This window comes from Mustela nivalis, assembly GCF_964662115.1.
Source record: "Mustela nivalis genome assembly, chromosome: X".
In the NCBI taxonomy this organism is placed as follows: Eukaryota; Metazoa; Chordata; class Mammalia; order Carnivora; family Mustelidae; genus Mustela; species Mustela nivalis.
Window position 1 is genome coordinate 68,149,336 of NC_139040.1, and position 60,948 is coordinate 68,210,283.

Genomic DNA, 60,948 nt, shown 5'->3' on the forward strand with positions numbered 1-60,948 from the left:
CCAGCATGGAGAGGTAGGAACACGGGTGCCCTTTCTGCTCAGCCCCGGGTTCTGAAAGCAGGGCTGCTGCAGGAGGCCCAGTGGTTGACGGTAAAGAAATGCCTCATCTGGTGACACACGTTGGATTCACAAACCAGTGTTCAAGGAACATTATGAAGAGTAACCATTTACTGAGCACCTGTGAGGCCAGGCCTTGCACGTGCATGACCTCCTGTGAAGCTCAGAACAACCCCATGAGGTGGGTGTTGCTTTTAATCCTTGCGTCACCCAAGGGAAACTGAGGTAAAGAAAGGTGAAGGGACTCGTCCAAGGGTCACACGGATCAATGCAGTTAGTGTGTGATGGAGGTGGGACTGGAGTCGGGCCGAACTGACTCCAGAGCCCATGCTTTTGCCCATAAGCTTGACCACCTTGGCTAGAATTATAATCTTTCTTTCTATGAGTGTTTGTATTTTTTATTCGTTTTTTGAGAGAGAGAGAGTGGGCCAGAGGGTGGCATGCTAGACAGAGGGAGAGGGAGAGAGAGAGAATCTGAAGCAGGCTCCACCCCCAGCACAAAGCCTGACGCGGGACTTGATCTCACAACCCCGAGATCATGACCTGAGCCGAAACCGAGTTCGGCGCTTCACCAGCTGAGCTACCCAGTCGCCCATCTGTGAGTATTTTTTAGAAACAAAGAGATTCAAAACTGGTCTGGCTTGTATTCTCTTCTAGCCCCTTCTCCTCTTTCCTGTGGACTGGTAACTCTTCCTCTTCTTCCCTCCCAGGGCTTTCCACTGCCTCCTGATCTGTTCCGATTTCCCTGCCTTACCTTTCTGCGGCAGCTTCCTCAGACTCCAGAGCACACTCGAGCTGTTCTCTTTGCAGCGCAGGGGTGCTCCTCGTTTGGCCTGGCCACTGCTAAATTTCTAAGATCTTGGAGCTCTTCACTCCCATTTTGCGCCCTCTGGGACGTAACCAGTAAGCTCCCTTTGGGGTCCCTAAGCACCCTCGTGTGGGCACTGGGATCTCGGTTTTTGCTCTCTCCTTGGGATGGAGAGTTTATCCCTATGTCAACATCAGCACCTCAAGGGTTTCATTCTAAAAACATCCAGGGGGAGGGAACTGATTTTGAAATCCAAACCGCCTTTGTGACTTTGGGTTAAAGTCCAAGTATTGGTATGCTCTGCATTGCTCCAGACCTGTTTTTGCTCTCATGCTCTCATGTTTAATTAGACAAGACTCCCCTGGCTCTGTCAGGCACTGACCTCGTCCTTGGATTCTGAATTGCCCAGGCACCCAAGGATAGCTCAAGATCTGGAGATCGCACCTAGTCCACACAACCATCCTGTAATGGTATCCCCATTTTTCAGACAAGGAAGTTGAGGCTCAGAGGCATTAAATAACTTGATTCAATGGCAACTCTGCGAAATGGTAGAGTCAGGTTTCCGATTTCTTTTCTTCTCACCTCAAAGCCTTTGTACCTTGCACCACCTTGGACAGCCTCCTTTAGTCTGCATTCTCACCGAGACCTGGCCTAGACCCCTTTCCATGTATGCTCACATGCGTGGGCATGTGCACACACACGCACACACAAGAAGATGTGTGCCCATACCCATTCATCAGCTCGCTCACTCTCTCTCTTTCTGCCCCCACCTCTTCCCTGTCCCTTCTTCCAACTACAGGAAATCCTGGTGTTTTTTTGGGTTTGGGAGGAAGGCCCTAGTTGGACTGGATGAGGTTCTGTTCAGCCTCGCATTCTACGCTTCCTCCCCCTGGCTTCACAAGCAGGCTCTGTCCAGGAAAGGACAAAGGGCTTTCTTTGGGATTCCTTCCGGAATTTCAGGCTGCCTTCCTCATCAGTTTGGTGTGGCCAAGGCCAAACTTCTCCAGCCCTCCCCCTCTTCCCCCACCTTGCCTCCACCCTGTGGGCCCAGGACACCTCAGGCACTTTGTTCGTCCTCTCTGCCCTGCCACATATACTGTAACCAGGCTAGGGTCAGGGTCACTCCAGCTCTTTTTCCACTTTTTCCACTTTTCTCTTTCCCTCCCTTGGGCATGGTCTTTTCCTAGGAACTGGTAACTGACAAGCTCTCTTACTGCAGACTACACCCTCTTGTTCCTCCTCAACTATCTGACTTCCTGTTGCTCCCTACTTGGGCTTTATTATAACCTAACAGCCACCATTTATGGAATGCCCATAGTGTTCCAGGAGCTGGATGTTCATTAACTCCCATCCTCACAACAAGCCTGTGAGCTATGCCTTGTTGTCTCCAGTTCCCAGATGGGGCCATGGAGGCTCAGAGTAACTTATGACACAGCTGGTCAGCAAGTCCTGGAGCCCAACTTAGGGGCTCCCTGCCAATGCGTGGGTCCCTTGCCCATTGCTCTGCTGTGTCTTCAAATGGAAGTGTCTCCATCTGAACCCTTCTTGTCTAAAGCCTCCTCTTCCCACCTCCTTTTCTAAGTCTGTGTGCTCTGCCATGCTGTCCCCAGCAGCTGGAACAACTTCCAAACAGCTGTGAGGCCTCCCTTCCTTTAGATCTCCAGATCACTCGTTACTCATGGCTCAGCTTGAGTCTGCCTACCTCCCTCAAGAAAACGGAAAGCCACGCTCCCAAATCCCAGCCCCATCAGCCTTCCCTCTGCCCCTGCTGAGTGCGTTGTGTTCACCGTCCACAACCCCAGGCTGGTTGCGTGCCTGGTTTACCTTCCAGTCAGGGAAGGAGCACAGCACCTGGCAGTGCCCAACGGTCCACCGAACCCTAACCATCTCTGGCAGGAAGCGTCTTAAAGAGATGAACTTGGCCACCCTGGGTCTGGGGGGAAGGGGGCTCAAGTCTTCCTGGGAATTCAGCCCTGTGAGGATGAAGGAAATCCACAGCTGGGGGAAAAAGGGCGGGGAGAAGAGAAGCCACTCTGAGCTCAGAAAGAGAGTAACAGTTGAAGGCTCCAGAGAGAGGCTGAGCAAGCCTGGCACTCGGGAGGAGGGGTCTCACTCTACCCAGAGGGAAGTGCAGAAGGGACCTAAGTGGCTTAATGCTGAGGCCAGGGGAAGGCAAAACCCAGGCCTCTCCCCAGCCCCCATTTCTGCCCCCTGCGCACCCCCCATGCCACACCAGCTCCCCCTCCCCAGCCTCCCTCCCCCTGTCCCCAGCTTCCTCACCTGGCTGCCGCTGCCCTTTCCTGGGGAATGTCTGCAGGCGTGTCTGCACTGTGCCACTAGGTACTGTCAGCCCAGTCCAGGGGAGGGACAAAGAGCCCAGGGCCTGAGCCAGATATGGCCCACAGCCCAAGAGGAACCAGACAAACATTAACCAGCCCCGCCTTCCTCCCACACACAATCATTAAATAGGATTGATCCCCTGAACTCCCAATGCATTTCTTGAGGCAGATCACAGAGACTGGAGTTACTGCCCCATCCCAGAGGCATCACTGTCACCCACGTGGCCACTTTCAGGCCATCTGGGATGCTAACCTGGACCTGGGCTCCTTAACAGCCCTCAGGCTTCCCCCATCCCCTGGCTACAGGTAGATCCAGTGTGTGGGCAAGTTGCAGAGAGGGCTGCTGCCCTGGGTGCCATCCCTTCCAGGTTCCAGCCTCTAGAACGATAACGACTATGGAGAGAGAAGAAGACGTGGACGGTGCCTCCTGGCACCTTGGAGTCAAGGCGAAGGGGAAGGGACTGCTTCCCCCAGACGGCAGGACCACGATGCTCTGTGTCCCGAGTAGCTGGGGATGGAACAATGCATTTCCAACCCTATGCCACCACCCATTGCCTTCTACCCTTAGGGCCAAGGCAGTTGAGCCACAAAGCATATGAGGTGTGGCAATAGTTCTTGGCAATCATTAAGGTAAACAGAGAGTGTCAACCATTAACTGAAGGGTCAGTCCAGTTTGAAGGAGGGTTTACCTGAAGACCCTGCGAATTCTGTGGCCTGAGTGGCCATGGAAAAAGAAGTGAAGTCAATAGAAACTGGTCCCCTGGCTTCTGCCCTTCACCGCAGCCCAAGTTCACTGCTGGGAAGAGCGCTGGGGCCTTGGCTTCCCTTGGCCAGCCCAGGGTACACGGAGGCATTGGCCAGTAAGTCTTACTGGACACCCACTGGATGCCCAGGACGAGAAAGGTAAGGTTGGTGGCAGAAGAGGGGGAAAACCTCCCACCTGGTTTTAAATAAGTCATCAACTTCCCGAGGAGACAAAACCAAGACACAAGAAGTCACCCTGAAAACTCTCCATGTATGTTCGGTTATGTGGTTCTGACGTTTGCTGCCAAGGAATTTTGGAAGCAGGGGGACGAGGAACGTCAACTGATGTTACTGGGGAAGCTTTCTCAAAGAGGTGAGGCTTGAGTGGAGCGAGAAAGGCCGGGTGGGAGTTTGAAAGGGGAAGGGCAGGCCCAGCACTGCAGGGAGGAGGAAGATTGTGAGCAAAGGCACAGTGGTAGGAATGGGCAAGGGTGTGTCTGGGAACAGAACGGGGGCAGGGCCGTGGAAGATGCCATGGGTCAGCTGAGGGATTGGAGTAGGAAGTAGGAAGGACAGTTAAAGCCAGGTAGGGAATTCCTTTCGGGAGAGCCTGGTAAACTTGGAATAAGGCGAAACTGAGCTTGACACCAGGGTGGGTGGTTTGAGGCTGCCTGCCATCCTTGGCACCCGAAGATTCCTGCTGAGTATACAGTTATGCCGAGTGGATAAAGAGTAGCACTTCCTGAGTACGCCATGCGTGAAAGGCAACATGCAAAGTGCTTTGCAAGTATTACTTTGATTCTCAAAGTAACCCCGTGGGCCAGGCATTATTAATATTCCCACGTTTCAGGGGCTTGAGGTACACAGATGTTAGGTGACATAACTGAGGTCATATGAGCTATCAACAAGGCTGGATTTAAACCCAGGCAGTCTGTCTCTGGAACGTGTTCGTTTAGCCACTACATTGCAGTTCGAGGAGCTAGCTCTACCAGTCCCACTGTGAATCAGAGTGAGGACTGGTTCCTGATTCTAGAAGGTTTTTGGCTAGCAGGAGAGAGGTACCTATGACAATGGAGTATGTCCTAAATGCCATATGTAGATATGAGGTGCCAGAAGGCATTTCAAGGTAGGAGAAGAGGGTAAGGTTTAGTGGAAGAGGCAGAGTTGAACTTGGGTCATAAAGGAGATGGAGAGTCCAAGCATTCCAGGGGACAGCAAGCAGTGAGATGTGTTTAGGGAATGGTGGGCAGACCTGTTTGACCAGAAGAGAGAGCACCTTTAGCAGAGCTCCTAGGAAGGGAAACTGTGGGTCAATATCAGTGTGTACTCACTGTTCCTTGGAGTTCTGGCAGGATTTCTCTAGGGTGAGTCTTGTTCTGTGTGTAGTTCTAGGCTACAGGAAGTCTATTTGAATAGTCTATAGCTGTATTGTAAAAATGCTTGCTAGGACCGACTTGTCCTCTTCCTATTTACTGTGACTTACGCACGTCTTCTGGATGGGGTCCTGCCACTGCCAGAGAGAAAAAGAGAGAGGAAAAGCGAGGAGCAAGAAGGGAGAACATGGGTGGGAGGTGGGCAGGAGGAAAACTGTACTACAGTGAGCAATGTAAATCTATTTGCTCCTGGGAAGCAGCTAAAATCAGCTTCTGCCTTGAATCCTAAGCACACTTTCTTCCTACAATGGGTGTTTGGGGGAGAATGTTTTAAAATTTTACAGCTGCCTGCTTATTTCCTCAGATTCACTCAGGGAGAGCTTCTTTAGGTCTCAAAACATGCTGTCTCTGGGATGGCTCAAACATCAGCCCAAAAGAGGGCTTTCCCCATTCCTGTTCCCGCCAGGGCCAGGAGAGACAACAGAGGGAACCAATCCCCATTATCTAGGAGCACTTCTCACCAGCCACATCGTCTAAGTTCAGAGCTTCAGACCCCATCGACAGAATTGCGGGCTTGGGGAGGCTCTGATCATTCCATCATGGAGTGGGGCTTCTTGCCACGGAGTGGGAATCCTGAGACTTCCTCCATTGCCTCACATGTGGAGTCCATCAGCCAGCCCATCCTTGGGCCTCATTACCGAACAAAATGTGGCATTTTGTATGGCTTTGATCAATGAGACAGCATTGCTGTATGGCTCAGAAATCAAAGGGACCAGCTTCCAACACAAATGTTGCTTAAGACACACAGGTCAAAACCCTTCCCAAATGGGTCCATAGGATTGAGGAAACAGCTAACCCTGAAAATCTGAAGACCATTTCCAAAGTCCCCACACCACGGCTCAATCTGGGGAAGGCTTATGCAAACTCTTTCCAGTAAGGGCTGCTAGGGAAAGATGCAAGTGGTCCTGTATTCCTAATTGGTGTTGGTTTTCACAAATCCTTTTTTAAAAAGACACATAATTATGTGAATGAGTCTGTATTCCCCCCAGGATTCATATTCTAAAAGAGGTCAACCTGGAGCTCCCAGATGACTTGGCCAGTTGGCTAAGTGTCTGCCTTTGGCTCAGGTCCTAGTCTCGGGGTCCTGGGATCGAGCCCCGCATTGGGCTCCCTGCTCAGTGGGGAGTCTGCTTCTTCCACTGCTCATGCTCTCTCTCTTTCTCAAATAAATAAATAAATAAATAAATAAATAAATGAATATTTTAAAGAAATAAAAAAGGAGGTCAACTCGGCGGAGTTATCCATATTTTCTCGAGGGGGTTTCTGAAGAACTATACCCACATAGGGCATCAATTCACTTGACAGGTGTAATACGTTCAGCTCTAAAGACAGTTTAGAGTGTGGAGAAAAGCAAAATTGTTTCACACCCCCCCCACCAAAAAAAGACCTAATTGTATGAAATCTCCTACAACCAGCTCCACATAGGATGGCACACTCATTCTACCAAGAGTAAGGCCTGAAGGTGAGAGGGTTCTTCTTGGAGCTCATAGATTTCCTGGGAACGGAGCCTGAACCAACACCATATCTACTCCCTGCAATTTGGAATTCATCTTTTGTGTTTTATGAAGACCCTAATTCCTGGGGTTTGAGGGATGGTACTTGGCTCATTGATGTCTGATCAGTGCACCAACAGAAGGTATGCTTGCAAAAGATTCCAGAAAGTTCCATGTCCTTTCACCAGACCAGGTAGCCAAGTGAAGAAACTGAAACAGAAAGTTGGAACTTTGGGCCTCCTGTGCTTATGTTGCTTGTTTCAGCCACTACAACTTGATGTCTATTTCTTTCTTTCTTTTTTTTTGTTAATATTTTATTTATTTATTTAGCAGACAGAGATCACAAGTAGGCAGAGAGGCAGACAGAGAGAGAGGGGCAAGCAGGATCCCCACTGAGCAGAGAGCCTGATGCGGGACTCGATCCCAGGACCCTGAGATCATGACCTGAGCCGAAGGCAGAGGCTTTAACCCGCTGAGCCACCCAGGTGCCCCTTGATATCCGTTTCTTTATCCTTCTTCTCTTGGGGGGAGAGTGTGAACTTCAGGACTCAGGGAGTTCTGGAGGAGTAGAAAGTTCCCAGGTTGAATCCTGTCTTGAATTTTGACCCAAGGAGACTAGAGGTAATGTGGTAGGGGTGAAGAATCAGAGAGAAGTCCAGGTCCCAGCCAGAAACATAGGGCCAAGTGTCAAGTTTGAAGGGAGAAGTGGAAAGGTCGCAGAAGAATTTAGCTCCCTCTGCTAATTATCCAAGTTTGGGCAGTCAACCTCATGAGCCGATGGCCCTGCCCATTAAGTGGTTAGTGGCTTAGTCCTTTCCTTCCAGTTTTCTTTCTTTATATACACACATGCCCATCATTGAAATCATATTGTATATACAGGAGATCTTGCTTTTTTATAGGAACCATTCCCAGGTCTTCTGAACAGGAATCTACTGATCTCTCACCCATAGCCTCAAAATGATGATCTAATAAAACATGTAAACCTAGCCCCAAATAGAAGCCCTGGTGTTCACCATTTCTGCTTACTCGTTGGACTCCTCTGCCCGTCCCTCCTTGGACCTCAGCCAAGTTTTCCAACAGTAATACCACGAATGCCTACCTCATCCAGAATCCCCCTGCCTCAGCCATCACAACCACGATCCCTGCTACTTCCCTGAACCACCCAGCACCTCGCAGTCAATACCTAGGGAAGTGCCAGGCTGCAGACGACACCCTAGATGCCCAGGCTTCTGCTGAGAAGCGCTGCTCATAGAAGGGGTGGTGTGCTGGCCAGGTGGGAAAATCCAAGTGGTCTTGTTCCTACTCCACCCGCCCACACTGACCCTGCTACAAATTAGAGGACTGACTCCTAGATACATCCAGATCTCTGAAATCCCTTGCCTTTGGCCTGAAGTCCCCCACCTCCTTGGCCACAGACACCCAACATTCCTGTGGGGGATAGGGAGCTATAGTATGTGTTAGAGGGATTCTTGGACCGCTCTCCACCAGTGTGGATTCTAGCACCTGGTTCAGGGAGAAAACTGTGAGCCCGAGGGGCATCCATAAGAGCTTGAGTCCAAGGCTGACTCCCATAATGCTTTGTGTCTCACAAGGAGCCAACTCAGCTCCAGCCTCAGCCAATTCAGGGCAGGGTGGTGGTGGGGGGACATCTCAAGGGGGAAGATAGGATCTAGTCCTGTACACTTGCTTTAAGAGAACCATATAAAACAGTAAGCTCTAATACATCTTCATCTTGAACATGCTCTGTTCTAACTCACCTACTATCCTTTATCTGTTCGTTGCACCTGAACAGAACCATCCCACTCCCAAGGCTCCCAAGCCAAGATTTTTGTCCTACTTCGATTTCCATCCCCTCCTTGCCTTTCGTTCAGGGCTTATGGTTCTCCTCCAAGATATCGCTGCCCGCGCCTCCTTGAGCGAAACCCTCTTCTAGTTGGATGTCCCTAGGATTCTCCTCCCTTGGCTTCAGAAGCAGAACAATCCAGAGTCGAGAGTCTATAATCTGTGGGGTATCCGCTTCAGACGTAGAGCCAGAGGTTCGGATCCTCTGCCTAGGCCTCTATTTTGGCTGTTTTCTTCCTACAGAAGAGAAGGATGATTGAGCGACTTCGTGGTCTCCTAGGAAATCAGTGCTCAGTGGCACTGGATTTGCTAGTATAAGGCTGCTTTTCAGAATGTCAAGCAGTTATTGATTTCTGAATCTGAGCTAGTGCTTTACAATAAACACCAACTGCTCTTTCTCACTGCTGACATCTCATCTCACAGATCCGGGGCTAGATCGAGCCCTAGAATGCGCTGAGGTCTGACATTATTCCTACAGAACAATATTGTCTACAGAACCGAGCTCCACACCTTGCTGAAGAAGCCCTGACACTTTTTTTGTTTGAAGAAGAATTTTATTCATTTTTTCGACAGAGAGAGAGAGAGAGAGAGAGATCACAAGTAGGCAGAGAGGCAGGCGGAGTTGGGGGGGGCAGCAGGCTCCCTGCCAAGCAGAAAGCCCGACGCAGGACTTGATCACAGGACTCTGGGATCATGACCTGAGCCAAAGGCAGAGGCTTAACCCACTGAGCCACCCAGGTACCCCATCCCTTGAAGCCTTGGCTCTTAACACATGGGTCACGAGAACTTCCCACGATTATTTCATACTCATCCCAAGGTTTTTTTGCGGAGGCGGAAATCAACTCACATTCTCAATTACCTAGCCACATAAGTCTCCCTGGAGAGTTCTGCTCAGTTGAAGTGACAAAAAGTTTGCCTCTCAGCCATTAAGAGCAATTTCTGATGTTGATTCCCTGAGGGGCTGCTGCTTCCAATTCCACTCTCAGTTATCCACCCTCCCGCCCCACTGGAAATCTGAATGTCAGAAGACCTTCGCAACCTACCTCTCTTCAGGGCGCTTAAAGCCACCAAACGGTGTGGGATTCTCAAATTGGATGGTATCTTCAACTGGGCTCTTGCCCTATCTTTTTTCCCTCTTTACCAAGTCTTTTGAAAGACGCTTGTCTCCACTTCACTTACCATTTGTGGTTCGGTTCCACTCCCATTTGGCTTCTGTCCCCACTCCCTACTCCACTGAAACAGTCTTCACCACGGGCACTTTGTGGCTAAATCCAATGGCCCACCCTCAGAACAAGTCTTACTGCCTCTGATGTATTTGATTCAGTTGACCACTCCCACCTTGACATTTTCTTCTCCTTTGAGTTTTTTCCCTTTTTATATTTTTATCTTTGCCAATTACACATGGAACACATGTCCTGTATGGAAAAACTGGAAAAAAAAAATCGCAAGGATGAAAATTACAATAGTCCGTAACAATCACCAGAGATAATAACCTTCACCAACAGGTGTGAAACCTTAGAGTCATTTTCTTTCTTTTTTCTTTTTTTAAAGGATTTTATTTTATTTTATTTTTTTCAGAGAGAGAGAGAAAGCAAGAGAGAGCACAAGCTGGCAAAGGGGCAGAGGGAGAGGAAGGAGCAGACTTCCTGCTGAGCAGAGAGCCTATGTGGGACTCAATCTCAGGACCCTGGGATCATGACCTGAGCCGAAGGCAGATGCTTAACCCACTGAGCCACCAGGTGCCCCCTTACATGTACTCTCTCTCTTTTTTTTTTAAGATTTTATTTATTTATTTGACAGAGAGAGATCACAAGTAGGCAGAGAGGCAGGCAGAGAGGGAGAGAGAGAGGGAAGCAGGCTCCCTGCTGAGCAGAGAGCCTGATGCGGGGCTCAATCCCAGGACCCTGAGATCACGACCTGAGCCACCCAGGCGCCCCCCCCCTTACATGTACTCTTAAAATGCAATTGTCATCAGATGATACATATTTTTATTGAGATATAATTGACATATAACATTATATTAGTTTCAGGTGTATGAGATAATGATTTGATATTTGTGTATACTGAGAAGTGATCACCATGATAAGTCTAGTTAACATCTGTCACCATAGATAGTTAGAAAAACATTTTTCTTGTGATGAGAAATTTTAATATCTACTCTATTATTTTTTAAAGATTTTATTTATTTGACAGAGAGAGAGGGAGAGAGAGAGCACAAGTAGGCAGAGCAGCAGGCAGAGGAAGAGGGAGAAGCAGGCTCCCCACTGAGCAGAGAGCCTGATGCAGGGCACGATCCCCCAACCCTGAGATCATGACCAGAGCCAAAGGCAGATGCTTAACTGACTGAGCCACCCTTAAAATCTGCTCTTGTAGCAACTTTCAGATATGTAATTGGCTACAGTTACTATGTTGTACATTACATCTCCATGACTTATTTTATTTTATTTTACAATCCCCTCCACCCATTTCATCCACCCTCCATCTCTTCACCTCTGGCAACCACCAGTCTCTTTTTTGCAACACATATTATTTATATTCTCTCTCATTTGCCATTACAACATGACCATTTAAAAATGTCATTAAAGGGGCGCCTGGGTGGCTCAGTGGGTTAAAGCCTCTGCCTTTGGCTCAGGTCATGATCTCAGGGTCCTGGGATCGAACCCCGCATTGGGCTTTCTGCTTGGTGGGGAGCCTGCTTCCTCCTCTCTCTGGGCCTGCCTCTCTGACTACTTGTAATCTCTATCTATCAAATAAATAAATAAAATCTTTAAAAGAATAAAAAATAAAAATGTAATTAAAGGTAGCTCTTTCTGCCCATGTGTCCTGTCCCCATGTCTTAATAAAAACACCTTAGGGGGCCCTGGGTGGCTCAGTGGGTTAAGCCTTTGCCTTCAGCTCAGGTCATGATCTCAAGGTCCTGGGATCGAGTCCCGCTTTGGGCTCTCTGCTCGGCAGGGAGCCTGCTTCCTCCTCTCTCTCTCTGCTTGCCTCTCTGCCTACTTGTGATCTCCTTCTGTCAAATAAATAAATAAATAAAATCTTTAAAAAAACACACACACACCTTAGGATGCCTGGGTGGCTCAGGTGGTTGGACGACCACCTTCGGCTCAGGTCATGATCCCGGAGTCCCAGGATCGAGTCCCCCATCAGGCTCCCAGCTCCATGGGGAGTCTGCTTCTCCCTCTGACCTTCTCCTCGCTCATGCTCTCTCTCACTCTCTCTCTCTCAAATAAATAAATAAAATCTTAAAAAAAAAACCTTAAAAGACAAAATAAATAAAATAAAAATGTCATTAAAGGGATGCCTTACTGGCTCAGTCAGTGGAGCGTGCTACTCTTGACCTCAGGGTTGTGAGTTCAAGTACCACGTAGGTATAGATATAACCTAAAAATACATTCTTTTAAAAAATAAAAATAGGGACGCCTGGGTGGCTCAGTTGGTTGAGCAGCTGCCTTTGGCTCAGGTCATGATCCCGGCATCCTGGGATCGAGTCCCACATCGGGCTCCTTGCTGGGCTGGGAGCCTGCTTCTCCCTCTGCCTCTGCCTGCCATTCTGTCTGCCTGTGCTCGCTCTCTCTCCCTCTCTCTCTCTGATAGATAAATAAATAAAATCTTTAAAAAATAAAAATAAAAATAAAAATGCCATTAAATATTTCTAAAACCTGGTTTATGGCCACATAATGCCCTTTGACTTTTGTCACACTTTATTGATCTCTCTCCTACCTCTGACTGCTTCATGCTTTGTTCTTACTCCACTCCATAAAAAAATTTTTTAAAGATTTATTTACTTGAGAGAGAGAGAGAATAAGGCAGGGAGCGGCAGAGGGAGAAGAAGAAGCAGACTGCCCGCTGAACAAGGAGCCTGACACAGGGCTCGAACCCAGGACCCCATGATCATGACCTGAGCTGAAGGCAGATGCTAAACCAACTGAGCCATCCAGGCACCCTCCACCAAAATGTTTTTTATTAAGTCAACCCAAAGTGGAGCTTGAACTTACAACCCCAAGATCAAGAGCCACATTCTCTACCAACTGAGCCAGCAAGTGCCCATTATTCCCCTCCTTAAATGTTGGGCTAGTCCTCAGGGTTCTTGTCTCTGTTCTCATCACTCTTGAACCTTTCCCTAAGCAGTCTCATCCACTCCCATGGCTTCAGTTACTAACAATTGCAAATCTGTATCTTCAGGCCACACCTCATTTCTGGTCTCCAAATACATGTATACTGAATGTCAATCTCACCTCTCCTGCTTTCAAACCTGCTGCTCCTCTAGTGTTTCCTTATCCCATTGAATCCTGTTGTATCCACTCCCTGCCCAAGCCAAGCATCTGGGGAGAAGGTGAGTGTCCCCTTCCTGTTCACTCTCCTATACTCCATATTCAATAAATAACTAAACCTTGTAGGTTTTACCTCCTCATATCTTTTGACTTCTTCTCTTCCTTTTTATTTCACTTCCATTACCCTAGTACAGACTCTGGGATAATGTTACAATCTGATTGGCAAACCAATTTCCTGTCTCCCGACCTCCATTCGTGGCCTCTTCCAATCCATTCTCCAAACATTCTTCAGAGTGAGTGGTCTTTCTGAAATAAATACCTAATCATGTCACTTCCCTGTTTAAAACCCTCCATTGGCTCCTTACTGCCTTGGGAAGAAAATCTGCCCATAACACCTTTTTCTTTCTTCTTTCTTTCTTTCTCCTTTCCTTCCTTCTTTCCTCCCTCCCTCCCTCCCTTTCTTCCTCTCTTTTTTTCTTTAACATTTCATTTATCTATTACAGAGAGAGAGCACAGGCAGGTAGAACAGGAGGCAGAGAGAGAAGCAGACTCCTCGCTGAGCAGGGAGCCCAACGGGGAACTCGACCTCAGGACCCTGGAATCAGGACCTGAGCCATGGACAGACACTTAACCAACCAACTAAGCCACCCAGGCGCCCAGCTTTTCCCTGTTTCTTTACAAACTCTTCCTCATTCTCTGAAACTTAGCTCAGATAGCTAATACAATGTGTATGTGTATCTCTGCACATACAAAGACTGAGGAGTGGTGAGAGGTAGCTAGCGGGTTTTTGTGCTACATTCAGGAGTTTAGGTTTTATTCCCTCCACTTTCTCTATCCCCCTGTTTCTCCTCTGCATTGTATTTCTCTGAGATGGCACTTATAAGAGTCCCCCATATTGTCCATTTCCCTGTCTGTCTTCTCCATTAGAATAATACTTGTTTAAGGGCAGGGGCCATTCATCTCTGTATCAGAACCTATGTTCCTGGCACACAGTAGGTGTCTGATAAATGACAACTGAATGAATGAATGGAGGTGGCCAACAAGGGAGTGAACTTGAGGCCTGTCTTGAAGCTCCTCTCATGTAATGCAGCCATCTTTCATCTTGGCCATTCCCCAGGCATCACTTCCAGAAATGGAGTGAGCTGCATAGCAGCCTTAGCTAAAAGCTGTGTCCAGAATGGCCTGGAGAAGATCCCACCACTGAGAGACAATAAAGGCCTGTCACACATGCCAGGCTACTTGGCCTGCATCATCCATCATGGTTACCCATTCTTCTGAGGGGAATGATGTGATGACCTCAGTCAAGATTCCCTTTCCAGGGAATGGATGATGGTAGCCCCCTTTTATAAATGGCTCCAAAGAGCTCCTGCTTTCACCTCTTCAGCACTGGTCAAGGCTTTTCACTTAATGGTAATCCACTCACTGCCTCGGGCTGGGGGGTGGGGAGGGTGAGGGTCCTGCATAAACTTCAGCTCACCTTAAAGAATGTAGGGATAAGAAACTTACCTGTCAAGTTGAAAGTTACTGAGACTGTTTCAAAGCACACTGTTGGAGACTTACCAACAAGCTCTCCCAGAATTCTCTTCTCTCAATGTGTCTCTCCATGTTGAGCAACAGGAATTGGTCTTGCTGAATTATTCATGAGGGGGCAGTTCAAGACTTGGCTCCAAGGTTTTTGCTTCATTTCATTAAATATTTGTTGTGTCCCAGGAGCTCTGTTAGGGGCTATTCCCAAAGGCGAATGAGAGGAGTCTCACTATTGTTTAAATAACCAGGTCTAATATAAGGTAAGCAGAGGTATAAGCAGTATGTTGTGAGAACACAAGTGAAAAAAAGGAAGAGGGAGATGGGAACTCACGTTTTCTACAAGCCGAATCTATGATGGCAACCCCTGTCACATATATTACCACAGATGTTCATTCGGACTAGGGACCTGAAAAGTCTTCATGCCCTAGGATATTTGAGTTGGCCCTTGAGTAAGAATTTGACAGGAGAAAAATCAAAGTGAGGACACTCAAAGTTCAGAGAACAGTATGTAAAAAGGCAACAGGGCATGAAGGTACATGAGCTGCTCAAGGAACACAGAGTTTGGGCATGGCTGGGCCTTGGGGTATAAAAGATAGTGTGGGTAATGAAGCATGAACAGGTGGGCTGACACCAGATTTTGGAAGAGTTATGATGCCTCGCTTGGACATTTGGATTTTATCTAGTAGGCAACGAGGAACCCCTAAAAGCTCTACAGCGAGGAGAATGGCCAGATGGAAATGATGCCAATTAACTTGGCAGGATGAATGGGGGATGGGGTAGATGAGAGGTTGCAAGAGTAGGTAGAGGGGACTGTGTCAATAATCCAAGCACAAGGTGATAAATATCTTATTCGGGAGGTGGCAGTGGTGACAGATCCAATAGAGTAGCGAGAGGCAATACTGGTGTAGAACATTGCAGTCCTGACCCCTTTTTGCAGACTATAGGGATTTACTTTTCAGGGATGCACATTTCTTTTCTGAAAAAGGTGAAATTTGAAGAAATATGTATATATATATATATATTTTTCTTTACAGATTTTATTTATTTATTTGACAGACAGAGCTCACAAGTAGGCAGAGAAGCAGGCAGAGAGAGAGGTGGAAGCAGGCTCCCTGCTGAGTAGACAGCCCAACGTGGGGCTCGACCCCAGGACCCCGGGGTCATGACCCGAGCCGAAGGCAGAGGCTTTAACCCACTGAGCCACCCAGGTGCCCCAAGTATGTATATTTTTGAAAAAGATTTTATTTATTGGGGCACCTAGGTGGCTCAGTCAGTTAAGTATCTGCCTTTGGCTCAGGTCATGATCCCAGGGACTTGGGATCAAGTCCTGAATCAGGCTTCTTGCTCAGCGGGGAGCCTGCTTCTCCCTCTCCCTCTGCTGTGCCCCCAGCTTGTGCTCTCTCTCTCCATCTCTCCATCTCCATCTCCATTTAAAAAGATTATTTTAAAAATCTTTAAAAAATAAATAAAATCTTTTATTGATTATCTTTTAGAAAAAGATTTTATTGATTTATTTATTTGAGAGAGAGGGCGGGGGGGGGGGAGAGAGTAGGGGGAGGGGCAAAGGCAGAGGGAGAAACAGAATCCCGAGCAGACTTTACGTTGAGCACAGAGCCTGACTTGGGGCTCAATCTCGTGAGCCTGGGATCATGACCTGAGTCAAAATCGAGTCGATGCCTAAACAACAGAGCCACCCAGGCATCCCCAGAAATATATATCTTTAAGGTCTCTCCTGGTTCTAATGGCCTCTGATTCAGACTAAGTCACTTACCCAAGGCCACAGAGACAGGATTTGGTCCCAGGCAGTTCTGTCCCTTAATGGCAGTGTGCTTAACTCCTGCACTACGTGGACATTTATATAGGACTAACCTGTCATATCTGGTAAGGGATTAGCTGGCTAGGAGAATGGAGGTGCCATTAATAGGATGGTGGAGTCAAAGAAGGAAGCTAGCTTCCTTATCTGGAACGATTATGTTTCATATAGCCGAGTGCAAGGTGTTCAGGGAACATCTAGCTAGCTCTTGGAAGGGTGGGAGAGCAGCTCTGGAGAGAGGCAAGGTAGGAGAGTTCAGTTTGGCAATCTAAGACCTGAAAGCTATGGAAACAGATGAGAGGAAAGAGGAAGTGAGTACAGGAGAGCAGAGTGCAAAGGACTGTGGGAAGTGAGAAAAAGGGGGAAAAAAACAGACAAGGAAGGAACAATTGAGGAAGGAACAACCTCGAATAAGCTACTTCCATTTTCTGGCTCTTTAGTCTCTTCCTTTGTACAATGAAGGGGTTGGAACCAATAAGCTACACGGCTTGCGGCAGAGAATTTCTAACCGTTATCAGAGAAGGTAGAAGAGAACAGAATGCCATGGAAACTGAACAAGAGAGTTTCCAAAAGAAGGGTTTAAGAGGTCACTTGCGTCCAATGCTGCAGAGGTGTCAGGGACTGAGGACTTGGGTGAAGCTGCTGGGTCTGGCAATTTGCAGATCCTCTCTACGGTAAGGACCTCTCCCTCCCTCTTGTGCCTCTAATTTTCTGACCCCTTTCTTTTATCACTTCTCAATGCAAACGTTCTGCAAAATTCCATTCTCTGCCCTTCACAAAGGCTCAGTCACTCTCTGAGATCCACTATTATCTCCACAAGGTGAATCAGAAACCTCTGGTTTAATTTTCCTTTTGCACTTTGGTTCACATTTCCAACTGCCTCTTGGATATTTCTATCAGTTACTGAGACTTAGCGTGCTGTATAAACAGTAATACTAAAAATGATAGCTGACATTTTGTGAATGCTTACTCCGCTTAGTCCTTCCTATACGGTAGGTATTTTCTGAGCCCACTTTGTGGATGAAGAAGCTGAGGCTCGGAGGTGTTAAATAATGTGTCTAAGGTCACACAACTGGGATGTTGCAGAACCAAGATTCTTCCTGGTTTCAGAGCTCAAGAGCTTAATAATTTCACTATGATCAGGCTAAAATCAAGACATCATCCTTATTTCCTAAATTAGCTCAGCTGCCTTACTTCCCTATTTCCGCCTCACTCTCCTCCAACATCTTGCTTCTCCCTTAGCATGGGTTCTTATCCCCTTATGCTCAGACAATTATGGAACTTTCTTAGCTGGTCTCCGCACTTGCAGTTTTCCTCCTTCCAATTCTGGACACAGAAATTGCTTTAAGAAATTCAGAAGACTTCCCCTTATCTACGTTAAAGTCCAAACTTGTTAGTATGGCCGAAAGATCCCCTTCACAGTCCAGCCCTGCACTTTATCTGCACCAAACCCCTTGGCATCAACAAACATGACAGAAACATTTAAATCTGTAAGCCTTTGCTTAGGGGTCCCCCTACCTTCACCAGCATTTCCACTAGTCTTTCAAATTCTGGCTCTAATGTCATTTCCTGTCAAGACTTCTCAGATTCCCAAACCTTTCTTGTGATAGAAATTATGTTCCCTCCTCTGTGTTCCTAGACAGTGACCATTTGTGGATATAACAGTGTCCATCATTAACATATTAAGCTGAGGTGAATACATCCAACTAAAGGTTTATAGAGACAAGAAAAAAAGTATTTAAACAGTCCAGATCCCCCCTTTGCTCCCCACTCAACAATTCCCCATTAATAAACATGTACCCTCTGGGCACCAGGTTGGATCAGTCCATAGAGCTTGATCTCGGGGCTGTGAGTTCAAGTCCCACGTTAGGTGTAGAGATTACTTAAAAAAAAAAAAAAAGTGCCCTGTAGTGAGGTACATAGGAAATGTGGATCTAATGTTTTCTCCTAATTGATCCCCACCCCCATGGGACTCTCATGACTCTTACTGGAGCTCGAATTTATGGATTTTTCAACATCATTCTTTTTTTTTTTAAGATTTTATTTATTTATTTGACAGAGAGAGAGAGAGACCAAAACTAGGCAGAGGCAGGCAGAGAGAGAGGGGGAAGTAGGTTCCCGGCTGAGCAGAGAGCCCGATGCAGGGCTCGATCCCAGGACCCTGAGATTATGACCTGAGCCGAAGGCAGAGGCTGAGCCACTGCCACTGAGCCACCCAGGCACCCTTTTCAACATCATTCTTAACTGCATTTCCATGACTCATCAAGAACTCAACTCATGAGATAGCTATCTGTCACAACGTGATTATGTAGAATTTCTTGACAGAAAATATGTTGGTCTCCAGCATGACATCTTCTTCATAGGTTTTGGGGGTGGGGCGTGGGATGAGCTAAACTATTGTTTCTTTTTTTTTTTTTTTTAAGATTTTATTTATTTGACAAAGAGTGCAAGAGACAGAGAGAGAGAGAGAGAGAATGAGCACACGCATGAGCGGGAGAAGGAGCAGAGGCAGAGGGAGAAACAGACTCCTTGCTGAGCAGAGAGTCTGACACAGGGTTCGATCCCAGGACTCTGGGATCGTGACCTGAGCCGAAGACAGATGCTTAACCAACTGAGCCACCCAGTTGCCCTAAACTATTGTTTCTTGGGAGGAAGCAAAAGCATAAAAAGCAGGAGCAGTTGACTGAAGGGCAATTTAAAGAAAAATGTTGATTAAGTAACAGTACAAGTGGTCACATGTATCTGGCAAAAATTGTGAAGATCATTCTCAGATGACTAAAGTTTGGGAAATATTGCCACTCATGTGCAAACTGGGCTAAAGTGTGTCCTTGGAGAGTCCCGCAAGACACTGTTGCACTGGGTGGCAGAGAAGGTTACGTGACAGGGAAGAGGAACTCCAACCTTGAAAGCTCTAGACCCGTGTTTCCAGTGCCCTCCTAAACATCTTGTGGCTGTTCCTCGGGTACCTCTATTGGTATGCTAGAGTTAGTTTGTACTGGCAGTGGATTGTTAATTTTTTTTTAAGACGAGTTTTAGGTTCATTGAGAGAGAGGTAGAGAGATTTCGCATGTACTCCTGCCCTACTCCATTCTCGATATCGCCCACTGGAGTGGAACATTTGTTATCATTGATGAACATACATTGACACACCATAACCACCCAAAATCCATAGTTTACCTCAGGATTCACTCTTGGCGTAGTACAGTCTATGGGTTTAGACAAATGTATAATGACATATATTCACCATTGTAGTGTCATACTGAGTATTTTCGTTGTCCTCCAAATTCTCTATATTCTACCTATTCATCCCCTATTCATCCCTCTCTCAAGCCCCAACTCCTGTTGGCAATCACTGTTACTCTCTCCATAGTTTTGCCTTTCCCAGAATGTTATATAGTCAGAATCATAAAATAGATATCCTTTTCAGATCGGCTTCTTTCACTGAATAATAACCATTTAAGCTTCCTCCTTGTCTTGATGGCTCATTTATTTTTATATTTTAATTTTTAAAAAGGATTTTATTTATGTATTTGACAGAGAGAGAGAGAGTGAGCGAGAGCACACAAGCAGAGGGAACAGCAAAGGGAGAGGGAGAAGCGGACTCCCCACTGAGCAGGGAGCCTGATGCAGGGCTCCATCCAGGATCCTGGGATCTTGACCTGAGCCAAAGGCAGACGCTTCATCATCTGAGCCACCCAGGCACTTCTCATTTCTTTTTAGCAACAAATATTATCCCATTATTTGGATGTACCACAGCTTATCCATTCACCTACTGAAGGACATCTTGGTTGCTTCCAAGTTCTGGCAATTCTGAATAAGTCACTGCAAACATTTTGTGCAGTTTTTTGGACATAGTTTTCAATTCCTTTGGGTTGAAAGGAGTGCAATTTCTGGAGAGTATGGCAAGAATATGTTTAGTTTTATAAATAATCACCAGACTGTCTTCCAAAGTGTCTTCGATTTTGTGTGCCCGTCAGCAATGAATGACAGTTCCTGTTGCCCCATATTTCCCCCGCCATTTGGTGTTGTCAGTGCTCTGATTTGGGACAGCTAACAAGTGTGTGGGAGTATCTCATTGCTGTTTTAATTCGCATTTCCCTGATAGCATATAATGTGGAGTGTATTTTCATGTGCTTCTTTGCCATTTGTATATCTTCTTTGATGAGGTATCCGTTAAGGTCTTTGGCCCACTTTTAAATCAGGTTGTTTGTTTTCTTTTCTTTCTTTCTTTTTTTAAAAGATTTTATCCATTTATTTGTCAGAGAGAGAGAGAGGCAGGCAGAGGGAGAAGCAGGCTCCCCGCTGAGCAAGGAGCCTGATGTGGGACTCGATCCCAGGACCCTGACATCATGATCTGAGCTGAAGGCAGACACTTAACTGACTGAGCTACCCAGGCGTTCCAGGTTGTTTGTTTTCTAATTATTGAGCTTTATGGGTTTTTTGTATACTTTGGATAATAGTTTTTGATCAGATGTGTCTCTTGCAAATATTTTCTCCCAGTCTGTGGTTTGTGTTCTCATTTTCTTGGCACTGTCAACAAGTTTTTCATTTTAATTTTTAGCTTTTCAACTCTTTCTTTCATGGATTGTGCTTTTGCTGTTGAATCTAAAAAGTCATTGACTTACCCAAGGTCATCCAGGTTTTCTTCTACGCTATCTCCTAGGAGTTTGATAGTTTGGTATTGTACATTTGGCTCTATGATCCATTATGAGTTAATTTTTGTGAAGGGTGTAATATCTCTTTCTAGATTCTTTTTTTTTTAAAGATTTTATTTATCTGACAGAGATCACAAGTAGGCAGAGAGAGAGGGAGGAGGAGACAGGCTCCCCGCTGAGCAGAGAGCCCGATGTGGGGCTCGATCCCAGGACCCCGGGATCATGACCCGAGCCGAAGGCAGAGGCTCTAACTCACTGAGCCACCCAGGCGCCCCTCTTTCTAGATTCTGTTCCAGCATCTTTTGTTGAAAACACTATCTCTGCTCCATTGTATTGCCTTTGTTCCTGTGTCAAAGGTCAGTTGACTATATTTATGTGGGTCTATTTCTGGGCTTCCTTTTCTGTTCTACTGATCTCTTTGTTCTTTTGTCAATGCCACTGGTCTTGATTACTGTAGCTTCATAATAAGTCTTGACATTTGGTGGACTGACAGTCCTCCAAATTAGTTCTTCTCCTTCAGTATTGTGTTAGCTATTCTGGGTCTTTTGCATCTCCATTTAAATTCCATAAAATCAGTCTGCTGATATCTACAAAATAACTTGCAAGGTTTTTGAGTAGGGTTGCTTTGAATCTCGAGGTCAAGTGGGGAAGAACTGACACCTTGACAATATTGAGTCTTCCAGTCCATGAACATGGAGTATCTATCTATCTAATTCTTCTATGGTTTTGTTATCCTCATATAGATCTTGCACATATTTTGGTAGATTCATACCCAAATATTTCATTTTGGGGGAGTGCTAACGTAAATTAGTATTGTGTTTTTGTTTCAAATTTCACTTGTTCATTATTGGCATTGAGGAAAGTAATTGACTTTTATATATTAACCTTATTTTCTGCAACCTTGTTATAATTGCTTATTATTTCCAGGAGACTTATGGTCAGTTCTTTCAGATTTTATAGACAATCATGTCGTTTGCAAACAAACACAGTTTTATTTATTCCTCCTCAATCTGTATAACCTTTTTTCCCTTTCTTATCTCATTTGTATTAGTTAGATCTTCCCCTACAATGTTGAAAGGAGTGGTGTGAAGGGGACATCTTTTTTTTTTTTTTTAAGATTTAAAAAATTTATTTGACAGAGATCACAAGTAGGCAGAGAGGCATGCAGAGAGAGAGGAGGAAGCAGGCTCCCTGCTGAGCAGAAAGCCTGATGTGGGGCTCCATCACAGGACCCTGGGATCATGACCTCAGCGGAAGGCACAGGCTTAACCCACTGAGCCACCCAGGAGCCCCTGAAGAGGGCATCTTTGCCTTGCTCCTGATCTTAATGGGAAAGCTTTGAGTTTGTCACCATTAAACATGATGTCAGCTGTAGTTGGTTTGTTTGTTTTAGAGATTATTTGTCAAGTAGAGGAAATTTCCCTCTATTCCTATATTACTGAGAGGTTTTTTTTTTTTTTCATGAATGGGTGTTAGATTTTTATCAAATGCTTTTTCTATATCCATTGATATGATCGTGTGATTTTTCTTTGTTAGCCTATTGATGTGATCGATTACTAATTTATTTTTGAATGTTGTACCAGCCATGCATATCTGGAATAAACCCCACTTGGTCAAAGCATATAATTCTTTTTATACATTGTTGGAGTTGATTTGCTAATATTTTATTGAGGATTTTTGGATCTATGTTCATGAGAAATATTGGCCTTGGTTTTCTTGTAATGTCTTTGTCTGGTTTGGGTATTTTAGGGTAATGCTGGCCTCACAGAATGGGTTAGAAAGTATTCCTTTCGCTTCTATGAAAATCATAGAGAACTGATGTAATTCCTTCCTTAAATTTTTGGTAGAGTTCACCAGTGCATCCCTCTAGGTCCAGCGGTTTCTGTTTTGGAAAGGTTATTGATTCAACTTCATTAATAGATATAGGCCTATTCGGATTTTCTATTTCTTCTTTCAGCTACTTGAATGTTTCAAAGAGTTGGTCCATTTCATCTAGGTTATCAAATTTGTGAGCATAGAGTTGTCTGTAGTATTCCATTATTATCCTCTTAATGTTCATGGATCTATAGTGATTACCCCTCTTTTAATTTATGATATTAGTAATTTGTGTCTTCTTTCTTTTTTTTTCTGTAAGCCTGGGTAGATGCTTATCAATTTTATTGATCTTTTCAAAGACTCAGCTTCTGTTTCATTGATTTTTCTCCATTGATTTCCTGTTTGCAATTTCTTTGATTTCTGCTCTAATTCTTCCTCTTTTTTTTTTTTCTTCTGTTAACTTTGGATTTGATTTGCTCTTTTTTTCCTAGTTTCCTAAGGTGGAAACTTAAGATGTCTGATTTTATACCTTTTATTCTTTTCTAATACAGGCATTTAATGCTATACATTTTTCTCTAAGCACTGTTTTTGTTGCATCCCACACATTTTGATAAATTTTTATATTTAGTTTTTCTTTCAGTTCTAAATATTTTTTTAAAAGATTTTATTTATTTATTTGACAGGCAGAGATCACAAGTACGCGGAGAGGCAGGCAGAGAGAGAGGAGGAAGCAGACTCCCCACTGAGCAGAGAGCCCGATGCGGGGCTCGATCCCAGGACCCTGGGATCATGACCCGAGCCAAAGGCAGAGGCCTTAACTCATTGAGCCACCCAGGTGCCCCTCAGTTCTAAATATTTAAAAATTTCTCTTGAGGTTTCTTCTTTGACCTCTGTGTTATTCAGAACTGTGCTTAATCTCCATGTATTTTGTGATTTTTCAGTTATTCTTCTGTTATTGATTCCTATTTTAATTCTGTGGTCTGAGAACAGACATTGTATGATTTCTGTTTTTGAATTTGTTAAAATGTGGGGGGGTGGGGTTGGTCCAAAACGTAATCTCTCCTGGTGAATGTTCCATATGAGCTTGAGAAGAATATGTGTTCCACTGTTGTTGAACAAAGTAGTCTATAGATGTTGACTGTATCCAGTTAATTGATGGTGCTGGGGAGTTCAACGATGTTCTTACTGATTTTCTGCCTACTGGATCTGTTCATTTCTGACAGAGGGGTGTTGAAGTCTCCAGTTGTAATAGTGGCTTTATCTATTTCTCCTTGAAGTATTATCAAATTTTGCCTCACATAATGATAAGGAAGATGTTTTCAACATGGGGGAGAGAGATCAGGCTTAACTCTGAATACAAAAAAAGGCAAGTAGGGATTTATAGCCAGTGAGAAGAAGGAGGGCATCAGTGGGTGAAAAATTACCAAGAGGAGATGTCAAGGATGGAGGATTCTTGTTAAACTGACCTAACAGTCCTGCTAGAGGCAGGCCAAAGACATAGACATCAAATGTGGGGACTGGAGAACTTGATCAGATACCAACAGTGGGAGGATAATTTAGCAGGAGTCTTTGCTAAGACTGGGATGGCAGGCCAAAGACAGAGTGAGGGCCACAGTTGAGGCCTACTGAAAAGAGGACTCACAGAAGACTAAAATGTGGTCAAGGGGAGAGTCTTTGTCAATCTCCCCTCCTGTTCAAAGAAAGAAGAGACTTCCTTCTTTCTTCTAAACTATTAAAGTCATTTATTGTCTCATCACTCTTTTGCTCATTAAGAACCAGTTGTTGAGGGACGCCTGGGTGGCTCAGTTGGTTAAGCAGCTGCCTTCGGCTCAGGTCATGATCCCAGCGTCCTGGGATCGAGTCCCGCATTGGGCTCCTTGCTCTGTGGGGAGCCTGCTTCTCCCTCTGACTCTGCCTTCCACTCTGTCTGCCTGTGCTCACTCTCTCTCTCTCTCCCTCTCTCTGACAAATAAATAAATAAAATCTTAAAAAAAAAAAAAAAGAACCAGTTGTTGAGATTTGGTAGTAGAAGATATTTGTTGGGTGGTGTGAGCCATCAGACATTCAGTAAAGGGAATGTCTATGAAAACAAAAGAAAAAACAAAGATTAATGGTTAGAGAAAGTTATAAATACAGCTCCTGAGCCTGAAGGGCAGCTAGTCAGGAAGTGTCCGTACACTGGGCTCAGAGCATCTTTCAGTGGTGGAATGAGAACAATAGCGGCAACCCTACAGACTTCCTGATTGGCAGTTTGCATGATTATTTCCTGGGGGAGGGCATGGAATGTGCAAGTCTCCCAGTGAAAATCTTACGTCGTCCACACAACAGCAGGCACGGGTTGCCCATATGTGTTCTGCCATGGGGATGACTCCTCTGACGTTCACATTAAGTTGCCCAGCTTCAGCTTATAGGGCTTCTTTCGATTCTGGGGGAAATGTCAGCTACAAGACAACCTGGAGTCCCAATAAGGTTCTCGGCAGTCAGGTTTTAGTTCTCAGTGGTACCAAGTCAGGAGAGTGGGGGGAAAGTTGGAAATGCCAAGTTAGAGAGTTGTAGCCAGATATCAGAGGAGATGAAAGGAATTAAGAATTAGTAAGGACTGACATAATGTGTAGGATGACAAGATCCAGTCTAATTTACAGAGAGATAGCAAGGTAGTGAGTAAAATGAGTTTACCAAGGGTTGAAAAACAGCTCAAAGACAATGAATGGGAGGAGAATCTAATAAGCCACAAAGGCATGCTATGGTTTTTGATTGAGACATAAAATTTCTCTCTATAGTCACCCTCAGCTTTTTGATTCTTGCTTAAAAAATAAGTCTGATCTCATTAGATTTGGCCTGTTTATTAACATAAATATGGCAAGAATGGTAAGTGACCATATAAGCCTTTTAAAGTCTGTTTTGCTGGAACTTTTTTTGGTGGGCGAGGGGCTGAGGGAGCAGGCTCCATACTCAGCATACAGCCGGAAGCAGAGCCCAACTTGGGGCTTGATCTCATACCCCTGAGATCATGAACTGAGCGGAGATCCAGAGACGGATGCTTAACCGACTGAGCCACCCAGCTGTCCCAGCTGGAACTTCTCATAGGAATCTCACATTAGACCTTTAAAAGCGTTCTGGAGTCCAGCCAAGAACTTGCCACAAGATTTCATCTGCAATACCTATAGATTTGGGTGAAGTCCTCTCTTCTCAAGATTCCCCCTCCTCCCTGAACAGCCTAAGATTCCTGGTCCTGCCTGGAAGTGACCCTCCTTATTCACCTGTAAGGCTAGGAACCCTGGAATCTAGGTATCAGACAGTTTTCTCAAGAGGGCTTTGCAAGCATTGGTTCCATAAAGTCAACCTTAGTTCCTTAAAACTGGTCATATCTGATTCTGTGCACATCATTCTCAAATATGACATTCTGACTGAAGTTTTGGTTATATAGGCAATGCTTCCAATTATGTCCTATTAGGAAGAGGACAGATTCTTTTTTTTTTTTTTTTTAAAGATTTTATTTATTTACTTGACAGAGAGAAATCACAAGTAGATGGAGAGGCAGGCAGAGAGAGAGAGAGAGGGAAGCAGGCTCCCTGCCAAGCAAAGAGCCCAATGCGGGACTTGATCCCAGGACCCTGAGATCATGACCTGAGCCGAAGGCAGCGGCTTAACCCACTGAGCCACCCAGGCGCCCAGGAAGAGGACAGATTCTTATTGAACTTATGCAAACAGTTATATTGCCACGGAAATAAAAATACTCAGAGTTTTCAAATTCTGGAGAGATGAGTTAGGGAGAAAAGATTAATGTTTCCTTTCTGTTTACAAAAGAATGATCTACCAGTTGTTGCAAGTATAGATAATTTAGAAGAAAAGTGTTCCTTAAATCCAGCAGCAATATTCCGAACAAAAGTCGTAATTATCCTTCAGTTCACTCAGTCCCATGGAATTCATTCTTGATCTGCTTGATCTCTGACTGGCAGTTCTATGAACCCATTTGCTTCTTCACCGGAGTTCTGAAAATCTTTTTTCGTTTTTAAAGTAATCTCTATACCCAAACTTACAACCCTGTGATCAAGAGTCACATGCTTCATCTACTGACTCAGGCTGATGCCCCAAGTTCTGAAAATCTTGACTCAATCCAGTGGTGTGTTCCCAAAATCATTTAAGCAATGCTATCAGAAGCCTGTATCCCAGACTACCTGGGACAGTACTTTCCACAGGTCTTTGAGAAATTTTGCAAGTGGGTGGCTATCATATGGCTGGGGGGAAGAGGGGCATATCTACACCACAGGAATTAGCAAGTAAAGTCTCCCTTCACCACCCAGACCTGGTAGATAAACAGTTACCAGAACACCACCAGGCACTTCCAACTCAGTTTATCCCAGACTGAGCTCCCTATCTCCTCCCATAAAATCTGCTTCTCATTCTAAATTCTCATTCTCTATGCGAATAATGTCACCATAGACCCAGTTGTCAAATAAGAAATCTCTGGAGTTGTCCATGGCTCCTTTCTCCCCAGTCACTGAGTCTTGTCAACTCTCCCTCAGGAACGTTTTCCTGTGCTAATCCTCTCTGTCAGTATCAGCTCACACTCCCGTCATCTCTTGCCTTCACAACTGCAATAACCTCTTGAGGGATCTGCTTACCCCCAGTGCATCTGGACACTAATTCCCATATAATCTCCCTAAAACCCCAGTGCAATCCAGTCACTTGCCATCATAGAGACTACAGGTGGCTCCCCCTTACCTGTGGGAGAATGTCTGGGATCTTCAGCATCGCCCACAGAAGCCTGCATAATGTGGCCACGAGTCATCTTCAGACTCACAATCGATATACCCCATGATATACCACTATGATATACCCCACGGTCCAGTATGAACTGCTTCTTGTTCCCCTAGTGTGGCCTACTCCTTCAACACTTTATGTTTTGGCCTATGTTATTCCTTCTGTCTGAAATCCTCTGCACCATTCAGAGCCTGGGAAATTTCTCCTCTTTTTTAACGATCCAGCTCAGAAGGACACCTGGGTGGCTCAGTGGTTTAAGCTTCTGCATTCAGCTCAGGTCATGATCCCAGGGTCCTGGGATGGAGCCCCACGTTGGGCTCCCTGCTGAGTGGAGAGACTGCTTCACCTTCTCCCTCTGCCTGTCCTTCCCCTGCTTGTATGCTCGCACTCTCTCTCTCTCTCTGTCAAATAAATAATAAATTTTAAAAAATTTTAAAAAGATCTGGCTCAGAGTTAATATGTTTGGTGAATTCTCCCAAGAAAAGCCAGTCTTCTGCCCCCACCACACACACAGTCTCTTTGTGCCTCTAATAGAGAACTAATCGCACAGTGTTGTCGATACCTGTTTTAAAGGTCTGGCCCCCTCACTATATTGTGTCTTCGCCCCCGGGACTCGCACAGCACTTGCAACACAGTGAGAACATCAAAATTGTTGAAGAATAGATGGGAAGGTGAATGAATGGAGTTGATTCCTAGCCCTAAGAACTGGGCTGTTTCCTGATTTGTTATATAAAAGCCCCAACCTGGGGCACCTGGGGGGCCCAGTGTCTGCCTTCAGCTCAGGTCATGATCCCAGGGTCCTGGGATGGAGTCCCATATCCGGCTCCCTGCTCATCGGGGAACCTGCTTCTCCCTCTCCCACGCCCCCAACTTGTGTTCCCTCTCTCGCTGTCAAATAAGTAAACCTTAAAAAACAAAAACAAAAACAAAAAAGGCCCCAACCTTAAGGCCCTACTCTGGTGCTCCCAGCTTCTTGTTCTTACCTTGGTGCCTTTTGTGACACCCTGGTCTTCACAAGTGTCCTGCTTTATCCAGCTCTTGCCAAAACTTTTGATGTATGGCATCCCGCTCTGGAAGCCCAGGCACCACAAAGCCTCCATCACTGGCTGCCAACCACCTGGCTGCCTGGGGCTTCCTCCTAACATCTGCTGCATTCCAGGTGCTTGCTCCACCCGCCCGTTGAAACAGCTGGCTGGGGCCTCTGCCGCTGCTGCTCCTGAGATCTTCTGCTTTTCCCTGATCTGCCTTCAATTCTTTGACCATCTCTGTTCTCGCTTCCCCTGCCTAAAAATGGAGCCCCCCCTTTTTTTCCACTGTCCAACCAGAAGATTAGGTAAAGCAGGCTGATTAAATTCATGGGCTCCAGACTCTAACTGCCTAGATTCAAATCTCACCTCTTCCACTTACAGCCAACTGCGTCATCTCAGGGCAAGTCACTTCATCTCCTTGAACCACAGTGGGCTCACCTGCAAAGTGGGCATGATAATGATAGCTATATTACAAGGTCACTGTGAGATTGTTTTTGAAAATATTTTATTTATTTGAGAGAGAGAGCGAGGGAGAGAGAGAATCTGAAGCAGACTCTGTGCTGAGAGTGTGCCACACGGGGCTCAATCCCAGGACCAATTGTGAGATCACAACCCAAGCCAAAACCAAGACTCAGACCCTTCAACCGATTGCACCCCCCTAGGCACCCCAGGTCCATATGAGATTTAAATAGAATGATGTCCTTAACGTGGCACCTGGCACATAGTAAATACTCAATGACTATTTGCTATCATTATTATTTGTATGTTTCCAGTATCTGGGACAGAGCTGGCACTCAATCAACGTGTGTGGAGAGGGAAGGAGGAGATAGAATAACAATCACTGGCTCTTCAAGGTTTCCTGATCAAAGTCTGCCATTCCACCCCCACCTCACGATGTAAATACATTACAGCCCTCGTTGCCTCTGATTGTCAGGACGAAAACTGCGTGTAAACAGAAGAGAACAGCCAGAACCTTGCACAGAGAAATGCTTCCGAATTGTTTCGTGATGAGAAAGAGAAGGTGGGAGCACAAGCTGGGGAGGGGATGGGATTTGTGTTATTCACTTACTTTTCACCCCAGCAGGGGCACCTCTTTCCTGCTGGTTGGCCGCATTCCTCTCAGAGGCCAGAGAGGCAAGCCTGGACAATGCAAAGGAGCTGTGGATGGGACTTAGCCAAGGGGCCTCCAAAGGGAGAGCAGGGGGGCTGGCTAGGAGGGACAAGAAAAGGAAGGTGCTTACGTATTTCTCAGCACCTTCTTTGTTTCCTCAAGCGGCAAGCCCCTCTTTTCTCCTGGAGACACAATACCAAAGTGCAAAAGCTCCCTCCGGAATAGATGGGAATAGATGCCCGAGTCTCAGAGCACTTTGCAGACTTGGTGGTCCCTGAGTGTCTAGCCTTTGGTATGAGACTTGGGCCCCGGCGAATTTGCTGGGCACCCACTATGCACAAAGCCCTGCACAAAGCGGTGTAAAACCTAAGCGGAACTGGAAGCTTTCAATCACAGGCTCTGGCTGTGGCATAAGAGACACAGCAGAGAAGTGGTGATGATTGTGTGAGCATGAAAGAGCAATTGAGCCTACAAGCGCCCAAAGGCAACAAATTCAGCCAGTTCCTTGCCAACTTCCTGCTAGAGATCTACTGGCTTGACTTGACCTTATCCAGGAAAGCATGCTGTGAAGACGGGCACGGGCACAGCATGGCTAGGGGCCCTTGCCCAGGTGAAAGTCCATTCATTCACCTATTTAAGTGGATTGGGTCCAGGACAGCTCCTTAGCTCAGTCTCAGCTCCCCCCCTTCCCTCTCCCCACTCTTTAACGGCTCCTAGTCTATTTCCTCTTTAGGGCTTCGGTCCCCAGCAAAGCTGCCACAGGTGCCCAGACCAGATGCTCAAGACCTCACAGAAATACCTGAAAACTCCCCATCCTAATTTTGCCTCCCCGGACTGCTCCCTCGGTGAGGCCGCCTCTTGGAGACATGCAGCCTACTCAGAGCTGCCTGACGTTTGGAAATTGAATGGAAACAGAGGCAGAACCCCTGCTGGCGTCTCTCCTTCACCCACCCCCATCATCTGAAAGGAAGAGCTGGAAGAACAGTGACGGGTTAAGCTCCTTATAAGCAAGTGAACCTCCTCTCTCCTCCGATACAGCAGTCGTTTGGGGCTCCTCTATGTTTTAAAGTACACTGCAGAAAACGGTCCCTGCCAGGATTCGCCAAAATCTGTCCCCCACGGGTGGGGGCCAGCTAGGAGCCAAGGGAAAAAGTATGGGCGGGGCGGGGATCAGGAAGGGAACTGAGCGAAGAATTTGAGGGATGAGTCATCAAAAATAAACTGGGCAAGAGAGCGGAAGTAGTCATGCTAGCTGGGAAGGAGCCGGACATTCATTAGCCGCACTCGCTGTCAATCACACCCGCCCCGCAAATGCCATGAAAGCCTTGGGGGGGCCCTCCCCTCCCAGACCGGAATTCGGGTCTCGTTGGGGCCTCTAACGGCTTTGAAATCGGAAAAGACCGAGCGCCGGCGGCCGTCAGAGGAGTCTGATCCGGCACAGGCCGGCTTCTTGGAAAGATGGCGTTTGCTGTCAAGGTCACATGGCCACCTTAGGGGACTAAAGGAAATACCATCTGAGAATAATAGGCAACGGCCCCTGAAGGACCCAGATTTTTCCCCTAGTGGACTCTGAAGCACGCTCCTGTTTGTCAGAACACGTGTCCTAAAATACAACATCAAAACAAGATGGGTGGGGGGCTTCCTGGACGCTCTCCTGTCTCTAGGAGAATGAAGCGGTTGGGGAGCCCGAGGCGGGGGTAGACTGCAGAACCAGAAGGCATCACCTACGCTCTCCCCAGGGACGGCCAATCTCACCAGTTATCTTTTAGGCTAAAGGCTGAGCTGCTTGGGCTAACCTCTGACTTCTCACCTGTTTTTTTTTTTTTTTGAAAGGTTGCCTTGAACATTACACCAAAGAAGTTCACCTGCAGTTTGGCTTTAGCTGATCCAGGATAGGATAAGAAATGCAAGTTAACCCATAAATTCATCTGTTTGTGTGGTGTTTTGTTAGTATCCTTCTCCCTTAGTCTCCTAGCAGCTGTTACTTTGCAAACATTTGCAACCCTGTTGCAGCTACAGGACAGGATAAAAAGGGATTTGTTAACTTCTGGGCCTGCCCGAATAGGGGGCACCCATCCTGTCCCCCTGTATTGTAGAGACCCGGGAAGAACTGGGGCATATAAAAGGAGTGACCCAAGCGTGGGATCATTCCAGTCTAACAGATTCTTTCCCTTTGCGCTTAGGCCCACAATCCTTCACGCTCCCACCCACAATCCAAACTCCAAACTGAGAGCTGGCCCAGGATTCATCAGCACTCAGAAGGGCCTGAAAAGTCAATGCCCAGAGAGGGTAGCACACAACAGAAAATCAGACCTCGGGGGGATCTGAGAATGGGCTGGCCTTTTCACTGGCTCGGTCTTGTCCTTGCCCAGTTCTGGCCATCCCAGTTCAAGCCACCTCCTCGGTTTACCCTCTGCTGTTCTCCCATCGATGAGGCATCATCAAACCAATCCGGTTTCAGTTTTATTGATAGCTTTGAGTCTATTCAACAATGGGGTTTGAGGGGAAAAGGAGCCACCATCTCTCCTGTTGTCTGAGGCCCTGGTTCTCCCTTCCTTCCTCTTTCAGAAGGGCTGTAGGAAGCCTAAGTGTAGCCTCAGAGAGTGGAATTCTTTTGGAGGAGCTTGGACTCAGTCATTCTAGAACGATAGAACCTACTCGGGGGGAACGGACAGGCAAACCTGAGCGCGTGGAGGAACCTGACCCTTTTACTAGGACTTCCTTGACCACCCTAGGGACACATAACAGTTTCTCGCGGTCAAGTCTGAAAGAGAGCTTCTAGCATCTGTTGCGGATATGGAAGCCATCCTGAGAGCGTGTGTGAGTGGGCTGTGGGTGGAGGGAGTGGGGACATGGCAAAATATACATTCCCAGGAGTACTCTGAGGACAAGAGCAACTTTGGTGGCAGAGGAAAGGATGGCCATGAGGCCCAGAGTAGCGGTTTCCCTTCCTCCCTCTTTTCCCTTACCCAGACCCCCAAGTGCCCCTGAATGGTTGGGTCTACCCTAAGGGAAGGAAGCTAACCCCATCCCTAGAATGCCAAGGTGCTGCACAGTGCCCTCAACTTTGGAAGGAAGCTGCTACACTGTGTGCTATATTCTGTCTCTGACACCAGGTGGCACCAAATTATAACTCTGAAGAAACCGTCGGGAAATGGACCTTGAGAGCCCTTGAACTATTTTCCTCTCCCTCTCTGCTTCCCACATGGAATTGAAGAAGGCTTTTGGATACCGTAGCTAGCTCTGCTTCAGTGAAAACACTTGCTTCCCTAAGCGAGAGCCACTGCTAGGTAAAGATTCCTAGAATTTAGATGTGGCCTTGGTCTCTGCCCTTCCTGGAAACCTATGTCTCAACTGCAGATAAGGCAAAAGGTGATTTTCCTGGAATCTTTCCAGATGCCTCCACCCTTCTGCCCAAGAGCTGTTTTTTTCCCCAAGGAAGTTAGCTGAAGAATAACAGACGTGAGACCTAGAAGGCTCTGCTCAGATGCTGATCCCCCCCCCCCCCCCGCGCCTGAGGGCTACATGTTCTGTCGTGGGAATGACCATGTCTGTTGAAGTTACCATGTTGCTGACCAGACCAGCCTCATTGCCTCTCAGCGGGCAAACAGGACTGCTTTTGGCGCCTCAGACACACTCCATAAATTCCCACTCCTAGGCTCCTCCACCTAAAATGCTGTCCTCCCAAAGCCATTCCTGTTGGTCGGCTCTGTCCCACTTGTGGAGATGCAGAGAGACCTCCATGAAGCCTTCCTAGATTTCCTCCAGTCTGAAGAGACCTCCTGCTCTGCTAAGCTGCTGTAATGACTTGGGCCATTTGCCCTATTCTTCTCTTTTATATTATAGATATCTGTGAACATATCTCCCGTACAAAATCATGAACAAGGGCTATATCTTGTCTTTTTTTTTAAATCCTGTACTGATGAACATGGTAGGCACTCAGTAAATAATAATAATAATAGTTTCGTACATCCGTATGGTGCTTACAGTTTACGAAGCACATTTACATCCGTTTTCCCATTTAATCTTCACAAGGGCCCTGTGAGGTAGGTGCTACCATTCCTATATTATAGATGAGCAAGCAGACTCAGGGAAGTTAAACAACTTTCCCAAAGTCATACAGCTAGGCAGAGGCAGAGATGGGTCTGAATGCACGTTTTCTTTTCTTTTTTTCAGATTTTATTGATTTATTTGTCAGAGAGAGATAGTGAGCACCAGCAGGGGGAGCGGCAGGCTGAGGGAGAAGCAGGCTCCCCGCTGAGCAGAGAGCCCAGTGAGGATGCGGGGCTTGATCCCAGGACCCTGAGATCATGACCTGAGCCAAAGGCAGCCGTTTAACAGACAGACCACCCAAGCATCTCTGAATGCACGTTTTCTGACCCTAAATTCAGTCTTCAACTTTCTATATATAGCTGAGCTGAGGGCTGGAAATTGTTTCCAATTCAATTGAGATTGAAGCCACAGGGCTCATCGTGGGGACTGGGGAAATAGGAGATCTAAAGGTCAGACTCCTCTTGTTTCCTTTCTGCTCCCTTCTCTCCTCACTCCATTGTTTCCAAAGAAGATTTCAGAATTCAGTCTTATTTTGTTTGAGGATGTCCTGGCGTGAGATGTCCTTGTGGAAAATGTGGGGTGAAGACAGGACAGTGAGGTGTATTTGCAGCCGGTGACTAATGCATCTTTGTCAGCCTGGAGGGAGGTCCCTGGTCTGTCCGATAATTTAATTAACAACTTGGATCAGGACATCAATGGCCTGCTGATCAAATTTGTAAATGACAGGAAGCAGGATTCTGGAAGATCCCAGGAGGCCATAATGAGTCAGGAAAATGGAATGTGAAGTTTCACAGTCTAGTTTGTCACAACTGAATACTTGAGGATAAGGTAGGAGAGCCACGCCTTAAGAATAATCTGTGTGAAAAGGTTTCAGGAGTCGGCGGTGCCTGTTAAGCTCATGATGTTTGACGCTAGCTGCCCCACGTGCTTATAGGCCTCAGTGGCTGGGATGCCACAGCTCACAGCTGGGCTTTCTCTGCCACTCATCAGACCACAGTAGAAGACTGTCTTCCGCCCCAGACGCTACACATGACCAGGGGCATTAGCAGCCTGGAGCATGCACGAGAAACAGACAGACGGACACCAGGAGGGTGGGAGGATGGAAAATCATCACACGGGAACTACCGGAGCCGTTTAGCCTGGAGAAGGGATCCCCAGGATGATGGCGGTGGTTCAGGAACCAGTTTTCAAATATTGGAAAGTTTGTGACACAGAAGAGGGATTTGCCCTGTTTTGTTTTGTAAGAAGGATGCTGTTAAGAAGGAAGGGCGAGTGTTATGGAAAAACATATTTGAACTCACCCCAAGGAAGAACTTTATAAAGGTTTAAGATGCCCAAATATTGTGCAATGGTCTGCTTTGAAAGAACAAGGTTTTCACATCACTGGAGGTATTTAAGCAGAGGCAAGATAACTATTTGTCAAGGAGACTGCAGCAGGGAATCAAGCACTAGATCATAAGGGAGGGGAATTAGGCAACCATTAAAGCTGCCTTTGACACTGTAATTTTGAGGTTGGGGGGCGGGTGCTGGAAGTGAAAATAGTCTCAGCCTTCAGAGTAGATACCTCTTAACCTGTTCTTATCTCTGTTTCTAGTCTCTCCTCCTCCAGCCTGCCCTGCACCTGGGCTCCAGAAATATTTTCCTAAATACCTTTCCATGAGACCCACCCGCTCAAGCATCATAAAATCTCAGTAACGCTGGTCATCTGGTTTGAACCTTTATCAGATGCTTTCATTGCCTTTGCACCATCCATATGGAGTGGTTGTCCAGGGGCTGCTTGATTATCTCTGGAGCTGCCTACCTTTTGGGATAGCCCATTCCAATTCCAGGGAGTACTACTAATCATTAAAAAATTCTTACTAAAAACAGCAATGTGCTTATATTGGGATGCTGAGCTTAGGATCTCTTTTCTCCTCTGTTTTAAAAACTGTTGGTAATAAATTCTACAAGGGGCAGGGGGGTGCCTGTGTGGCTCAGTTGGTTAAGTGTCTGCCTTAGGTGCCTAAGGGCTCAGGTCCTGATCTCAGGGTCCCGGGATGGAGCTCCACCTCGGGGCTGGGCTCCTTCCTCAGCAGGGAGCCTTCTTCTCCGTCTGCCTGTCACTCCCCCTGCTTGTACTCTCTCTCTCCGTCAAATAAATAATAAATAATAAAAAAATTCTACAAGGACTTCAAGAGGCTGGAGTCATAAGCTGAAAGTTTTATTATCATTTTTTCATTATAAAAAAAAAGAAAAAAAAAGCATCTTCCTTATGTTGAACCCAAATCTGCTTTCCTCTCACTTTTGCCCATTAGATATCGGAGCCCTTGGAGTCATGCACAGAACATATCTACAGCTTCCTCTTCCCCATGAGCCCGGTCATGATTTGCTGACAGTGAACACATCTCTTGGGATTTGCCAGTTGCCTTGCTGTTCTCACCACTTTTTCTCTGCGTGTACTTTCATTGACATCTCCCTTGGAGTTTGATGCCTGCGCTGAACAGAGAGGTCTTCAAGTGTGGTCTGACCGGTGCAGAGTAGCACCTGATGATTACCTCCTTCATTCTGGACACTATACCTTTATTAATACAGCCCAAGGTCACAATACTTTCTGTAGCAACTAAACCATGCTTTTCACTAGTGGTTCATTATGAACTTTCATTTACTTTAAAACCTTTCAAGCCACATCTTTCACATCCTACATTTGCAATGTTAAATGCAGGACTTCAAATAAGTGACCTTGTCTTTGTCCCTATGAACTTCTGTTTTCTTATAATGAGTCCATCACACCAGCCTCTATTTTTTTTTTTTTTCATCACACCAGCCTCTTGACGTCTCTCTGGATCCTGACTGTCATCTCACCTTTTGGCTCTCTCTCCCAGCTGTATATAATTTTCGAGTTTGATCTGGTGACATGAAAACAGAATCCTGTCATGTGTCATCGGGCAACGGGTTAATAACCCGCCTAGGTTTATCTTTACCCACCCCACATTTTTCCGTGTTGTCCCAAGAGTATCATGAGAGGATGTTTCGATGAACTCCAGGAACGTCTTCTGTATAGCCTTCTCCACCTCTGCCCATACAGGTAGGCACCTTAGCAAAGGAAATGAGCTGAGCCAGGGAGTTACTTGTTTGTCCTGACACCATGCAGGGGCTGAGAGGTTTTTGCTTCCTTTTCTAAGGGCTCACCAGCTATCCTTTTAATCATCTGTCCTAGAATCTTGCCCTCAATCAATATCAAACGTATTGATCTGTAACATCGCTTCCCATTTCTAAGAGTGTGAGTCACGTTTGTCTGTCTCTAAGCTGCAGTGTGCAGCTTCTTCACTCTCCATGGGGTTTTCAGACTTGAGCCACAAGTCCTTGCAATTCCCCTGGGCTTGTTATTGACCCAGACCCTGAGATGGAGTTACCCAGAGCCCCTGAAGGCTCTCTTGGTCTGGACTGTCTTTAGGAGTCTCTCCCTGGTGCTCGTTTTGTCCTTTCTACTCTGAATATCCTTCTGCTTGCAGAAGAGAAGGAACAAAAGAGGATCTGGGTGGAGAGGTTCTTATTTTCTCACTCTCAAGGCATTTAGCAAAAGGAAAGGGCAGGGTGGTCCTATCACACGTGCGGTGACACTCCAAGTCTGTCATGAAGAACTCCACAACCTGCCCTTTAATCTTGATCTTGATCTCCGGCCCTTTAACTTGAACCCTCTTCTTCGGTCAAGTCAGTCCCCTTGCTGCTCCTCGAGCATGCCAAGACCTCCTCGCCACAGTCATCCCGAAGCTTGTCTCCCACTTTGAAATGCCCATTCTTCCAGCCAACCCCTCAAATCCCACTGTGGCCTTTCTTGGGACGTCTCCAGCTCCTTTAACCTTTACCATACACTTGAAGTCACATGCTGGATTCTGCACTTTGTTCATTTTATTATAGTTCAGTTTTGTATTCCTGACAGTGTGCACCCCAAAGAGGCTGTATTCTATCCCTCATGGTATATAAACTAGCATAGGGCCAGGCTGACAGTCCTGATCATCATACTTCCAGTGGAGAATTCTGCAATGTCCAACCTCTGGCCCTTTACACACACCAAAAGATCCCAAGATAGCTGTGTCCAGCTTCCCAAAGGACTACTATAGAAACCAGATAAATCTAGGGATACCGACTGGACCCGGTCTAGGCATGAATGATTTTTGCAATGTGAAATAAAATCCAAGGGTCTCTCTCCTCCACTCCTCTTCGAACAAGGAGCTGGACTTTCCAGCTGGGGCTCAGAGCTTCGAGGCAGTAATGGGGTGGAGACCCCTCAAGCTAGCTGGGCACAGGACCAACTGCCCATTAGATGGGAAGGTTGCCTGTCTTGCAAGCTACCTTTCTACCTAGGCCTTTCAAATGTGTGAAAGACTGACTGTAGTCTCCCGTTGATGGGTCCCAAATAAGATTGGATCTGGGTTGGCTACAGCACCTTGAGTTCTTAGAGGAGAGGCGATGTCTAAATCCTCTGCAAACAGAGAGCCTCCTAATTCAGAGGAGTATAGACACACACACACACCCAGAAGATGAGGCCGTTTGGGAATATCTGAGATGAAACAATCACAGGATCATAACAACGAAGACCTTGAATCGACCTGAAAAGCTCATGCAATCCAGCGGTCTGTTTGCAGGAAGATGAATAGCAGGGCTTTCCTTACTAGCCAGTTATTCAATTTGGCAACTGTCACTGAGGACTTCCTGAGTATGTAGCGAAATCTTTCCCTGTATCTGATTTAGTCTTTCCCCTTCTGTCATTTTCAGAAGAAATGGACAATAGATCATCATCTCTGCCCTTACTTAGGAGGTAAATTTTTGAGGATGATAGAGCACACTTGGCACACAGTAGGTCTCCACAGCTATTGAATGTTACCTCATCAGCTTCCTCTTTCCTAAATAATAATAATAATAGTAGTAATTTTAAAAGACCTAGTCCCTTTGGGACATTGCTTTTGCTCGGCTCCAGAACCTCTCCAGCTTTTCCACATATGCTGAAAATGTGTTGACCAAAGGTAGACCCATGAGTGTTTGAAAAGGCCTAAAAGGAAAAGAACCAGGGCGCTTGGGTGGCTCAGTTGGTTAAGTGTCTGCCTTCGGCTCAAGTCACGAACCTAGGGTCCTGGGATTGATCCCTGTATCAGGCTTCCTGCTCAGCAGGGAGCCTACTTCTCCCTCTCCCTCTGCTCCTCCCCTCCACTGTGCTCTCCCATTCTCTCTCTCAAATAAATAAATAAAATCTTTTAAAAAAATAAAAAGAAAAGGACCATGGAAAATGTCATATACGATGGGACAGCATCCTGGGTCTGCTTCTAACAGTAACTGAGGGTTAGAAAATGCTGGGCTTTTCTGGGCCCATTTCCCCAGATATAAAAATAAGTGCGTCAGACTACATGCCCCCGAGGTTACTTCTCGTTCTAAAACTCGGACTCAAGATTACTTCCCAGCAGTTCCATCCTATATTTTTGTTATTATATGCTAGTATTCACATTAGTTTTGAAAAGAAGAAAGGGAGGGAGGGAAGAAGGAGAGAGAGGAGGAGGGAGGAAGGGAAGGGAGGAGGGTGAATGCCATCTCTACACTATGGACTCATTCAACTTGTGACCCACCCCATCTCCCTCCCCCTACTTCTTTTTTTCTTTTTTGACCAAACTGTGTCCAACCAGTCATCGCCAACTCTCTTGACCCCACGTACCGTATTAGTATATTAGTTCTCAATTTTGGTCTTTGCACTATCTTGCGTTCATCCCATCTGAACATCATTCTGTTGTGTTGGTTTATCTCCCTCACTTTGTCAGGGTCACTTTGAAGAATTCTATTCCTGGTTTCCGAGGTGTCAGCAACCCTGCCCAACTGTCACACTTGAGGAGCAGACTCCCAGGTTCGGTCCCTCGAGTCGCTGAGAAGAAAGTGAACCACCATAATGCTAAACCTGTGGAGAGCCCACTGAATGCCGCCTCCCCCTTTCCCCCCCAAGGAGTTGAGGGGGCAGGGTAAACCCCTAGGAGCCCCTGATTGCAATCCTGGAGAGAAATCACTGCCAGGGCTTCAGTAAGTTCTCTAGTTATAATTCACAGAACCAGAAAAAAAGTATCCCTGGGGAGGAGAGGGCTTTTGCTCTGTCAGGCCCCCAAGACCAGGGGGTCCACCTATCTGATGCCCAACTGGATTTCAATGTGAGAAAGAATTTCAGCCTGTGAGAGGTCATACCTCCTCCCAGCCCCCAGTCCAGGATGGGGGCTGGATGGTGGTGATGGTGGCAGTGGCAGCAGCAGGTGGTGGTGGCCTGGTGGCAGTGGCTGGCTACGGTGGGGTGGGGGTGGGGGTGGGGGCAGAGGAGGAAGAAGAGGAGGAGGGGGAAGAAGACGAGGAGGGGGAAGTATTATTTTTTGCCCTTTCATTAGGAGGCCCATGGTGCTGAGAGAAGGCTTCAGCAGCAGGAACCCAGAGCGTTGGGGGGCAGTGCAGGGGGGTAAGGGTAGGGCAACCTGCTTAAGACTGGACAGGCCTGCATGGGGGGGGTGCAGGGGAGTGTAGCCCAGACTTGTCTCAGTTTAAAGGCACAGGACACAGAGACAGGCTTGATTCCTAGCCCACAGGGGCACCCTGCTGGGAGGTCTGTTGGGGCAAGGCCTGTGCAAGGGAGGCAGGTTGGGAGTGCTAACTGGATTTTTTTATTTTTATATCAAGACACTGTGTTTAAAATTTTTACAAAGGACAAACTCCATGGGTTTCCGTTAGTGTTTTAAGAACTTTTCTTTAAAAAAAAAAAAAAAAAGCCAACAACAACAAAAAAACACCGCCTTTTTGAAAGAGAAATGACAGACACAAAAGAGACTTGGTAAAGAAAATGGGGTGAGTTTCTGATACCATTACCCCAAAGGCAGAGGCAGAACCCAGATTACACCCAGGGGCCCCATAGCAACGACCTCCACCAGAACCTCATTCACCAAATCTAGGGTCCCCTGGTCTAGCCAGGCCAGTGTTCCTGGCCTTTGGGGGAAAGCAGGTCACCCTGCAGTCTCTAGAGCCCTCCACAGGGACACAGAGATAGATGGCTGGAGAATTCTCCCTTGTGGCCCTCCAACCCCATCCAGCGGTAGCCCCTTTCTCCTTCCACTCCATGGTCTTGCTCAAATCTGTTTCTTTCTTGGGGTGGTCATGTTCCTTGGCCGGATTGTGTGAGCCCTGGGGGTGCCAGAGCCACACAGACATGGGCCTGGAGCCTCCCTTCCAGAGCCTCTTTGCACTCATGGGTTGGAGAAGCATGTGTTCCAAAATTATTTTAAAAATCAACAAAAACAAGACCCAGAAAAAAGACCAAGTCTGGGGGGAGAAAGAGCTACTCTGCTCTTTAAAGCTCCCAAGTCTGGAGTTGGTGGGTGGTGCAGTTCCAAAAGAGGTGGAAGGCGAGCACCAAGGGGGTGTCCAGCTGGTGCTTTCGGGCCCCCAGGAGTGTCTGTGATCAGGCTCAGGGAGCTGGCTTCAGCTGCTGTTCCACAGGTCCTCAGTTTCCCAAGGACTCACTTGCGTCCCCATTTGAAGGGTTTGTTCAGGTTTACTTCCTTATTTGTGTCTTTGTGCATGCGAGTGCATGTCCACATCTGTCTATGTTTGTGCAGGTGGGTCTGCTGTCAGGTGTAGGTGGGTGTGTATACATATCTGCGTGTACGTGTCTGTGTGTGTGTGTGTGCATGCGTGCGTACATGTGTGTCTTTGCGTGTCTGTGGGTGCATGTGTGTCCATGGATTTGGGCAGGAGGGAGACAGGAGTTAGGTTGTGCTCTGGGCTGGAGCTATACCCGGGTAGTGGAGTGTGAGTGGGGCAGCCCAGTACTGTTGAACCCTGCGGCAAAGGTGTTGTAGGGGTGCAATGTCTGCAGCCCTACCAGGGAGTTGGGAATCATAGTGATGGTGTTGGGTGTCATGAGTGGGATGTCGTCAGGAGAGCGGCGCAGGGTCAGTGTGTAGTCAGGCAGTGCAGTGAGGCGCAGTGTGTCGTGGGGGGGACCAGCCTCACATTCGTGGTGGGTAGGGCCCAGCTGTAAAGCTGCCAGCTCCTCCTCAGGAGCAGCTCCCAATTCAGGGGCCCCGGCACCCCTCTGAGGGCTGGGCTGCCGCAGGGGCTCCTGACGCCGTTTGTCCTTGCGGTAGTAGAGGGCAGCGAAGGCCAGAACGTTAAGGAACAGGAGGGAGGCCCCCACAGCGATGGTGACACTTAACTCAGTGGAGTAGTCACGAGGGTTCTCCACCAGGAGCGGCCCTGCATCCTGGTCCCCATTCCAGGAGCCCTGGGCATTCTCATTGCTGTAGGCAGGGGAGATGGCTGGCCGCTTGGTGCTCCAGGTCTTGCCGTTGGGCCTGCGGGTGATGTGGGAGCTGTGGGTGGTATCCGGGGGCGGCACTTTGGTGGTTGTGGACGTATAGTGGAACATGTCATGCAGGTTGTATAGGTGGGGCACCAGGTGTTTCCAGAAGGCCACCTTGGTGGCCCGGTAATGATCGCGGACCCTTGGTTTCAGCCCGATGTGAAGGTAGAGCTGGTCTCGGGGATTGTATTTGGACCAGGCCACTTCCTCAAAGCGGTTGGCCTTGGTGTGAATGAACTTGGTGTCCTGGGGGACCGGCTTGTTGGGATCCCTGAAATACCACATGGAAATCTGGGGTCACCACTCTACCTAGGTGAGAAAGGGCCCAGAATTCTTTCTCTCACACCCACATTTCCATTTTTTTCAGGGTCCCTCCCTCTGTCCACACCCCTCCTCCTCCCTGGGGCCTTGAATTCCTATTGCCCACTGTATCATGGAAACTGGTTCATCCTTCCCTGTGCCCATCCTGTAAGGTCATGCTATAGATGCCTTTTCTTCTCACATGCTCCCAAACATCAGCCAATCTTTTCAGCTGCCCAGTTATTCCAAGAACCCTTGAAAGGCTCTTCATAAAGGCACTTTTTTCCCCTCTTCACTCAGCCTCTGACCATCTAACCTTGAATCCTGTGGTTCTCAGTAACTCTCCCTGTGGCTCAGTCCTAATGCTAGCTGAGTTCCAAGCCTCGACAACATGTTGGAAGGAACAAATGGCACGAAAGACTCAAAAGGATGAAGGGAACGAAGAGGAGGCCAAGCAAGATTCGGGGGAAGGTCTTTTAAAAAGGAGACAAAGGAAGAGGTCTAACCATAGAGGAGTGGAGGGGTAGGCATGCTGGGGTCCCAAAGAGCAACCCCCACTTTTTCCTTACCCGGTCTTGGCAAAGTTGGTCCAGTAGGTCATGACGACAGCACTGAGCATGACGTCATTCTTGGAGAAATTGCAGGGGAAGAGGTCGGTGGGGCCTACCATAGGGACACCAAAAACGTAGGGTACTTCATCCCCATGAGCTGCATCTGACCAAGCAGGCTTCATGAGGCTCTGGCAGTGATGGTAGAAGGCGTAGAAGTATGTAGGTGACCCGTAGCGGGCGTGCAGATCAGCGGTCACCACCGAGGGCTCCACCCACTGGTGGTCAGTAAAGAGCGCCACCAGTGTTTTACGGCGGGTCTCCGGATTGTCACGGTCTGCCCAGTCTGTGTACATGAACTTGATGGTCTCCCTCAGGGTGTCCTTACCCTCAGGATAGCCATACAGATTGTCCACAAAGTTAGAGACTGAGTAGTCAAAATCAGTGCCTGAGACGCCATCCTCAGGGTCCACCACCCCTTCCACGAACTTGAGCCCTTCGCCCTGGTTGACACCTAGCATGATGTCATAGTTGAGGAACTCGCCCTGCTCCATGAGAATCTCAGGGTCATCAGGAATGACGTCGCCATCGATCACAGGGCCAAAGGCCACATGGTAGCGGGCTGGCTGGATGTCCTGCTCTACCAGCTCCTTGGCACTCTTTTGACGAAGACAGTCCACCATGTCCACCGTGTCTAGCACATTACAGCCTACCTTGTCCGCCAGCAGGCTGGTGTACTTCACCGGCTGGTAGTTCACAGCCCAGCTGGACAGGGCAGAACCACTTTGGATGATGGCCCTCTGGAAAAGCCCTGCAGAAGACACGCAGCACCAGCTCAGATCATCATGGCCCCCAGCGCCTAGGCCTCTCTTGCCTTTCCCTGAGGGACAAATTAAACCTCTCCTCACTCCTCTGTCACTGAGGCTGCCCTCTGGGTGCAATGAACTACAAAGGAAGAAGAGACCTTTCAAGAAGAAGAGACCTTTCAGTGGGGATGATGGATTAGGACCAGAGGAGATGTTGCTGGGCCCCTGCATGACCTGGACTGACCCCCTGCCTGCTCCTTGCTTCCTTGTTCTGGAATGAGGGTTGGTAACTTGGGGGTTAAGGAAATGGCAGCGGGAATTAACCCCTTGGGTCCCAGACATCAGCTTCCTTATGCTCCCTCTCTTTATCTCTCCTTGTCTTCCCTCCTTGCTTCCTGCCCAGCTGGGCCCAGTTCTGTGCCAGCACACCACCAGGGAGCTGGCGCTTCCACCACAAAGGGGTCTTTTTCATGAGAGATGAGAAATGCAGGCAGGAGAGAGCCTCACATTCTGGGAGTTTGGGGAAAGATTCCTGAGGGCAAAGGCCTGGGGATCTCAAAGTCTCCAGGGAGCATGCCCTCACAGCGTGGAGTCTCTACAGAGACTTTCCTTTTCCTGAAGCTACTGATGCCTCAGATCTAGTTTTTCCCCTGGCCAAGAGGGAGCCAGTCCTCCGAACTCAAAAAGTGGATGATTCTTCTCCCCGCCCAAGAAAAAAAAGAGGGGGTATCATGCTGTCCCTGGTCCCAACATTCCCAAGTGAGGAATAATCTGGCCCTCAGACACCCAATTCCTTTCCACTAAGAGAAAGGCAGTTGGCATGGGTAGAAAGAGAGGGACAGAAATATAGATTACTACATAAGAGAGAGCCTCACTTTTCCAAAGTGAGGATTACTTTTCCACGGATTCTCTGTGAATCAGTCACAGAAAGACTGAGAGAACAACTCTTTAGGAGAGCCAGGCCCCTCAGGGGACAGAATGTAGTACTACCCCCAAGAAAGGCCTTGTCCTCCCAGGGAAGTTCCCGATCTGAGGAGGCACCAGTCCTCACAATCAGTCATCTCACCCTCCTTTGTGGAGAAAGGGGTCCCTGTTCCCCCTACTATGGTGTGATTCTGATCCCACCCTGGTCTTCCCTCACTGGCGAAGTCCCTGGAGGGACAGAGGCAGGATGTCGAGGTCAGAGAAGGTGATTTTTCTCTCTGAGAGGGATAGGCCTTTTTCAAAGAGGGACTGAAAGTCTTGCTGTGAGAATATCACTCACTCACAGGGTGGACTCCAACAAAAAAAAACCTGGTCCTCTCTCCCAGATTTCCTTTCCTCAGAGGAAGGAAAGGAACCTATTTCAGGAAGGTCTCTTCTACATGAGAAGCTCATCTTTGCCTCTCAGAGACAGAATGTGCTCTATAGCCCGGAGTTGAAGGGAACTTGCCCTGCTGAGCCACAAAGGGCCTGTTTGGCTTCCTTAATGAGTCACTAGCCAAGCAAGGAGAAATGCTCTCCTTTGGGCTAAGAATGAATCTCCCTTATGGTTGCCCAGCTCAGGAGGAGCTCTGGTGTGGGCTACCAGATTGCCAGCCTCTCAGAAAAAGCCCACCCCACAGGTTAGTGATCCTCACTATTCATCTCCCCGCTTAAGGACAGATCCCCTCCTGTACAGACTTGTTCTTCAGAGAGAAAAGCAGAAAATGAGTGTTTCTTACACCTAAAAATGAATTCCCACTCTAGATCTCTATCCTGAAGTCACATGTCCTTCCCAAACTGAAAGATTTCCCTTGCCCCCCAATTAAAAAAAAAAACCCACTGTCCCTTCAGATAGACATTCTACTCCCACTCACCCAAACTCGACTCCCACACGAAGGAGGATCTTACTCTCTCAAGATATAAACAGGATTCTCTCTTTCCCTTTCCTGCACTGGGAGAAGGACTTCTTCCCTGAGAGGAACATTTCCATTCCACTTCTCCCTAAGGGATGCCAAGCTGGTAGAGGAGGGCCAGCTGATTCCCCTGGGTGCTCTGGACCCCAGAAGGCCTAAGGCTCAGGGTGGGCAGCTGGCCCATTGCTAGCTGAGGTTCTGCCCCGAGCACTACTCACCCTCAGAGTGATGTGACAGCGTGAGGAGGCTGACACAGGATGCGCCAATGCCTGAGCCGAAGACGGTAATACGGCGGGGATCGCCACCAAAGAAGGCAATGTTCTCGCTCACCCAGCGGAGGGCCTGGATTTGGTCAAGAAGCCCATAGTTGCCCTTGGCAGCCTGATCGCCAGTACTCAGGAAACCTGGATTCAACATAGGGCATGAGGACGGTGAAGGCAGAGGGATGGGGGATTGGGGTTAGAATGGCAGGCAGGAGATGGGGACGGGGAGGGTGGGAGGGCATGAGGACAGAGGAAGGGGCATGCGGTGGTGTTCTGTCCACCCAGCTACCATGTACCATGGCTCCTGTATGCAAGTTCCAGCCCCATCCATATAGGAAGGATTGATCTGCTCCTTGCCTCCCACTCCCATTCTCCAGTGTGGAGGGGGGGGGTCCCCAGACTATTCGAGGGGACGCCTTCAGCTGGGAGACTTAAGCTGCAAGAATTGCAAATGGCCAGGTCCCTGAGGTACTCTTTAAGACATTACCCTAGCTTCCCGGCGAGATAGTTTGGAAAGAACAGACACCCTGGAGTCATATGGTCCTCAGTTCCCGTTCTAGCTCTACTGCCTACTGGCCATATAGCCTTAGGCAAGTTATTTAAAATATCTGGGCTATAGTTTCCTCTTCTGTAAAATGGAGATAAAAATACTTCAAAGGGTTGTTGCCAGGATAAATCGAACACAGGCCTCTCTAACACACTCCACACTCTTTAAGTCTGTAATTACTTCTCGTTCCCCTTCCTCCTCTCTCTGAAGGAAGTGAGGCTCCCAAGAGGTAATGGTCCCCAAGCCCTGCTTGCTGCCCATCCTGTCTGGGTTCGTCCACCTGCACACCTCGTTCCAGGGCCTCGGGTGGCTCCTTCCCCTCATCTCGGGGCTGATTCTCATTTCCCCTCTGCCCAAGACCTAATGATTCAGAGACTAGGGGGAGGAGGCCCCGCAATCTGTATTTTTCACCAGCTCTCCAGGTGATCTGGGGCCGCTAAAGTTAGAAAACCACTGGGTGAGGCCATCTTTTTCATCTGGTGGAGAAATGGGCAAGTCAGCGCTGTGTGTTACCACAGAAACAGGTCTTCCCGCCCGCCCACCCACTGGGATTTGCTGCTGAGGAGACATGTCACCATGGAGACTACCTTCCCACCCACCTGCTGGGATTTGCTGCTGTGGAGACTTGTTGCCATGGAGACTACCTTCCTGCCCACCTGCTGGCTATCCCACAGAGATGTCCTATATTCCCCCCCCCCCCCCCCCGCATCCATTTCAGAATGATCACACCGCCTCATTTCCTCTCTCTTCCTTGATCCCTGTGCTCCTTGGAAAGCTCCCGTCTTCTCCTGCCCTAGGCTTCTGGAAGGGTTCTTTCCAGGCGGGTAGTCGTGGCGCTCCTACGCGTCGGACACCCCATACCTGGATTGGTTTGTTTTGGACTCCCCATTTGAAAGCACCTTCACAGCACCTGGGATCAGCTTTGTGGGAGGTCATGTTTGAAAAGGCCCCCTCAGCTCGCAGGGAGTTCTCTGGCTATCCTGGCTGGCCATGGGTGGAAGCTGAATTGAAATAGACTCAAGCAGGTGCAAGACCTCATCCCTGTCTTTCTCAGGTCCTCCTGTTTCTAGCTTCTGTGAAAGAGCTCATTTCACCCTCTTCAAGGGTGCTATTAATTTACATTTGGTACCATTAAGGCCATAAAGTACTTAGTTATTCCTCTCAGACCCAGTCACAAGCCCTCTTTAGCCTCCAGGTTCCCGGAGAGGAACTGTGAAGGAATCAAAGAAAGTCTGAATGAGGATGAACGGAGGGGCCCTTGTTCCTCCAGAGAAGGGAGCCCGCTTCTCCTCTGCCTGTCCCATTCATACACCGAAGCTGCTGCTGCAAGTCTTAAAAAAGTCTGCTGACCAAGATCCACCCCAGCTGTCCAAGCCCTAGACCCTCCTGCAAGAACCACTATTTGCTTCTCTTAGCCTTCCCATCCTGTATCCCTGCCTTTCTCCTTCCTCTGTATTTCCTTTCCCTTTCCTCTTACTGAAGCCACGGCACACCAGGCTTCAGCCCCGGCTGAGGGAGTGTGCCGTGAAATGTGTCAATGCATCTGTCCCAGCAGCGGGAGGAGCCCCGGTGCTTCAAGGTAGTCAAGTAGATTTCGCCAACGTGTCTCGATTCCCTGGGTTGGGAATAAAGGCCTGATGGGGCTGGGTGGAGGAGCCAATCACCCCCTTCTACTCCCTTGGCTTCCACCAAGCCCTGGGATGAGTGGCGCTGAAGCATGCAGATGAGGCCATGTCAACCATCTCTACTACAAGAGTCCTGCGTGAAGTGTTCTATCCACTGGGCCGAGACAGGTGATCCCACAACCAACCAAGAGTGCACAAAGTCTGGCAGCGCAGGAGAGCAAGTCGCTCACTGCTAGGGGCCCAGTAACTCAGCCGTCCACGGGAACCATGGGAGGAGAAGGGCTGAAATACTCCTCCACAGAAACTGTCACAATAAACCTGAGACCGGCTCCCTCGGCCCTGGATTTGCACTGTGTCGTTCATGGTAGGCCCCCCGTCAACAGAGGATGAGGGAATCAGGCACACTGCACCCAAACCACAGAGCTCCATCCCTCGAGGCTTGACTTTCACTAGGTTGTCTGTTTGCCCCAAAAGCTGCCTGAGCAGAGATGTATCATCAAATTCTGGAACCCAGATGAAAACCTGGCAAGCCCCTACCTCCCTGGCCCTGGGGGTGTCCACGTCTGCTATCCCGCCGGTGTCTCTTGTGTTGGTCTCAAGCCCCATGGCGGGGACTCCTCAAATAATAAAATGGGATCCATGGACTGATCTGTGACAGTCTCCATATAAATGAATCACCCAAGATGTCCCAAGAAGCACCTCAGAGTAAACCATATGTCTGAGCTCAGTGCTTCCAGAGAAGCTGAAGGGAGGGTGAATGTGTGCATGCCGCTGGGGGGGTCCCAATCCGGCCTGCCCAATCTGGGATGCTTAAAGACCCAAAACAACCAAGTCACAGCTACACAGCAAAGTCTCCAAGTGCCAGGGACAGATCTATGTTCTACATCTGGCACCGAGAGACAAAAACATCTTGTAGGTACCCAGAATCCAATCAGTGGCTTATAGACTACATTTGGGTTGCTGAGCAGGCTTTAAAGGAGACACAGGAAGTGGTGGGGGGAACTTTGGACCAAATCTCAGTTTGTGACTCCTTCCAAGGTTTGGGTAATATTATGTTGATCATTAACAGCTGAAGCCCAAAGAATACGACTCTTGCCCCTAGATGTGCTGTTTTGGTTACCCAAATGAGAAGGGGTTGTAAAGCGGGTGGGGTGGGTGTAGGTGCTTAACCTGAGTTTCTAGGATGAGTTTCAGTGATGTCCATGGAAACGTTTCTATAGGTTTGTGTACGTGTGTGCACATTTACCCGGTGGGGGGGCGGGTAGGGTCCATAGCTTTCATTAGAATCTCAGAGGGGTCTAAGGCTCCCCCAAAAGTTAGGAACTTCTGATGTATAAGCTTCAAGATTAGGGAAGTGGGAGGGTTGTCCAGGAACCAGCACACTGGGTACCATAGAGAACACTCACCGACAACAGGCCCTGTACAGCCCACAGCTGCAAAGAGACACTTCAGATCCTGAATCTCTCTTTCCTGTCTCTTTGCTCGGTGTGATCTTGTCCTCTTTTCTCTCCCCTCTGTCTTTTCCTTCTCTTCCTCAATTCCCAGCCCCCCGCATTCCTCCCCGTTCCTCCACTCTTTCTTTTTCTGCCTCCCTAAGCTGTTCCGATCATACGGAACCGAGGCACATTCTTCGTACTCTCTGTGCTTTCCAATAAAACCAACAGAATGGAGCTCTGTGTTTCTGATTTTTAAAAGCAGCCGAGTTGAACATTTTCTATCAGTCTCACTAAGAAAATAAGGTGGCAGGGCTCCTTCTGGCCTTCAGCTACCGTAGGCGCATGGCTGGATATCTGTGTGACCTTGCTTCTGGAAATTCCTGACTCTTCGGGAACCATGCAGCCCTTGCATGTAGCTTTATGGCCACCTTCTCTTCCCCTTTGCTGTCAGAGACTCAGATCCCCTTCCTCAACAGGACAGATCACTTAAGAGAGCCTCACCAGGATGTCTGGGGCAACTCGGGGAGACAGAGGAGCAGCAGCCAAACCATGAAACCCAAGCCCACCAGATCACCTAGAGACCAGGGAGATGCCTTGCATGCTTCATCCCCCAGGATCCAGAGGCCACTCGAAGGGACATAGGCTCACTGTTTTCGGGGAACATCCTTTCTCCAGTCTGGACCCCAAAAAGGCGTCTTGCTAGCCCACCGAGTGTCAATGGTAAGTCAAGAAAAGGTTGTCTTTCTGGGCTCGTGAGCTGTACCAGAAGTGGCATGGAGCACCAGGCCCTCTGGGGTTAGAATTAGCAAGAACAATACACTCAGAGGCAAATTAAGATAAGGTCCTGTCAGCCAAGGGGCCAGGGAAGAAGTCATGCCACAGCTGGTCCAGCACGCAGGCCTCTGGATCTGATGCACAGCCTAGACCCCCACTGCAACCTGGAAGACACCAGCCATTCAGGTCAGTTGTCTTTCTCATGCTATTACAGGGTTACGTGGCTGCACGTGCCCTTGGAGACCTGGGTGAGCGTCTGAGAGGGAGCAAGACCCTGTACACTGTGTCACCCTCTCTAAGGTACTTGTGTACCTCAGGAACCTGGCCGCAGATAGGCAGTAACAGTCAGCAAGGAAGACACAGCCCAGAGGGGCAGCCTACATCACCAAGCCCAGCCAGTGGCTGGCAGAGGATGTGGGGGGAAAGACTCAGGGGTGCATAAGAGGAGGCATTTGGGAAGGAAGCCTGTACGTGTGAGAGTGTGTTTGTGTGATGGGGTGGGAGTATATGGGGATGTAGACACAGAGAGAGTAGTAGAAATGCGTACGTGTGTTTATACGTGCTACGCAAGTGTGGGGTACTCACACGCATGGGGGTGAGGCGAGGTGTGTGGATCTGGAGGCCAAGCAGGTGTACATGAGTGTGTATGTGTTTGTTGGGCAGGGTAGGGGAGGGGAAAATGTATGTGTGTGTACTGCACATATATACGCAGGGTACGTAGGGGAGGAGTGTCTATGTGCGTGTATGTGTATACGTGTGTGTATGTATCTACGTGGGCATGTGGGTATTCATGTAGGAGGTCTATGGGTGTGTGTACACAGCAGAGAGCTATGTAAGTATAGTGCCTGGGATGGGCATGGAGACATGGAAGGGTTTGTGTGTAGGATTTGTGAGGGGGTGTGTGTGTAGGATTTGTGGATGTGCAGCGTGAGGAGGTGTGGATGGGCGGGTGCGGGTGTATGTGCGTAGGGAGGGGGAATATTGGTTTGCGTTTAGGTAGGGAAGCTGAGGGACATATGCGCGCGTGTGGGTGTCCGAGTGGAGGTGGAACTGGGAAGCACGGTGGGGTGTGAGTGTGTGTGTGTAAATGTGGAGGGAATATTTATGTACATTCAAGGTATAGGCATGTGGGGTTTATGTGTAGTGTGGATGTGTACGGTGTGAGTCTTTGTGTAGAGTGTCTGCGTGGGGGTAGAAGGAAGTGTGAGTGTGGGTACGTGTAGTGTGTTATAGGTGTAAAAGTGGATACAGAGATGTAGAGGGAGAGATAGATGGGAATGCTGGTGGGGGTTTCTGAGAGATCTGTGTACATATGGGGTATGGATGTGGAGTGGAAAGAGGTATATGGCATGTGGATATGTGCGGGAAAAACCATATGTGTGGAGTGTTTATGGAGTGGTGGAGGAGCATGCATGTGTGTGTGTGAGAAAGGCGGCCTGTAGATGTGGATGTGGGGTTCTCTATGTGTACAGGTATATGTGTGTATTTGTGGGGTGTGTGAGAAATAATAGTATGCAAGGGGGTGTGTGGTGGGCAGTGTGGATGTGCAGTCAGGTGAGGGTACATGAGCAAGTGGATATGTGATGGGCTAGAAGGACTATCTGTATATGTGTGGGGCTTTGAGGAAGTGGGTCTGGGTGGGTAGGGACAGGGGACGGACACTAGAAAGTTCCAGACCCTGTGAAACTCAGCCAAGCAATGGTCTGAAAGCAGTGACCTGGCTTGTGACCTTTAAGAGAAGGTGTGGAGGTTGAATTGAAATTCCAGTGGCAGCTAAACACTCCAGGAAAGAGCCTGGGAACATGGGCAAGCACCCAGCACTTGGTTAGGGACCATGTGATATCACTTGACTTTGGTCACTGGTACCCATTAGAGAACGGAGGCCAGCATTAAATCCCCAGCATTCTTTCCTCCTTCCTTGAGAACCTGGGCCTCCTTCAAGGCAGCTAGCAGAGAACCATACCTAGCACCCCAACCCGATAGTTGAGGGTGATTACGATGACATTGCCATAGCTGGCGAGGACGCTGCCGTCAATCATGTTGCCTGTCCCTTCCATGTACGAACCTCCATGGATGTAGACCATGACAGGCTTAGCGCCACTGTCCCGGATGTCTGCAAGGAGAAGGGGTGAGACACAGGCTGGGTAGGATGCCCTTCCTCCCTCACCCCCGCCAGCCCTGGTGGGGGTGTGGGCAGCAAAGCTATCCCAGGTGCCAGGACACCACCGCCAGCTCTGGGGGCAGGACTCACGGGACTGCTGGGCCCGGAGCTTGAGCATTGGCCAGAGACTTAGCCGGAGGTGGACTTCAGCATTGGTTTTAAAGACTCAGGTTTCAGCCTCCCAGCTGAAGGCAGTCAGCCAGGCCTGCTACGGCTGGGCCTAGATAGGCGACAGGCTAGGCCCTGGGGACAGGGGAGCAGGAAGAAGAGGCAGGGCTGGTCTCTTAGCTGGCTCAAGCGAGTCCCTGCCCCCGGGGCACCCGGAGTCCTGGGACCTGACACGCTTAGGACAGCAGGGGCTGGGGAGCCTTGAAACCCCCAAGACTAGACCAAGTTACATGGAAGTAAGGCCATTGGCAGCAGCCGGCCCCCCCAGTGCAGACAGAGACAAGAGGAGTGGGAAGAAGGGGGGGTGGCACAGGGAGAGAACAAGGAAGGATGTGGGTAAAAGGGAGTGAAGGGCAGTGATGGGGTAGAGGGAACCTTAGTGACATGGTCTCTCAGCCATGTGCTCATTTACCCCATTGTCCCCCGGGGGCGTCAGGCAGACTTAACTGGAAGCACTGGGGATGGGGAGAGGAGAGGGGCAGAACTAAGAATGAGAGAGACCCCTCCACCCCACTCTGCAGCCCCTCCCCTCCCATCAGCATTAGGATGAAGATGGAGCCTCCCCAGAGGCCATTCAGTGAGAAACCTTCAAGCAGCCACTCCCAAGCCCAGTGAGCACAGCGGTGGCCTTGGGTCTGGGTAGTCAAGAGAAGGCTCCTGACCTGACCACCTTGACTTGCAGCCTCTCAGTGTGTGAGCTGGACCAACACTCCGCCACACCAGTGCGGCCCTACCAACCACCAGCGGAACCCCCCCCCCCCCGCCCCCACAGCTGTTTGGCTCCTTCAGGGCTGGAGGGGCAGGGCCAGGGCAAGGAAGGTAGAAGGAAATGCTCTGTGCTGCTTAGCAAACACAACCTGTTTTCCCAAGGAGGAAGGCAGACTGGTTCCACCATCACCTAAGTATCTTCTGCCATCTACTGACTGGGCTGGGCGTCCTGGCCTCAGCCTGGCACTTTAGCCCACAGCCTTCCTGGTCCTGTCCCGAGCCAACCACTGCAGTCCGTGGCCCTGAGGCCATATCTCTTTTCCTGGGAGGAGGCCAGGGGGTGGGGGGGTGGACAGTGGTGATTTAGGTGTTGCTAATCTCCAGCCCTTTTGGTTGTCATGGCCTCACTCCTCAGCTCAACGGCCTGCCAGGCCCCTCTCCCAAGAGCCTGTATTCCCGCGAAACACATGTGTCTCCACAGTGAAACCCAGGTACATCCTCACCATCCGGTCTCCTTTGTACCTCTCTCCCTGCCCTCCCTCTGCCCTGCTTTCTCTCCACTCTCCCTGCTGATCGGTGGGGGCAGGTGCCCGCTGAACCACGGAAGATGCGGGAGGAAGCTGTTTCTGGCAGTGCCCACTTCTCTACTGTAGGACTCAGGACGAGGGTAGGGGACCGGGGTGAGGAGGCTGCCACCCCCTCCCCCCCAGCTTTACTGGTGGTCCCCTGCTCCCTCCAGCCAGCCGGGTCCATCACCAAGGAACTCCCAGCGGCCCACCAGGCCAAAGATGGATGAACAGCCCAACAGCCTTGTATAGTAACAGAAACACACCAACGGACGGACAGACAGACAGACGGGGCTTCTCCCCATCGAGAAGAGGAGGGGCTCTGTGCCATGCACCAGCCGCCGCGCCCTGCAGCCCCCAAATACCTTCATCTTCATCCCCGTCATTATCCGCTAAGTCCTCGCCCTGTTTCTTAGCGCCGGATCCTGGGGACCAGACACAGGGAGACACAACAGCACAGAACAGAGAACAAAACAGAGAGAGAATTCAAAAACAGCATGACTGCAGTGTGGCCCAGCAAGCCAGCTCTGGGCTTGGGCCCAGGACAGGCAGGAGGGATGGCAAGAACCAAGGGAATGGGTGGGCTGAGGCCCAGACCTTCATTAGCCGATGATGGTGTTGCAGGCCCCTGCTGGACTGGCTTCCTTGCGCCTCCCTGTCCCGCCCCCCCATCTCAGCCAACTCCCTTTCCAGTTGGGAAGGCGGGAGCAGCATATGGGCCAGGGCAGAGAGCCAAAGACCCACTCAGGGAAAGGATTTCTCCCGGGTGGCAGGGGCTGCACGTGTGTACACAGGCAGGCTGAGCTGGAGAGCCAGGGCAGGCGCTGAGGGTGACAGGTGGCCTTGCCAGAATGTTGGATATGGATGCGAGCTATTAGGGCAGAGCCGGGAACTGGGGCCCCCCCTGGCCCTGAGCTACCTGGGCCCGGTGGGAAGGCTCAAGCTGGGCCTCAGCTGACCCTGATTCCCAGAGGAGGAAATGGGAGATGAAGCTTTCCCTCCGGTCTTCCTCGTTGGGGCCCCCTGCTCTGGCTGATGGCAAATGGGGTTCCTGTGAGCAGGAACCCAGCCTAAGAGCAGCAAGCACTGCTCTGAGATCGAGAGAGAGCCAGAGGGGGAGGGAGGGAAAGGAGGAACAGGAGAAGGAGAAAGGGATATGAGAGAGATGGAGAGAGACAGAGAGAGAGGGGGAAACAGAGGAATAATGATAACAGCTCCTACCATAGACCGAGTGTTTACCGTGTGCCACTCTATGTCTGCCATACTGTTTGATCCTCACACCCCAGTGAGGTGGGTACTATCTCTACTCCTGTTTCACTGATGGGGAAACTGAGGTTCAGATAGGTAAAGTGACTTGCTCAAGATCACACAGCTAGGAAGCGCTAGAGGTAAGATTCAAACCCAGGTCTGCTCCAAAGCCCATGGTCTTTCCACTGCACCATGCCACCTTTCTGGGAACCGGGGAGAGGGAAGGAAAAAAATCAGCGAGAAAAGAGGTGGAGCATGGGGGGCAGGGTGGAGAGAGGGGAGGGAAGGGAAGGAGAGAAAAGAAGGGAACAGAGGAGAGAAGAGAGACATTTAAGGACCTGTGGGTAAGCTGGCACCAGCTCTCTTTCCTGTTCTAAGGAGGTGAGAAGTGCATCTTGAGCATGGCTGTGGAGACAGAGGGCCTACTGCCTGGATGCTGGGCAGAGTTCGGAGACCAAGGTCATTCTGCCAGCACCCCAGGGCCTACCCTCTGGTCTATGACACCAGATACTCTCAGCCTGCAGGCAGCAAATAGCCCTCTTTTGCAGCTGGTCTGGGCTCTGGTGAATGAAATCCCTCACAGCTATTAATCAAAACAGGAACCACCCTCATATTACAAAATGGCTTTTCAACTAGGGCAAGAGCCTCCCACCCCTCCCCACCCCCGCCCCCAAGGGGCAGAAATGACCTCCAGCTTCCCGAACTTCCAGTGGCACCTACCGTCTTAACACCTGCCAGGACTGAGCTCAGAAACCCTGTGGGGCTCGGGACAGCATCACCCACATGATGGACAGCCTCCCAAGTGGAAGAAGGGACTTACTCATCCGGAAACATGCATTCCCTCCAACCTGATGGAGGTGGAAGTGGGGGGAGGGGGCAGGTCTTCCTCCCCCACACCCCCCCAGGAAATCCCTCACTTGCATGGGCATGGACTTAGAAGGTGGGACCCTATTGCTCCCCACTCCCCCCACCCACCAAGATAGATGCCTTTTCTCCTTCAGCTGAGCGCTTACGGAACAACTCCTTGTTGTCATGCCCATCACACAGGCCAGCTCCACCAACCATCCCCTGTCCCAGCACTGGGCTGCTGCAGGGTCCCAGCCGGGGCTGGTTCTGCCTACCCTATACACACCACAAACCTAATGACCTCGGTGTCTGTCTCTGCTCCAAGAAGCGGGGGTCTGTAAATTCCATTCCAAATGGCCAGCTGGCCCTGGATAGGGAACTAATTTGAACAGTGAAATGACCAAATGCCCTCCCCCACACTGTCAGGGGCTCACTTCACACCTTGGCCGGAGGGGCTTAGCTGAACCCACCAGGTTTCAGTCCTAGGATGGGAGCTTTGTCAGAGTGGTGATGAAGCCATGGTTTAGGTCTAAATCTTGCCTCTGCCTCCTAGCCTTCCATGGCCCCACAGTGCCTAGTTCATGGCCTTAACCACAGTCAACAATCCTGAGAGCTAAATGTTTGCATTTGACCCGAGCTCCCAATAGGCTCTCTAGCCAAACTCTGGGGACTGGAATGCCCTGGGCTCTCACTGGCACTCTGGGGAGATCATTCCTCCTGGAAACGGTTAAAGTTCACTGTCAACCTCTCTCCCTGCCCCCCAGCCCCCACCCAAGCAAGTAACCCACGGGAGGAGGTTTAAGAGACCCTTCTCCTGAATTCATTCACAGACTAGTAGAATGTGGGTAAGCTGGCACCAGCTCTCTTTCCTGTTCTAGTAGAATGTTAAGGCCTGAATGGTCTCCTTATCACCTTCAGAGGTGGGAACAAAGGCCCCTCCAGGAAAAGACTTGCCTAAAGTCTCACTGCAAGCTAGCAGGAGAGCTGGGGTTCAGTTAGGCTTTGGGTTCCCAGCCCCGCTCTCTTTCTGCCACACCACAGTGCTTCTTCACTTGTGCGGGGAAGTGTGTGCTGATCGCCTACTGCCTGTGAGGTCCTGGGCTGGGTGTGGAGATGTGGCAGAACGCTGTGTCCAGAGCCTCAGGCCCCACTCCGTGCTCCAGGGTTACTCAGCACACATAAACTGAACGTGTGGATTCCGCCAGAATCTGCCCCCTAGAGATTCCTGCTCAGCAGGGAGCATCCTGGCCCAGGAATCCTGACAACACCACTCACTGTGAGGGGGGCAACCCTGCCCTAGCATTTCAAAGGAAAACAAACTCCAAGCTTGCCAAAAGGTTGTAGGGATCAGGCTGTGATTTTTCCACCTGTTCCTTAAGCTGTTACTGTTTTCCAATTAGACCCAGTCCATCCACTGTTTCACCATTGTTTTCAGAGCCATGAAGGTAGGAATGACCAGATGGGAGCTGCCTCTGTGCTACAGTGGAAAGAACATGGCCCTGAGGGTCAAGAGACCCGGGTTTGGGTCCCAGCTCTGCCACAGACCAGCGACAGGGCCTCGAGCAGCAGCAAGTCACTCCCCTTGGCCTGTTTCCTCATCCGTAAAATTGGGAAACTGATTCCTGCCTTACAAGCCCCCAGAGACGTGGGGAGGATTTTATGAGCTAAGTATGAAAGTGCTTTACAGGACCACAACAGGAGGAATTTTTCTACAAGGGAAGTACATTTCTGGGTAAATGCAAAATTCAGGATGTTGTGTCTCCTTTTCGAGTCCATGGTTCCTAGAGTCCCCCAATGTCTGTCATGGGACTAGGCCAGGGAAGGGGGGGGCGGTCTGGTCACACAGGTATGCTCTGGCTGGGGTATGGTGGGCCAGGGGTGATTGGCAGGATGACTTGGATCTAAACTTCAGGGTTGGAGAATTGAGTCTAGACTTCAACCCCAGGAAAGAGTACGGAGGGGTGAGCTCAGGGCTGCCGCGCCAGGAAGAGGGCAGAGCCTCTGGCTTCATCCTGGGTGCCTGGAGATCCGCCCACCCCCAGCGCGAGGTGACTCAAGAGAGAGCCATGGGCTCTGTCTTTGGCACACGCCTTACGGTGGAATCCAGGGCTGGGAAGATCGGAAGAAACGGGGTTGCTGCAGCTTCTGCCCTGAACCTGCCTTAGGCCACCAAATCCTCCCTGAAGAGCAGCCAGGGCCCTTGGCTAAAGTGGAGCTTAGGCCTGCTCACCGACCGCCCCCTGAGCCTAGGCTACTTGAAGGAAGGCTGGGTCCTCAAGGGCAAGGGTAGGTGGGCAGGCAGCCCTCCCTCTCTCTCTCTCTCCCTCCCCGCCGGCTCGCTACCTACCTCCTTTCCTACAAATTTTCTTGTTGGGCTTTCGGGCGCATTCCTTGGAAATCCGCTTTACTGTAAAATGAATAAAAAACTAAAAAATAACAGGAGGCCTCTGCCCAGGGGCATGCACCCCCCAACCCCCTCCCCAGGCCCCAAGAGCTGCTCTGCAGGTGGCACATGGCAGAGAGCCTGTCCCACCATCTCTTTGTTTCTGTCACTTACCTTAGTGTGAGCCCCACGGGAGGAGGCAGCGGCTAGCCCAAGAGGAGGCACCTAAGCAATGCCCACCAGGCTGGCCCCCACCCCACACACACCCAGCTCCCTTGGCCACACACACCTACTACCTTTCAAAGCAGGCGGAATGGCAACAGGGGGGCCTGGTGGAGCCAGCATCCTCCCACAGGCAGTTGCCCAGCAGGGACCCATTCTCCCCCAGGGAACCCCCATCCAGCACTCTGGCCCTAGACCTGTCAAAGCTCTCAGGCCTGGCCAGGCCCCCTCCTGGGAACAGTGTCACTCACACATGGGAGCTCAGACAATGCTGGGTGAAGGGAGAACAGGGAGGAGGAAGATGGGGAGGAGGCCAAGCAGAGTGATGGTTAGAAGCATCTTCACAGACAGACAGAGGCATGCTGCAGGGCACACAATGACATGCAAGCCACAAACGCCATGGGAGGGGGGAGGGGGCAGGGAGGGCACAGCGCCTGGCCATAGCACTCACCATCCTCTGTGGGCACATAGACATTCAGGTAGAGGCAGTCTTCGTTGGGCTCCTGGATGTAAGTAGCGACAATATCCAAGTTGGCAGTGAACCAGACGGGCAGCATGACTTCGGGCACAGCCGTGTGGATGTTCTGGGGGCACACTGGGGGAAAGTGTGTGGCGTTCCGGATGCCCGACCAGGATGGGGGTGGCTCAGGGGGCAGGAAACGTTTTTCGCCGATGGGGGGAGCTGCATAGGGCACCCCCAGGTACTGGTCCACAGGCCCCAGGATCTCACTGGGTAGTGGCACCCGGGCACCCCTTAGCTTCCCAAAGTGAGTATTGACTGTGGGCGCTGGGGCCTGGGTACTGGCCCTCAGCACCAAGCTGAGGAACCACAGGGTGAGGCACAGGCTCCAGCCAATCGTGGACGTGGGGCTCAGGGACAGCGAGGGCGGGCCAAGCCGCAGCCACATGTTCCGGGCAGGGGGACTGGCAGGAAAGGCAGACTCCAGGGTCACAGCATCAGCCCGACAGGCAGCCCCTTCATGGCCACACTGACTTGAACCTCAAGACTGAGCTCTCGAGGGACACCTACAGGTGCCCCGCAACGCAGAGAGGTCGTCCAAGCACCACAGCTTCAGAAAGGGGACTCCCTCAGGGCCAGACAGGCCTGTGGAAAGAGGGAAGTAGGCGTCATCTAAGATGGTTAGGGGAGGGCTCCCGAGTCAGGGAAGGGGGTGTCTTTGGGGGCCCCAGTTGGGGGCTGGCTGATTCTCCTACAGGTAGGAGAGGTCTCCAGTGCCTGGGGTTCTGGGGACCAGCTTCTCAGACCCTGGCTGTGTGCCTGGCCAAGGCTGGAAAATCCTAGGGGACTGACCCAGGGACAGTTGCTGCCACTCCAAGTTTCCAGTCCCCAACTCCAACTCCTCTGCCAGTGGAGCTCATGGGGACTCAGCCAGGGGCCCGAGCAGCATGTGGTCACAGGGGGTGGGGAACACTGGAACCTATGGACCTCAGGTCCCTGAGCACGCTGGGCTGGACACAAATAGCGGACTCTCTAGACCCCGGGACCTGCTAACCCCACAGGAAGACTTCCCACACCAGGAGAGGGTAGGGTTGTTAACCTCACTCTGGGGTTCCAAGGCATCAGCAGGAAAAGCAGCAGATAGGCACAAAGGCCCACATGGAGACCCCCCTGACCAATCAACCAGGGTTGGGGGGCAGGGAGGGCAGAATGGCCACTCACCAGAGTCCCCAGAGCCTCCCGTGCCCCTCCTGTACATTTCTCCTCAGCCCTCACCACTCCCGAATTCAGAAGCCTTGGTCCTTTCTGTGGGCTCTCTGTAATTCACACCAAGTACCAAAACTGAGACAGGGACCACTTTGCCTAGAACCCCAGGCACTGGGGTTCAGTCAGTGTAAAATACACAACGGAGTGTGAGGGACACCACACTCAGAGACCCTTGGAGAGGGAAAGTCGCAAAGACTAAAAAAAGGGAGCAAGAGAGACCAAGCCTGGCTCACAACAGACACTGCGATCACAGAGACGGATATTCCAGACCCATGGAGATCCCTCATATAGTCCCACATTCTGAGACCGAGAGCCTCACGGAGCCAGAGAATCACAGAGAAAGACATTCAGAGACGCATGCAGAGACTTACTGGAATATAATCCCACACACACCACATAGGTAAATATCCAGAGACACATACTGCATAATGGTGACACATAGGTGGAGACAGAAACAGAAATAGCAGCACACTCAAGACACACAGGCTTTCTGACACACAGACAGCCAACACATACAGGCGCACACAGACCCTGCTGCATGGACAGACACACACGCTCGCAAGCACACGCGTACACGTACACACACACACACACACACACACACACACGCACGCACAATTTAGTTTTCCCTA

The 60,948-nt window shown here is 49.2% G+C and overlaps 2 protein-coding genes and 1 long non-coding RNA gene across 6 annotated transcripts in view; 1 reads left to right on the forward strand and 2 right to left on the reverse strand.

The window, feature by feature from the left end:
- The window catches only part of GJB1 (gap junction protein beta 1), a 7,385-nt gene extending 4,103 nt beyond the window's left edge, over positions 1 to 3,282 (reverse strand). The window contains exon 1 of one of the 2 annotated variants that reach the window (XM_082716937.1): positions 3,146 to 3,282. The gene's annotated coding sequence lies outside the window, so the exon portion shown is untranslated. Of the gene's footprint in view, positions 1 to 2,689; positions 2,846 to 3,145 lie in introns of those variants that run through there. The other variant, XM_082716939.1, reaches the window with a different exon arrangement.
- A 29,537-nt stretch (positions 3,283 to 32,819) lies between these two features.
- On the forward strand, positions 32,820 to 36,469 carry LOC309855663. Its single transcript, XR_014306930.1, has 2 exons — positions 32,820 to 32,993; positions 36,051 to 36,469. It is a non-coding gene; the product is annotated as an uncharacterized lncRNA (long non-coding RNA).
- Positions 36,470 to 40,397: 3,928 nt separating this feature from the next.
- Positions 40,398 to 59,695, reverse strand: NLGN3 (neuroligin 3). Of its 3 annotated transcripts, XM_082716163.1 has the most exons (7): positions 59,042 to 59,695; positions 58,333 to 58,392; positions 54,257 to 54,316; positions 52,252 to 52,401; positions 45,862 to 46,047; positions 42,982 to 43,771; positions 41,322 to 42,383 (listed from the first exon to the last, which is right to left on the reverse strand). In XM_082716163.1, exons 1-7 carry the CDS (start codon positions 59,496 to 59,498, stop codon positions 41,540 to 41,542), a joined length of 2,547 nt encoding a protein of 848 aa, XP_082572289.1. In that variant the 5' UTR covers positions 59,499 to 59,695; the 3' UTR covers positions 41,322 to 41,539. The 3 variants fall into 3 exon arrangements, with proteins under 3 accessions (XP_082572290.1, XP_082572291.1, XP_082572289.1); XM_082716164.1 differs by lacking the exon at positions 58,333 to 58,392 and having other exon boundaries at positions 40,398 to 42,383; XM_082716165.1 differs by lacking the exons at positions 54,257 to 54,316; positions 58,333 to 58,392 and having other exon boundaries at positions 40,398 to 42,383.
- Between the last annotated feature and the right edge of the window lie 1,253 nt (positions 59,696 to 60,948).

What these genes read in the sequence shown, in the direction of transcription:
- NLGN3 (XM_082716163.1), bottom strand. Translation starts at nt 59,498, where the DNA reads ATGTGGCTGCGGCTTGGCCCGCCCTCGCTGTCCCTGAGCCCCACGTCC. An exon ending in CTATGTGCCCACAGAGGATG is followed by an intron (nt 58,393 to 59,041) that starts GTGAGTGCTATG and finishes TTCATTTTACAG; the next exon opens with TAAAGCGGATTTCCAAGGAA. An exon ending in GAAAATTTGTAGGAAAGGAG is followed by an intron (nt 54,317 to 58,332) that starts GTAGGTAGCGAG and finishes TCTGGTCCCCAG; the next exon opens with GATCCGGCGCTAAGAAACAG.